At 37.7% G+C, this 72089-nt stretch overlaps 2 protein-coding genes and 1 long non-coding RNA gene across 3 annotated transcripts; all 3 read left to right on the top strand.

Moving 5' to 3' along the window:
* The first annotated feature begins 16696 nt into the window (after positions 1-16696).
* On the top strand, positions 16697-30199 carry LOC5566177. The gene is made up of 4 exons (XM_001650477.2): positions 16697-16880; positions 17108-17316; positions 17374-17569; positions 29129-30199. Exons 1-4 carry the CDS (start codon positions 16838-16840, stop codon positions 29410-29412), a joined length of 732 nt encoding a protein of 243 aa, XP_001650527.1. The 5' UTR covers positions 16697-16837; the 3' UTR covers positions 29413-30199.
* A 4206-nt stretch (positions 30200-34405) lies between these two features.
* On the top strand, positions 34406-35033 carry LOC110678762. Its single transcript, XR_002501917.1, has 2 exons — positions 34406-34738; positions 34800-35033. It is a non-coding gene; the product is annotated as an uncharacterized LOC110678762 (long non-coding RNA).
* Positions 35034-46037: 11004 nt separating this feature from the next.
* On the top strand, positions 46038-46898 carry LOC110678761. The gene is made up of 3 exons (XM_021852065.1): positions 46038-46177; positions 46242-46502; positions 46595-46898. The coding sequence occupies exons 1-3, from the start codon at positions 46162-46164 to the stop codon at positions 46804-46806; spliced, it is 489 nt and encodes a 162-aa protein (XP_021707757.1). The 5' UTR covers positions 46038-46161; the 3' UTR covers positions 46807-46898.
* Positions 46899-72089: the final 25191 nt, after the last annotated feature.

Raw genomic sequence — 72089 nt, 5'->3', positions numbered from 1 at the left:
GAACGATTTCGCCTGGTGCTTAACTGTGAAAATTAACAAATTATGTGATAATGAAATTGACTGCCAAAATTTCATGCCGATTGCTCCTATGGAAAGAAAGTAACAGAATGCCAAATTTGAGCATTTTGTATAGAAATCGGCTTACACTACTATTATTCTGAACACAACTGTACATCTCCATCAAGCACTGCTTCAGCACCAACAAATCTGAACTTCCTTCTTTGTCTACATGCAACCATATACGTTTGGGTAGAGTACATGATATGACAAGCTTATCCTAGTTGTCCACCTTGAAAATAGTGAAACTCTGCTTTACTGCACTGCGGACGATTTCAATAAAGTCATCGTCTGCAAAATCAAGGAGTATATGCGACAAAACGCAATATTGAACAGTAAATTCTGAAACTCATCTCCTTCCATTCCATGTAATTTTCCAAAAAAAAATAGGCTCCTCGTCTACAATTCTTACACTTCATTGTATTTGCCAGCCTATCAGCTTTATGTTTTATTTTTAAGCCTTTGATATTACCTGCAGCAGCTAGAATTTCGTTACTGAGTCGATCGTGATCTAGAAATCAATATACAGATTGACGATGAATTCCAAAAAAATAAAACGAAGATTGTTGCAGGTATATAGAGTGGAATTCCTGGTGATGCTGATCTAAAGTAGTAAATACTCATTGAGTATTTGTTTGAATTTGTTAAAGACTTTGTTAATTTTCGAACACTTGTGACATATGACAATCATGTTTCCCGTGTAGTTATAATGCTGTTGTGGCTGGAGTATTGAAAACGAATTTTTACACAGAATGGTGAGGGCAGAACTCGGCGGAAAACTATACGTAAACATCACGTGTAGTAAGTAGTAGAAACAATTTTTTTAAGCAAAATAAATACGGCATACTTTGGTGGGCTGGTCACTTAGTGTGAAAATCGAAAAATAAGCTGTAAATTACTTATAATCAGTATTGAGTGCTTCACGCTTATCGAACGTAATATAAGAATTTATTGCTTAGATTTCATTCTATTGAACTAAGCTAACTGGATTAAGCCATGCAAAAACATACTTAAGCCACTCTGCTATGTTAAGTCAGTTTTAAATATTTCTAATTATAACAATGGTAACAGTTATATTCTAGTTGAGAACAGTTTGGCCAACTTTTTGAGCGTTTATGTAGGTTTTTTCAGTGCTAATGCAAAATTTTATTAAGGATTATATTGAATTTTTAAGTCAAAAACTTCAAATCAAGATTTCTCGAGATTCCTCCTAGGGATTTTTTTAAAAATTGGCCCAGAGGTGCAGAATGACCTCAGAAATCGAGCCCTGTTCTCAGATTTGATGGACAATTTTTTTGCATAATAACGGTCTGTCGGGGCACCGTGGAGCATCTTGGGCTTGAAATCAAGGATAAGTAGCCCGTCATTCGTTTTGGTAGCCATGTTGACATTGCAGCTCAAAGTGACAAAACTTGTTCCACATTGTTCATATTGATCCGGAAAATATCACTGTAGGCGCTGACATACAGAAAGTATGCTGATACTTTGTCAGTTGCGTCAGTGCAGCACCAACCGGTTTCCTTTAACTCAAAATTGTGACTTGATTGAGCAACAATCATCAATCATACATGAAAATTTCGATGATGGCCTACTTCGCCTTAAAGGGTTGATCCCATTATAAAACACATAATCAGTGTTGCTGCAGTCCAAGGCAGTTGGTTCTTCAACTCGATATTGAGATATGGAACATCCAGTTATGCAGGGTTGACTATACCTAAATCTCATGATTTTGATAAGATAGAATGTTGTTAAGAAAGCCTTTGGCATTTGGTAGTGAAAGTGATTAGTGACAGAATAATATTGAATTCAAGTGATCCATTGTATATTCCAGTGTTTCAGATCTAATTCATATTCTAGTGATTATGGTGTGATTTACTTCATGTGCGAGTGATTCAGGCCTGACTAACATCATATTCAAATTATTCAAGTCAGAACCTTTTCATATGATTTAAAATTGATTGATTTTATACTCAAGTAATTCACGTTGATTCACTTCATACCCTAGTGATTGATGTCTGATTCTCTTCATATTTAAGTGTTTTAAGTTTGATTCACTTCATATTCAAGTAATTCAGGTTCGACTCTCTCCGTATTCCAAAAATAACTTGTCAAATTCACTCCACATTCAAATGATTTATTTCCAAGTAAATCAATTCGATCCATATCCAAGTAATTTATACCTGATTCATTCATATGCAGCTGTTTGAGGATTGATTCACTAATGATGAAATGATTTCAAGTGATTCATGTCTGATTCATTCAATTTTAAAGTGTGTCAAGTTTGATTCACTTTATGTTCAAACGATACGAGCTGAATGACTGCACATTCAAATGATTCAGGACTGATTCACTCCATATTCAAGTGATTTAGGATTGATTTACAGTGATTTATGTTAGATTCGCTCCATATCTAAGTGATTTATGTCGGATTCACTGCATATTCAAGGAATTCAGGAAGATGTCTAGATATTCATGGCTGATTCACTTCATATTTGAGGAATTCATTACTGAGTCACTTCATCTTTGAGTGATTTAGGTCTGGTTTACTTCTTTTACAAGTGATTCATGTCTGATTTACTTCATATTTAAGTGTTTCAAGTTTGATTTGAATTATTTTTAAGTTATTCGGGTCTAATTTGCTTCATATTTAAGGAACTCAGGACTGATTTACATTATTTTCTTGTGATTCAGGTCTGATTTACTTCATTTTCATGTTATTCAGTTCAAATACTTGTTTTCATGTGACTCAGGTCTGATGCTTTCAATTTCCAAATGATTTAGTTGAAATCTCTTCATAATCGAAACTGATTCGCTTTATATTCAAGTATTTCAAGCCATATGTTACTTCATATTCACATTTTTGTTTAACTCAATTTTCCAGTGATTCATGTCTTCCAATTAGATGATTCTGGCCTGATTCATTTTGCGTTAAAATAATTAAAGACTGATCACTTCATTTTCAAGAGATTCTGGATTGGTCTTCTTAGATTTTAGCAAATCAAGTCTGATTCAACTCACAATTAAGTGATTCAGGAAAGACTGGTTGCCTGAAAGATTCAAGAGTTTCAGATCTGATTCACTTCATATTCCAGTAATTCTGTCCTGATTCGCTTCTTATAGATGTTTTTTATACTAGATGTCCCGGCAAACGTTGTATTGCCAATTGGCTGCTTAAGCAGTAGGCTGTATAGTAGGCCTGTAAAGTCCCATAGAAAATGTCAATATGTGGCTCTGCACAAAAATCATTTTCTCTCTTTCACTCCTCCATGAAATTAGTAAACAACAAGGCCAGTAAACGTCAAAATCCCATACAAAATCAAAACAGTGCAGAGCCCTATGGACCTATGCACGACTTCACTATTTGACGTTTGCGCGGTGCCGTGTTATTTATGTGACCATGGAAACCAGTGAATTCGGCACCGCTCAAACGTCAAATTAGTGAACTCGTGCATCGATTCATAGTGTTTCTCGATTTTACTTTTTTTCCGGTTGACCTTCTACGCCTACTTGTCCCAAGTTCTATGTAAAACTTATGTTCCGTGACAAATACAACAGTGCAAGAATTAAATCAATCCGTTGACTCGTTTTCAAACTATTTCGTGACATGCAAGCACCATTCCATTTTTATTTATATATAAGATATAAGATACTCACTAGCAACATTTGGAATCGAATTGTTTACTTTCCGGATGTCCTTGACTTTCTGGACAACTTTGCCGAAGACCCGAACATTCTATCTCATGTGGATCACAAGGTAGAACATGTTTGTTCAATTTTATATGCTTACTAACGCCACCTAGCGGCAAAATTTCGAACCAAACTTTCTTTTTCCTTTCAGATGACCTTGGCCTCCTGAACAACTTTGTCGAAGTTCGAACTTTCTGTCTCATGTGGATCACAAGATAGCAGATGCTAAAAAAAGCTCAATTTTACATGCTCACAAGCGCCACTTAGCGTCAAAATTACGAACCTAATTATTTGCCTTCCGGATATTCATGATCTGCTGACCAACTTTGATGAAGATCAGTTTTTCGCAAATCGTAAGTATCTCAAGATATAACTATGTAAATGTACCCGTTTTGAGGTGAGGCTAAACTTTTTGGGAGGTGATTCAATATTAAAGTGACCAGCTGTATTTTGCTTCAACGCGGGACAAAATTACCCCTTACCATGTTCAACGTTCTACCATGTTAACGTTCTACGGTTCTACAGTACAAAATATGTCTTAAAATGCAAAGGTGTAAACAAAAATGATTACAAGTTTTTAAAGATTTTAATTATTTCTATGAAGATATGAAATCACAAGCATTCCACTAACAAGCGCAAAAGTTAAGTATCACAGCATTACTGAAATTGATCTAGAACTAATCTTTAATTATTCTAATAATATTTTAAACCTGCGCAAGATTTTCTCTTTTTTTTGTTACTTTTTTACATCAGTACCATAATGGCTGTCCTCAGTAACTTATTTTAAAATTAGAGCCAAAATTTGTATCTACGAAATTTTAAAATACTAGTGTTCATGAAGCTTACGCGAAAATGATGAGCAAAATCTTTACAATTTAAGGGACGATAATTATAACTGAATCCAAAAAATGACTCGTACATAAAGCTATATTCTGATAAAATTGTGGGGCTGATTTTTTTTTACAAAATCTTAAAAGGCATTCTCTCATATCCCTCCAGGATCTCAAAGGATCCTGGATGAGATTGTAATCCTGGGGCCAGTCACAGTCTTCCAAGCGAGATTCTTACTTCACCATGAGACTGATTACGATTCTCAGAGATTTTTATAACAGCGATGTGAGAACATGAGTAAAGTAGGTGTACCAGTTTGGCCATAGTGGTTCCCTATTTCGCCATACGTGGTATCTTGAATGCCTTCACATTTTGAAAAATCTTCTGGCAGTAATTTTTTAGCAGTAAAATAAAGGATAAATCTTGATGTTGAAACATTCAAAAAGATTGAAAATGTAGAAGTTATCCAAATTTTGCATATGGCCAAATAGGGAACCACTATGGTCATAACTGGTACACTTTCCCTAAATGCAATAAAACGAACGTTCAAAATCCAGAAATGAGTGTTTTCCGAATACCTCCAAATTACTGTTTTTCTCTTTCTGACAGTAGTTAGAATTTAAGAACACATTTCCTACAAGATTTTTTTTTTGTGGCAAATGTATAATTTTCATTGACGCTTATATTAAGCTGTTCGGTTATCCAATCCGCGTTATTAAATTAAATAACTCATTACGCGTGGTATAGATGGACAAATTATGGGTGAAATTATGAAAAAAATCCACGTGCTCGGCTGGGATTTGAACCCAGGACTCTTGTATGCTAGACGAGCGTTTTACCAACTAAGCTACCGAGCCACTTGGTGGCCCAATAACTGAGTTGATTACAAGTTTAGAATTCAAATCCCTACAGACCACGCGGACCCCTTTCATAACCCATATCCATGTTCCAACACACGCGGAAAGAGCTAAATAAATCGCACTCGCTCCTACAAAACTTTTTGAGCTTGCTACACTCATTTTCATTTTGGGGTCTTATAAACTGTCAATTTCTTACAAACTATCTCGAATTTCTAATGCTATGAGCAATCCGCACCACTATTTTGAAAATCCCTAGGAACTTGGGGCCGCAGACGATGTGCACCGCACCTCCCTAACTACGCTACTGCTTCCATCGGGTAACCGTTCGAATCTTTTTAGTTTGAAGGGAAATACACTGTGACAAAGTTGTAGCAGGTAATTTTAGTTATTTTTTAATTCTTTATTAATATCATTCCAAACATTACATTCATTTCTTATATCTAATGGACAACACTATCATCCTAATTTGGTAAAACAAATTTAAGATTTTATTAACATTTTGTTAACAACATATTACATTTCATTTGCCGTAGCAGTTCAGATTTTTAACATGTGAGTTGATTTCACCTGCTTTTAAGAGAAAAAAAAGTTTTTAATATACTTAACCTAACTTAACCTAAACATGTAACGCATTAATCGTGGCAATAGAAGCTTGTAACGATTTTTGACTGAAATAATTTATTTTTTTATTTGACATTTATTCCAATGTTTCAAGACATTTATTCCAATGTTTCAACATTGGATATTCTATGTAACTCATTGGTACTATACCAGGGAGGAAGTCTCAGAATCATTTTCAAAATTTTATTTTGAATTCTCTGCAGAGCTTTCTTCCTAGTATTACAACAGCTAGTCCATATTGGTACAGCATACAACATGGCTGGCCTGAAAATTTGTTTGAATATCAAAAGCTTGTTCTTAAGACAAAGTTTTGATTTTCTATTAATAAGTGGATAGAAACATTTTACATATTTATTACATTTCGCTTGAATGCCCTCAATGTGATTTTTGAAAGTTAAATTCTTATCTAGCATGAGCCCTAGATACTTAACTTCATCTGACCCATTTATTGGAACCCCTCTCATCGTGACAACATGTCTACTTGAAGGTTTCAAATAAAGAGCTTTTGGTTTATGTGGGAATATTATTAGTTGAGTTTTGGAAGCATTAGGAGAAATCTTCCATTTTTGCAAGAAAACATATCCAAACTTTTTTGCAATCGACTACAGATGACACGCAGGCTTCGTCCTTTGGCGGAGAGGCCTGTTTCATCCGCAAACAAAGATTTTTGACATCCCTGAGGTAGCTCAGGTAAGTCAGATGTGAAAATATTGTATAATATTGGTCCCAAAATGCTGCCTTGAGGAACACCAGCTCTTACAGGAAGTCTTTCAGATCTGGAGTTCTGATAATTAACCTGAAGTGTACGATTTGACAGATAACTTTGAATTATTCTAACAATGTATGTTGGAAAATTAAGGTTTTTTAATTTTACAATCAAACATTCATGTCAAACACTGTCGAATGCTCAGTGCGCATCGTACCTTCGTGCTGTGCGTACACGAATTCTCTCTGCTCTTGGAAGTTTTCTTAAAAACTACCTAAAGCAATAAATCAGTACTTTTCAGTGCTACATAAACAGCACTTTTCAGTGCTAAAATTAAAAACGGTACTTTTCAGTGCTACTAAAACAGTACTTCTCAGTACTATTTTTTCTACTATTGATCCCTTTACGATCCTTGTTTGGACCCGTGCCTTCGATTTTTCGTTGGACCCGTTGGCGAAAGCTAGCGGTGGTAATCCTTCTTGGACACCGTCTTGGGAAAAAACCTCTCGAAGGTCACGTCTTCTTTCGTTTATTAATTAAACATGGTATCAACAACTAACAAAAGGAAGGGTGAATCTCTGAATTCACTACTTCCTTCCAAAAAAGTGGGTTTTAAAACTGTCACTACACGTGGCAAGAATGGAAGAAAGGACGTTTCCCCGGAATGCGAAGTTTCTTCCAAGGGTGAAATGAATAATTGTATCGAAATGAGCAATCAGTTCGATGCTCTAGACAAATTTTCCGAACACCAAATCGAAGCAGCCTCTAGCCCAGGCTCTTTGATTCAAGTGAGGAAGCAAAGAGTGCCGCCTATCGTGGTCAGTTGTTCCGAATTTGGGGGATTTAGGCAGGAGATCTTGAACTCCATTAGGGGAATCAAGGTTTCCTTCCAAATCGCAAAGAAAGGAGACTGTCGCGTTTTGCCGGAAACTCTTAAAGATCGTGAACTTCTTCTCAAACATCTTGAAGAGAAGAAGCACAAGTTTTTTACTTATGACGACAAAACTGAACGTTTGTTCAAAGTTGTCTTGAAAGGTCTCTCATGTGACTATAAGTCTCTTGAAGAGATCAAAAATGGAATAAATGATTTACTTGGATTTTCCCCAGTCCAAGTAATCATTATGAAAAAGATAACCCAATCTGGCATTGTTCGGAAAGGGCTTTCTCAAGAATTTTATTTAGTTCACTTCAACAAAAAAGAACTAAATAATATTAAAGCTTTAGAAAAAGCAAAACTTTTGTTTGATGTCCCTGTGACATGGGAACATTTCCAGAAACCTGGAGGAAATTACCAGAACCCCACTCAGTGCCGTCGGTGCCAAAAGTGGGGTCATGGTACAAAAAATTGTCGCATGGATGCTAAATGCATGATTTGCGGAGGTTCTTCTCACGCTAAGGACATCTGTCCAGTGAAGGAAGATACCACCAAATTCATATGTTGTAATTGCGGGGCTAACCATAAGTCCAATTTTTGGAATTGTCCTTCCGCAAAAAGGTCATTGAGGCTCGTGCCAGGCAGATGAAAGATAATATCCGTTACGATAACGGTCGTTTCTGGAATTTGCCTGGTAGAATATCGAACAATGCTCATTTTTCAGTTAACGATCGCTTGATCATGAATCATACCCATCAGGAAGATCATAATCATGCTCATTCACAAAACTAATTTTAATCCGTCGGGTAGCCGTTCGAATCTTTCTATTTCGAATGTATCTACCCACGGAAAATCCTTTGCCGATATCGTAGCAGGAAATTCGAACTCCTCCCCTGTTCGATCCATGGGTACCCATTCTACTTGTTTCAAATCAAATGGAAAAAACCCTACCGCCACAGGTAACTCCGCTTCTTCGTCTACCGGAAATTCCAATGGGAAATCACATGACATGTCTGCCTCTGATTTTAATTTTCTAACTGAACAATTGAATCTAATGATTGATGCAATGTTCAAAGCCACCACTATGACTGAAGCAGTCCAAGTAGGTGTGAAATTTACAAATCAAATTGTTATTGGATTACGTTTTTCTAATGGATCCAAATAATAATTTAAATATTTTAAATTGGAATGCTCGTTCTCTGAATGGTAAAGAGGACGAGCTGTTTAATTTTCTTACGGTTAATAACGTGCATATAGCAGTTATTACCGAAACGTATTTTAAACCTGGTTCTAAACTCAAAAGAGATCCTAACTTTTTTGTTTATCGTAACGATCGACTTGATGGGGCATGTGGGGGAGTTGCAATCATCATTCATAGGCGTATAAAACATCAACTGTTTTCATCATTTGAAACTAAAGTTTTTGAAACTTTAGGTGTTTCTGTTGAAACACAGTTTGGTAAATATACTTTCATAGCTGCCTATTTGCCTTTTCAATGCTCTGGGCAGCAAGTTAATTTGCTCCAAACTGACTTGCGTAAATTGACTCGCAATAAGTCAAAATTTTTTGTCATTGGTGACTTTAATGCCAAACATCGGTCATGGAATAATTCTCAAAGTAATTCCAACGGCAGAATTTTATTTGATGAGTGCTCTTCAGGATATTTCTCAATTCAATACCCTGATAGCCCCACATGTTTTTCCTCTTCTAGAAATCCATCTACGATTGATTTGGTCTTAACCGACTCTAGTCATCTTTGTAGCCAACTGATTACCCATGCTGATTTTGATTCTGATCATGTCCCTGTTACATTTCAAATATCCCAAGAAGTGATTCTCAATCCTATCAGCTCCACTTTCAATTATTTACGAGCCGACTGGAATATATATAAAACGTATGTTGACTCTAATCTTGATGTTAACATTTCTTTAGAAACTAAACTTGGTATTGACAATGCTCTTGAAACTTTAACAAATTCCATTGTTGAAGCCCGGAGCATTGCAATTCCAAAATGTGAAGTAAAATTTGAATCCGTGATTATAGACGATGATCTTAAACTCTTGATCCGTCTTAAAAACGTGAGGAGAAGGCAATTTCAACGCACTCGCGATCCTGTTATGAAAATTATATGGCAGGATTTGCAGAAAGAAATCAAGAAACGTTTTGCTCAATTAAGAAACAAAAATTTTGAAAATAAAATTTCTCAATTGGACCCTGGCTCTAAGCCCTTTTGGAAATTATCGAAAATCTTGAAAAAACCTCAGAAGCCAATACCGGCATTGAAAGAGGAAAACAAATTATTACTAACTAATTGCGAAAAAGCTCAAAAACTTGCTATGCAGTTTGAAAGTGCGCACAATTTTAATTTAGGACTTACTAGTCCAATTGAAAATGAAGTTACTCAGGAGTTCGAAAATATTCTCAATCAAGAGAACGTTTTCGAAAATGCCTGGGAGACTGATTTGGAAGAAGTGAGAACTATTATTAGAAAATTCAAAAACATGAAAGCTCCTGGCGATGATGGAATTTTCTACATCCTCATCAAGAAACTTCCAGAAAGTAGCTTATCATTTTTAGTTGATATATTTAACAAATGTTTTCAATTAGCATACTTTCCTGACAAATGGAAAAATGCTAAGGTTGTTCCAATTTTAAAACCAGACAAAAATCCTGCAGAAGCTTCTAGCTATCGTCCAATCAGTTTGCTTTCCTCCATCAGTAAACTTTTTGAAAAGGTTATTTTGAACAGAATGATGGCCCACATCAACGAAAATTCAATTTTTGCCTATGAACAGTTCGGATTCCGCCATGGACATTCGACCACTTATCAACTTTTACGTGTTACAAATTTGATCCGTTCCAACAAATCTGAAGGCTATTCTACTGGTCTTGCTCTTCTAGACATAGAAAAAGCATTCGACAGTGTTTGGCATGAAGGTTTGATTGTAAAATTAAAAAACTTTAATTTTCCAACATACATTGTTAGAATAATTCAAAGTTATCTGTCAAATCGTACACTTCAGGTTAATTATCAGAACTCCAGATCTGAAAGACTTCCTGTAAGAGCTGGTGTTCCTCAAGGCAGCATTTTGGGACCAATATTATACAATATTTTCACATCTGACTTACCTGAGCTACCTCAGGGATGTCAAAAATCTTTGTTTGCGGATGACACAGGCCTTTCCGCCAAAGGACGAAGCCTGCGTGTTATCTGTAGTCGATTGCAAAAAAGTTTGGATATTTTTTCTTCATACTTGCAAAAATGGAAGATTTCTCCTAATGCTTCCAAAACTCAACTAATAATATTCCCACATAAACCAAAAGCTCTTTATTTGAAACCTTCAAGTAGACATGTTGTCACGATGAGAGGGGTTCCAATAAATTGGTCAGATGAAGTTAAGTATGTAGGGCTCATGCTAGATAAGAATTTAACTTTCAAAAATCACATTGAGGGCATTCAAGCCAAATGTAATAAATATGTAAAATGTCTCTATCCCCTTATTAATAGAAAATCAAAACTTTGTCTTAAGAACAAGCTGTTGATATTCAAACAAATTTTCAGGCCAGCCATGTTGTATGCTGTACCAATATGGACTAGCTGTTGTAATACCAGAAAGAAAGCTCTGCAGAGAATTCAAAATAAAATTTTGAAAATGATTCTGAGGCTTCCTCCCTGGTATAGTACCAATGAGTTACATAGAATATCCAATGTTGAAACACTGGAACAAATGTCAAATAAAATAATAAATAATTTCAGGCAAAAATCGTTACAATCTTCTATTGCCACGATTAATGCGTTATATGTTTAGGTTAAGTTAGGTTAAGTATATTAAAAACGTTTTTTTTTCTCTTATAAGCAGGTGAAATCAACTCACCTGTAAAAAAACTGAACTGCTACGGCAAATGAAATGTAATATGTTTTTAACAAAATGTTAATTAAATCTTAAATTTGTTTTACCAAATTAGGATGATAGTGTTGTCAAAAAACACAGAACAGCTAGATATAAGAAATGAATGTAATGTTTGGAATGATACTAATAAAGAAATTAAAAAAAAAAAAAAAAAACTGTCGAATGCTTTTTCTATGTCTAGAAGAACAAGACCAGTAGAATAGCCTTCAGATTTGTTGGAACGGATCAAATTTGTTACACGTAAAAGTTGATGAGTGGTCGAATGTCCATGGCGGAATCCGAACTGTTCATTGGCAAAAATTGAATTTTCGTTGATGTGGGCCATCATTCTGTTCAAAATAACCTTTTCAAAAAGTTTACTGATGGAGGAAAGCAAACTGATTGGACGATAGCTAGAAGCTTCTGCAGGATTTTTGTCTGGTTTTAAAATTGGAACAACCTTAGCATTTTTCCATTTGTCAGGAAAGTATGCTAATTGAAAACATTTGTTAAATATATCAACTAAAAATGATAAATGATGAGGATGTAGAAAATTCCATCATCGCCAGGAGCTTTCATGTTTTTGAATTTTCTAATAATAGTTCTCACTTCTTCCAAATCAGTCTCCCAGGCATTTTCGAAAACGTTCTCTTGATTGAGAATATTTTCGAACTCCTGAGTAACTTCATTTTCAATTGGACTAGTAAGTCCTAAATTAAAATTGTGCGCACTTTCAAACTGCATAGCAAGTTTTTGAGCTTTTTCACAATTAGTTAGTAATAATTTGTTTTCCTCTTTCAATGCCGGTATTGGCTTCTGAGGTTTTTTCAAGATTTTAGATATTTTACAAAAGGGCTTAGAGCCAGGGTCCAATTGAGAAATTTTATTTTCAAAATTTTTGTTTCTTAATTGAGCAAAACGTTTCTTGGTTTCTTTCTGCAAATCCTGCCATATAATTTTCATAGCAGGATCGCGAGTGCGTTGAAATTGCCTTCTCCTCACGTTTCTAAGACGGATCAAAAGTTTAAGATCATCGTCTATAATCACGGATTCAAATTTTACTTCACATTTTGGAATTGAAATGCTCCGGGCTACAACAATGGAATTTGTTAAAGTTTCAAGAGCATTGTCAATACCAAGTTTAGTTTCTAAAGAAACGTTAACATCAAGATTGGAGTTAACATACGTTTTATATATATTCCAGTCGGCTCGTAAATAATTGAAAGTGGAGCTGATAGGATTGAGAATCGCTTCTTGGGATATTTGAAATGTAACAGGGACATGATCAGAATCAAAATCAGCATGAGTAATCAGTTGGCTACAAAGTTGACTAGAGTCGGTTAAGACCAAATCAATCGTAGATGGATTTCTAGAAGAGGAAAAACATGTAGGGCTATCAGGGTATTGAATTGAGAAATATCCTGAAGAGCACTCATCAAATAAAATACTACCGTTGGAATTACTTTGAGAATTATTCCATGACCGATGTTTGGCATTGAAGTCACCAATGACAAAAAATTTTGACTTGTTGCGAGTCAATTTTCGCAAGTCAGTTTGGAGCAAATGAACTTGCTGTCCAGAGCATTGAAAAGGCAAATAGGCAGCTATGAAAGTATATTTACCAAACTGTGTTTCAACAAAAACACCTAAAGTTTCAAAAGATGAAAACAGTTGATGTTTTATACGCCTATGAATGATGATTGCAACTCCCCCACATGTCCCATCAAGTCGATCATTACGATAAACAAAAAAGTTAGGATCTCTTTTGAGTTTAGATCCAGGTTTTAAATACGTTTCGGTAATAACTGCTATATGCACGTTATTAAGAAAATTAAACAGCTCGTCCTCTTTACCATTCAGAGAACGAGCATTCCAATTTAAAATATTTAAATTATTATTTGGATCCATTAGAAAAACGTAATCCAATAACAATTTGATTTGTAAATTTTACACCTACTTGGACTGCTTCAGTCATAGTGGTGGCTTTGAACATTGCATCAATCATTAGATTCAATTGTTCAGTTAGAAAATTAAAATCAGAGGCAGACATGTCATGTGATTTCCCATTGGAATTCCCGGTAGACGAAGAAGCGGAGTTAACTGTGGCGGTAGGGTTTTTTCCATTTGATTTGAAACAAGTAGAATGGGTACCCATGGATCGAACAGGGGAAGAGTTCGAGTTTCCTGCTACGATATCGGCAAAGGATTTTCCGTGGGTAGATACATTCGAAATTGAAAGATTCGAACGGCTACCCGACGGATTAAAATTAGTTTTGTGAATGAGCATGATTATGATCTTTCTGATGGGTATGATTCATGATCAAGCGATCGTTAACTGAAAAATGAGCATTGTTCGATACTCTACCAGGCAAATTCCGGAAACGACCGTTATCGTAACGGATATTATCTTTCATCTGCCTGGCACGAGCCTCAATGACCCTTTTGCGTGAAGGGCATTCCCAAAATTTAGCTTTATGTGGGCCCTTGCAATTGGCGCATTCAAACTTTCTGGTATCTTCTTTCACAGGACAGACGTCCTTAGCGTGAGAAGAACCTCTGCAAATCATGCATTTAGCATCCATGCGACAATTTTTTGTACCATGGCCCCACTTTTGGCACCGACGGCACTGAGTGGGGTTCTGGTCATTTCCTCCAGGTTTCTGGAAATGTTCCCATGTCACACGGACATCAAACAAAAGTTTTGCTTTTTCTAAAGCTTTAATATTATTTAGTTCTTTTTTGTTAAAGTGAACTAAATAAAATTCTTGAGAAAGCCCTTTCCGAACAATGCCAGATTGGGTTCTCTTTTTCATAATGATTACTTGGACTGGGGAGAATCCAAGTAAATCACTTATTCCATTTTTGATTTATAGTCACTTGAGAGACCTTTCAAGACAACTTTGAACAAACGTTCAGTTTTGTCGTCATAAGTAAAAAATTTGTGCTTCTTCTCGTCAAGATGTTTGAGAAGAAGTTCGCGATCTTTAAGAGTTTCCGGCAAAACGCGACAGTCTCCTTTCTTTGCGATTTGAAAGGAAACCTTGATTCCCCTAATGGAGTTCAAGATCTCCTGCCTAAATCCCCCAAATTCGGAACAACTGACCACGATAGGCGGCACTCTTTGCTTCCTCACTTGAATCAAAGAGCCTGGGCTAGAGGCTGCTTCGATTTAGTGTTCGGAAAATTTGTCTAGAGCATCAAACTGATTGCTCATTTCGATACAATTATTCATTTCACCCTTGGAAGAAAGTTCGCATTCCGGGGAAACGTCCTTTCTTCCATTCTTGCCACGTGTAGTGACAGTTTTAAAACCCACTTTTTTGGAAGGAAGTAGTGAATTCAGAGATTCACCTTTCCTTTTGTTTGTTGTTGATACCATGTTTAGTTAATAAACGAGAAAGACGTGACCTTCGAGAGGTTTTTTCCCAAGACGGTGTCCAAGAAGGATTACCACCGCTAGCTTTCGCCAACGAGTCCAACGAAAAATCGAAGGCACGGGTCCAAACAAGGATCGTAAAGGGATCAATAGTAGAAAAAATACAGTCGACTCTCCACATCTCGATGTTCTACACCTCGATATCTCTCCCTATGTCGATGATTTTTTCGGTCCCTTCACTCTGCATACATTTTCACTCTCCATATCTCGATATCCTCCTTATCTCGATATCTCCATATCTCGATGTGATTTTCGTTCCCAATTTTCTCTCCGTATGTCGATATGCCCATTATCAAAGGTTACTAGACTAGATTTTAGAGATTCAAAACAATTTGCGAAGACGAAATGACATCTGTTTGTTTTTGATTTTCCTGGCAACGGGAAGATTTTCAATCTAGTATTCGTTAAAAATTTGTTCTATGTCACGATCTCTCCCTATCTCGATAGTCCCTTCGATATCGAAATGTGGAGAGGCAACTGTAGTACTGAAATGTACTGTTTGAGTAGCACTGAAAAGTACCGTTTTTAATTTTAGCACTGAAAAGTACTGTTTATGTAGCACTGAAAAGTACTGTTTTATTGCTTTAGGTAGTTTTTAAGAAAACTTCCAAGAGCAGAGAGAATTCGTGTACGCACAACACTGGGGTAATTTTAGTTCTTTCCCTTTACGTTCGAATTGTTTCAAATCAAATTAAAATGCCTCTGATTGTGCCGCTGCAGGTTACTTCTTTTCCGCCTCTGCATCAACGGAAAATCCCAACAGAGAAAGTGCCTTCTTCTAGTAACATGTCTCCCTCTGATTTTGAGTTTTTTCTTCTATTTAATCTTCTAGTGCCATAATAAATGCTTTATATTTGTAGGTTTAGTTAAGTTAAGTTAATTGAAAAGCGATTTTTCCTCTTACAAGCAGGCGAATTCAATTCACCTGTAAGAATTTTGAACCACTTGCCGTAATGAAATGTAATATGTTGTTAACAAAATGACAATAATAGCTTAATTAGGTTTCACCAAATTAGAATATCAGTGTTGCTTAACACAGAACATCTTTATATAAATAATGTAATGATTGAAATGATACTCTTAAACAAATAAAATAAAAATTTCCCTTGTTAGCTCGTGTTTTCCCCTCTACATGTGACGAGTGCCGTAGTTAATGGATCTCTGTTGTTTTCCTCGCGCAAGTTGTTTGGCACCGCATTTGCAACGAGTAATTAGGGCTCATTATCCCCAAATCTGAGAGACTTCAATGTCCTAACGAAGACGAACTCGTTTCATTCCAATGTTGATTCAAAATAAAAATGAGAAGATATTTTTCATTCTATTTACATTCAAATGCATCTACAAAAGAGCATCTGTCTATAACGTCTTTCCGTTCAACACATAACATTCATTCACGTGCCAACTACGCTAACTACAAACATTGTTTGTCGAGTGAGGTGTGTCCCTCCACCATACGCACACATGCCGTATTTTTAGTTTGATTTCGTCCCATATCACCGAGACGGCTGGCGTCAGGCCTAATGAAGCTCATCACCCAGTCCATTGCAGTGCAGACATTCATGTCGGAGAGGCCCGATCGTTTGCTTTCGATTTGTTTTGAGCCCTTTCTCTGTATACGGGCAATGGCATGAACCAAAACAAAACCGCTATCATCGGTTTGTATTCGCTCGAGGAGAAACATTTTCGTTTCGTTAAGGTTGGTAACACGTGTTCGAAGTTCACTCCACTTAGAGCTAAACGATTAGTGGGGTTCACTCATTCAACAGAGTGCAGCGTAGTGCCTGGAGGAGTCATCATCGTCATCAAGTGAAGTCAAGTGTTTGGTCTCGGGAGATACTTTAGAACGGATTGTCCACAGGTTGCAGTGCCTTAACGATGTCCTCGACCATCGAAAAGAATGAATATCCCAAGGCTTCAAGTGAGTAGATTGGAGAATGGCTCCGGATTGATGGGTAATGGGTGGAAATTCAAAGTTTCTTTGAATCAAACACCTCCGCCTAGTTTTGCTGTTGATGTTGCTGTTGCTTGTTGCAATTCATCGGCGGTGAACCGCAATTGTACACACCTTTAGCTGAAACTGCGTATACTGTGGGGGCAAATCGCGAAGCGATAGTTTTAAAATTCCGAATGTTTGTTCTGTTTCAGATGCCTTGGTGGCGGGAGCCATTCTATCCTACATTGCTTCGATATTCCTGATGATGAGCTTTTGCTCTCCGTATTGGATCGAATCCTATGATGAATCTTTCAGTCAGTTCAAAAACATGGGCTTGTGGGAGTACTGTTTCAAGGATTTCAGCTATCCGTACTATCAGTTTCCGAAGTTGTTCAACGGATGCCATCACATCTTTAGCGAGGTGAGTCCGGATTGGGGTCTACTCAAATTCAACAATAATCATCCTTTTATTTTATAGGAATACTATGTCATTCGGGAGTACCTGTTACCCGGATGGTTGATGGTGGTGCAGGCCCTTGTTACGCTTTCGTTCATGTGTACTTTTGGATCGTTGGTTATTATGGCTTGCGAGCTGGTGAGATGGCCGCTGAAGATGGTGCTGCGATACGAATGGATGTTGACTTCGATTTCATTCGTAGGAATTGGTTCCTCGTGTAAGTAATAGCTTTTATGAGTTTAGTTTAGATGGTGCTGTTGGTCGAGAGCAGTGCTGGGAATGGTAATAGTAGTAGGCTTGAATTCGCGAAAATCACGTGGCTCTCTCACTACAGTAGTTCAAAAATGTGAATCTCATCAAGTATCCTATGTTGGGTACCGTAATTTCGGGTGAAATTGATCATTTTTTCACGGTTTTTGTAGTCTGTTTTCTATAATGTTAACAATGCCAAACGACTAAATGCAGGAAAACAAGTACGAAGGTGAGCCTCATCGACTTATGTACCGAAATTTTCTAACAAATGTCATTTTAGTGTTAACAAATACCTCTAAAATGAAAATCAGAGGATCTCATTTCGGGGTGAAATTGATCACTTGTCAATGCCATTATTGTTAGTTTCCAAAACAACTCTATATGATAAATTTGAGCTCCCTGAATCCGAATATGCTTGTCAAACTCTTAACAATGCAATATTTATATAAATAACGAATAGTTAAATTTCAAGAATTATGCGGAAAACGCCTAAATGTATGCAATTTCCTAAGGAATTCAATGATATCTAACAGAAATTCAATTATTTCAACCATATGAGCTAATTGGTACGTGTTTTGGTGATGAAATCTGGTTTGGGGATATATCTCAAGCATCCTCACAAAATTTCAGGTTTATACCATGTTCAAATTCTTGCTTATAAATAGAAGTTCATAGCTGTTTGTCAATACTGCACCGTGCATGATTTTGAAATTTTACGTTATTTTCATAGTAATAAACATTCTTTAACGCAAAAAAAACTTCACAACACACAATTCTACAATAGTTACGACAAGCAACGTTCATTTACTGCAGCTTACATTGATATTTGTGCTCCATTACGAATAAATAAAATCGTGTGATACGATGATCAATTTCACCCTTCTGATCAATCATACCCGATTTTACGGTACATGAATTTCTCTAAATCAGTAGTAGAGCCTTCAATCTAAATGCGGGAAATGCAGCGGGAAATAGAACATTTTTCTACAGTAATTTTGGGTTGCCCTTAGCAACGGGTGTTTTGCAATTTTCAAGGCGTTTTGCCTACAGCAGCGATAGGCGTGAGTTTCACTGGCTTCGCTGACTGTGATTGGCTTTGTTTGACTACTGTAGAGTGAATTTCAGGTTTTTCCCAACCCTGGTCGAGAGAAGTTCGTTGAATTGATAATCTCTATGACAATGTAGAAGTGAATTTGTTCATAAATCGCTGTGTTATACCGTGGTGCATCAATACCCGGACGCTTAAGTCGACACAAATGTTCAAATGCTAATATCAAGGTGTTGTTTTAGAAAACCTTTAATGTAATATTGTTTCAAACCATGTTTAGCTCAAGATCTTCACGCTACTGATGAAATTTTTGGTAAAAATCATGATTTCAACATGAAAATCATTCAATTACTTGAGCATGTCTTGTCCATAAATCCGGACAACTGATGCAAACGGTGTCCTTAAATCCGGACACTTATGAATCAAAATCCGGACATCTGTGTAATAGCACATAATATTTGTTCAATTTTAATGAACACCATATCAATACACAATCAAATATATAAATTTTAAAAGCTTGATGTCTGCGTTTGCCCTATAATGTCAAAAAGAATAGCACGTTAGTAATATTAGTGGTTTGATTACCTGAGCCGAGGAGCGTGTTGCTTGAACTGCAGTCGGTGCGGCTCAAACTGTTATTATGAAAGTTTAAAACTATTTATTTCACATCGAGTTGAATGTTGAATACTCACATAGCTTCTAATAGTTATTTTTTCAAGTTTTCTCTTATTTCTTCTTGCACAAAACTCACTTACACTACTTAAACCAGCGTCATTTAGAAGATGTCCGGATCTTAAAACACTGGCTCGTAATCCCGGACAGTCTCTAGAAGCGCCGATAGATATGTATTTCCGACTTATTCACCAACAGTAGAGTCACCAAACTTTTGAAATATCTTTTCCTTAACACCTACGGTTAAAACTTGCTTTAAAATATAGTTCACAAATTGTTCCTTCAATCAAACGATGTTTGCGCGGTCATCGATCGTTAAACTTGAGTTGGAGTCAGACCACGGCAAAATGACGTTCAACACGAACAAATTATTTGTTTTTATTTTTATTATTTATTTGACGATGGTTACTAGATCAAAAATAAATGTAAAGTTATAAACAATGTTAATAATTAGCGGAGTGAATAAAACTAAAAAAAATTGTCATTTAATTTAACTCTAATTGACTAATATAACCAGAGTGTCCGGATATTGGTACCGTCCGGATTTTGATTCACCACGGTAGTCCCTTAATGTGGAGGTTGTCTCATATGGTCCCTAGAGGTGATTGAATCGATTCTACCCCATTACCCCGAATGCCATTTCCCAGAATGTCATTACCCCGAATTCCATTACCCCGAATGTACCATTACTCCGAATTCCATCACCCTGAATGCTACTTCCCCGAATTTACAATTATCTTGACATGATGATATTGATGACATTTCCCCACGATTTTGGAATTCGGGGTAACGTCATTCGGGGTGATGGGTCGTTCGGGGTTTTGGAATTCGGGGTTACGGCGTTCGGGTTGATGGCATCCGGGGTAATGGAATTCGGGGTAATGGGGTAGAATCGATTGAATCATATAGGTTTCCACTGCCGGAGAGCGCTCGATGCCGGACATATTCAAACAATAAGAAATCATAGTCCAACCAAGATGTATTAGAAAATAATGAAAGAGCCATATTTGCCTGAAATAACACATTCTTGAAATGGTCGGAGTTCAGACCGTCCGGTCTACATGATATTTTATATTCACATGTCGCCTAATATTTGAGCTCCATGAGCAATATTTTTGTATTCGGTAAAATAATATAGAACACACTAACATGAAACAGTCACATTTTGAAAGCATGAATGTATGTTACATTATTATTAACTGTAGGAAAAATATGATGTGTTTTATATCTTCTGTTTCATAGTTGCGAACAACTTGATTTGCTGTAGAATATTCATTGTATTTTTTAATTAGTGAACAAATAAGAAGAATGAAAATTAAGAAGAACATCGTAAAAGGATGGTTTTAAAATATAAAAAAAAAATTATGTACAGCTCGCAGATTAAGTTAAACTCAAATGACCAATATCATATCTCTTGGTCGGCATACATCGATTCGCTATATCAGCCGTATGTTGGGCTAGCTGTTGCTCGTATTCAGGTGATAATGTACTGCTAATAAAAGCATAACCGTCCCATGTGAAAAATAATGTATTATAAATGTTTATAAATTTCTAGTACATTTCTGCATGCTGTATTCATTTAGCATAATCGCAAAGATAACTCATTTTGCTTCGATTAATTAGTAAAAAATATAAACATGAACAAATTTCACGTTTTGCAGTTGCTATTCAAGTTAAAAGTTCATATAGAGATTGTTATGCCTTTATTTTTCAATATGAGACTGCAAAAATTTCAAATATTTCCACAACATTTAAAAAAACTTTATGTGTAAATTTTTATATGTACAGTAAAGAATATATTGAAGTATGAATGTTGCGACGACAAAAAGTGTTGGTTAAAAATTCCATATGGGACAGTTATGCTTTCATGGGCAGCGTAGTTCAGGACCATTTTTTCGCCAGTTCGGAGGTTTTTTATGCGGTTTTGAAGTGTGCTCTTAGGTACAGTCAACTCTCCCTTAATCGATATTTCAATATTGAGTTAGAGAACTATAGTAAAATTTGGTTGTCAAGGCTATCTCGATGATCACTTGAAACGCATTTGATTTGGTTTTGTGTTCTGTAACTCGTTATCTCCCTAACTCAATGATCCCTTCATCATCCAGTTATGGAGAGATATCTGGTATCAGAAGGCCGGCTCCAAAGGCACGTTCCTCACCAGTTGGGAGATTTGTGCCATCGCCATATTTGAGCCTATTTTATCATCTACCCGATGGGAGAGGAAAGGGAAGGGAAAGATAGGGAGAGCCTATAGCTCATTACCACAGCGGGTTAAGAATAACAGAATGTCCTGAAGATTCAAGCTTCTGAATTCAGTTTCACTTAATAAGTGTTTACTAAGTAATTGGAATCGCATTTGCGAAAAAACTGGACATTTACATATCAGGTGAAACGAAGTTCCACAATCGGAGTCACAACTATCACACACAAATGAGTCAGCATGCTGAATATTTGCCATGTGATAGTTGAGTCGACAGTGGCCTGTCAACGCTCTGACCAAGAGACTGCAATTCTGCTTTGACAGATTTGTTAAATACTTCGCCACCCTTGGAGATGGCTTAGTAATGTACAATTTTGTTTGACGACATGACTCCAAACTATTCCAATATTGCTTGTGCTGAGTTGCCGCCCAAGAGTTTGTCTGAAGCTTCACCCAGCACTTCGAAATTGTAATAGCCGGCTCAGGGCTAATGAAGTCATGCGATGCTCCATCGCGAGCTAGCTCATCAGCCAATTCATTTCCAGCGATGGAAGAATGGCCAGGTACCCATACAAGGTTTACAGAGTTGACTGAATTCAGATCCTCAATTTGAGTTCGACATGCGATAACAAGCTTCGACCTTGAGTTGGCCGAAGCGGGAGCTTTTATAGCAGCCTGACTATCTGAACAGAAGTATATGACTTTACCCATTACGCGCTGTTGAAGTGCTGATTGCACTCCACACATAAGAGCAAATATTTCCGCCTGAAAAACGGTGCAGTTTCTACCAAGTGAGTAAAACTGATTCAGCCTTAGCTCACGAGAATATACTCCTGCACCTTCAAGAAAGCAGCCATCAGTGTAACATACTATATTGTTTGATATACAGGGTGATTACTAATTCCTGTCAGTAAAGTAACTGATTGTAGATAAAAGGTGTATGTATGAATTTTAATTTCCAGTGTACATCCTGTTTTGTACATCTATAAAGATTGTTTTGACAAAGGAAAGATTAAATCTTTTTTTCATTTACCTTAGTTTTTAGTCATATGTATTGTTTTAAAGACATAACACCTGGCACGCACGTTTTCCACAGATATGTATTTTTGACTAAACGCCGCTGAAAAATTTGCCTGATTAAAACAGTATGTTACCACAATCTTTCAGACTTACTAGGGAATAGCATAAGACTGATTATGGAAAATTTAAGCGAAAAAATATGCCTTTTTTGGTTAAAACATATGCTATTGAATAACGTGTTAACTGTAATGCTAATGAAACAACGCATGTGGCAGGAAATTAAGGTAAAGGAATAAATATGTAATCTATGTACAGTGAAGACAAATATTATAGATGTCCAAAACTGGATATGCACTGGTAATTGAAATTCATACAATCTTTTTTCTATGATTACTTATTTTACTGACAGGAAATAGTAATCACCCTGTACTTCTTTCCAAATACCCAGACGTCCACTCTTCCCGTGAAGGGAATTGTGTGGTAAATGTCTTGTAAGGAAAGTGACAAGCAATCGTGAGATCACTTGGAGCAAGGACAATTTTGTCCCAATTCACCAAAAGTGGAAACAACGAAGTGTGTGTAGATTTACGATTCACTGGATTTTTCTCCAGTAGATCCAGTACCCATAAACGGTAAGAGCAAGAAAGTGCTTCTTGTTTAAGATATATGTGTAGTGGCGTAACGCCGAAAATGGCCTCAAGCGCTGCTGTGGGCAGGGTTCTGAATTTTCGTATCAATGATGCGAAATCTACGATTTTTCACACGTAAGGAGAATGCTTTTTTCGCTTCCTCGCGTGAACATCTTTTATCGCTCACACTAATTTTCCCTGGAGCTACGATGGTGGATAACCGAAAATCACTCCACTCTGTGGATAATTTGTTTTTCACTCCATCATATTTTCGCTCACCAACCGCTCCGGAGAATTATCACTATGTGGATAAACAAAAACTAGTGCCGGCGACGGGATTCGAACCTAGAACATTGCTAAAAACAACCGCGATGCGTGCACGCTAACCATGCTACCACACCAACTTGACGAAAGGAGTGGTAAATTTGGTGCATAAAAGCAACTGCTGCTCGTGGCGATGGATACAGGAAAAATTCTCCATGGATCGGAGAAAGAGAAAACAAACTTCTCGCAGCTGCGGAAATGTGCAATTATCTATTTTCGCTTTGTTTTGTGGACGGATAAAATCCCAAGGCAGCTGATCGCTGAAAATTACTGTGAGGGATAAATCCATTATCGTGAGAGTGAGTGAGAATTCGGAAGCCTGGCTGTGGGAGTTGTAGAGAACGCACCAGACATCGCCATCAAGCACATCCTTTGGAGATGGCCCAATTTTGATTGGATTATTCTCACTTCGCCCTTTTGCCACCACACAAGACATCCATATGCCAATATTGGTCGAACAACTGTTGTGTAAATCCATTTGATATATTTGGGTTTGAGGCCCCAAGTTTTACCATAGGTTCGCCGGCATTGACCGAAGGCCATGCAAGCTTTTTTGACTCTGAAATCAATGTGAGGTGTCCATGAAAGTTTGGAATCTAGGATGACTCCGACATACTTTGCTTGATCAGTCACATTAATCTCAGTGCCAAAAAGACGTAAAGGTCAAATTCCATCGCGGTTTCGTCTTTCCGTAAAAAGAACAATAGATGTTTTATTCAGGTTAACCGAAAGGCCATATTGGCGACACCAACTCTCGACTACCTGAAGAGCACTTTGCATCAGGTCGAATAGGGTGCTTATGCACATACCAACTATCAGAGCTAGATAGTCGTCGGCAAATCCATAAGTTGGAAAACCACAATTATTGAGTTGCCTCAATAGCGTATCTGCTACGAGATTCCACAAAAAAGGTGACAAGACTCCCCCTTGGGGGCATCCGCAAACTCTCAATTTTCGAATCGCTGCTTGACGCAATGTCGAGAAGAGATGTCGGTCTTTGAGTATTTGATGAATCCAATTAGTAATCATTGTAGGTAGCCCATGGTTTCGTGCGGCTTCCAATATGGCATCGAAAGACACGTTATCAAAGACACCCTCAATATCCAAGAAAACACCCAAGCAGGATTGCTTCTGAGCGAATGCTTTCTCGATATCGTAAACAACTTTGTGTAAAAGAGTCGCAGTGGACTTTCCAGATTGGTAAGCATGTTGATTCACATGTAGAGGCATGTTTGCCAAATAAACACACGGATGTGATGATCGATAATGCGTTCCAGACATTCCAGAAGAAAAGAGGTCAGACTGATTGTTCTAAAACTCTTCGCTTCTTCATACGACGCACGTCCTCCTTTTGGGATAAACTTAACAGTAATATCATGCCAGGATCTGGGAATGTACCCGGTAGCAAAACTGCATACAAGTAGCTTTTTCAAAACAAACAAACCTAAATCCTTTTTGGAGCAGAACAGGATAAATCCCATCCGCCCCTGGAGATTTGAAAGGAGCAAAACTATTAAGTGCCCATTGAATCGATTCAGTAGTTACGATACTGCGAGCCGAGGCCAGAAACTCGTAACTACATGAAAAGACATTTGGTTCATCCACACATCCGGGGAAATTTGTATTGAATAAACATTCTAAAACTTCTTCATCGGAAGAAATAGAGTCGCCATTAGGTAAGCGAATTTCGTTCACTTGGAAATCCTTAGACTTTAGAGTTTGCAAGGATTTTGTTCAACCGACTGACTTCACTCAAACTGGAAACATTTGTACAGAACGAAGAGACTCTGATCCAGCTGAACGGCGTTTGTTCCAACTCTTTCTACATTGTTTCCTGAGTCTAGTCAGATCGAAATTCCACCATGGGGTCCCTCTTGTAGTCTTTACAGACCGCAGAGGACATGCTTCTTCAAAAGCTTCCATAATGTAGGATGTTGTAGTATCAACGGCATCATTCAGATCACTTGTATTTTCAATGGACGGAGAATATCCATGAAATTTGGTCACAACCAATTCAATATAGAGTTCCCAGTTTGTTGACCGGGGATTCCTAAAACGCAAAGTCTGTGCAGTTACATTTGAATGTTCAAAGAAGATGTAGCGATGATCAGATAATGATTCCTCATCTGATACATGCCAATTCGTCAACTCGTGACTGATTCTATTCGAGCAGAGCGTTATGTCTAACACTTCTTCTCTATTAGAAACCATGAAGGTTGGGCGATTGCCTATGTTAAGTAATCCAAGGTCTGTACTACTTAAGTATTCCATCAGACTGGAGCCTCTCAAATTGATATCCGAGCTGCCCCAGATGATGTGATGAGCATTGGCATCACTGCCCACAATCAGCGGAAGGCCTTTTGTTACGCAGTGTACGACAACTCGTTTGAAGTCATCCGTTGGGGATGGTTCATCATGTGGTAAATATACCGAACAATAGACGTATTTCCTGTTGAGGTCACCAACAGAAACATAGATTGTGACAGCACAAACATCTCTGGTAGTTAACTCAGAAATGAGTGCAGCAACGATTGCTTTATTAACGTGCACGCATGCGCGGGGCATGGCACGCGAGTTTGCCATTTCAAGTTTGCTGAAAGTTGCAAAAACTGGGTCCACAAGCAGTCTTGGGAACTGTGACCACAATTCACCACAGTTCATCGATTCTGCCATTCAACCAAAACACAAAGCAGCAGCAGCATCAATACCATCAGGCGTTGCGCTGCCAATGGTTCACACACTGCTTGACTGTTTTTTTCTCTCCACTATGACCGTTTTCGGGCAGCCATTCCAAGGTGAATGATTGAAAAAAGTGTTAAATCATTCAATCGCCAATATTTCGCTAGTGTTTTCAACTAATTGAAATCTATTAACTCTAACCAGTGGCGCGGGAAGTGCGTAGGACAGGTAGGACATGTACTACGCACAAAAACATCTGGGTAGGACAGTCAATGGATTGTCCTACCCACGATTCAACAAAAACAAAAAAAAAAAAACAAGATTCGCAAGTTAAAACATAAATAAGATTATTCTCAGCAAAGCATGACATGGTTTGTGCGTGACCCCCAACAAGTTCAGGCTCGTGTGAAGAACGTTTGAGAACATCTTTAGTGAAAATCTTGGGAAACTATCTGTAATAACTGTTACAAGAAATGTCTTTAACCGTTAGAAAAATAAATGGAGAAATCGTCTCTGGCATTTTCGAATCAATCAATGGATGGTTTCTTGAAAATATCTACGCCCAACCCTGTATATGTTCTGGGATAAATTGCCGTGAACATTCCTGGAAGTAATTCTTGTGAGGTCTCTAGAACATTCATAGAGAATTATCAGAAGATTCTTGAAGAATATTTGAAAGAAGAAATGGATTAAACTAAGACCAGTCGCATCGTTTTATACTTAGTACGAATGTGATGGTGCTAGCGAGTTCTAAACGTGCTATCACTCTTGACATTATCTATCAAAGCATTGTTACACAAATAACCAGATTTTTTGCTGTTCGTCAATTTGGTATCTAGACATAGATGAGGAAATTTGAACAATTCCACTGCTTGTAAAGGCAAGTTTGGTCTATTTTTGTCGAATTTGTTTGATATATTGGTTGGATAGGGTTTAAATAACTTCAGGAATTATCAAAGTGATTTTGACATTTTTCGGGTGTTTTCAACCCACCTCTCCCCCCATGGTAAGATTTTTTGTATGAAAATAAAAAATAAATTGTATGGCGCGTAAGAAATTACAGACTCCTCCTCCCCCCATAAACCCTTACGTAATTAGTGGATCGCCCCTTTCCTAAAAAAATCTTAAAGAATTTTTGGAGGAATTCCAAAGTTTCCTGAAATAATCTTAGGAGAAACTTCTTTCTGTGTTACTCCTTGGGAAAATCCAGTTTGAATTCATGAGGTATCGATAACGATTTTTTTTGGAGAAATTCACTAGGAATATTCGTGGAGAATATATAATTAGAAAATGTATCCCTTTAAAAATTTCCGGAGTAATATCTGAACAAACATGAAATAATTTCTGATGAAGTTCCTAGATAAATTCATGAAAAAACACATACACAATACAAGCAGTAATACTTGTCGTTATGTCACTGGAATTCTCAGAAAATGAGTCTTGTATCTTAGACAAATATGTGCTCTGATGGTATGAAGAATCAAACTCTTATCTCCTGGCTCCTTTTAGGTTTCGTTTTGTTTTGTTTGATTCCTGTTCAGTCTTTTTTTCGTTTTTTTTTCGATTCCCTGCAGGTCTCTTTTTTTCAGGAAAAGCACTCTAATTTCCTATTTTTAAGATGTTCAATAGCTACTTGGCCTGTAAGCACTTTTTTAGTCTGGTGGTAGCGACTGGCAGCCTTTGCGTTTTAGTCCCTTTAATATAGTAACTTTCAATTTTCAGCCTAGGATTTTTGTTTTCTTTATTTCACTATGCTCAAAATATTAGTTAACGTTTGTCCTACCCATGATTTAAAACGTGGACGCGCCTCTGACTCTAACAGAAAGAGCACAGTCATTCCGTTGCGATACATATATACAAGTTCTATTTCATGCTACCTTTATCGAGCAAAAATGCAAAACCCCGAAAACCGCAAAAATCGTGTCACCACACAATCGTGCTCGAGTCATTTCGCATTCGGGGTTGAAAAACGTTAGGAAGAAGAAGATTACAGTTTTGAAGAGCCGTGACATTTTTTGATTTTGAACGGTCATGGTTTGCTTTGGATTTTGATGGTCGTGTATAAAGATGTAAATGTAGAGGCGGTAAATGTTTGCTCCAGTACTTTTCTCATCACTGTCCACAAGGTTACCTAGATAGAAGTTCCCTCTACGAAAGTAGGGTTCTTGAACTAGCGCCACTTGGGATGCACCATTTTGCATGAGTCTGCAAAGATTGATCGTTGCTGTTCTTTTATGCTGAAGATTGATTTGAGCTAACCTAACCGTAGCCACTACTCAAACTAGGCAGGATTAAGCTTTTTGCAATCTCAGCACGAAAAAGACCAGCAACGAAAAAACCAGATCGGTATCTATTTGAAGTCGCCAAAGGCGAGAAAGCACAGAATACACTGTGTAAAACGCATAATGCGAATCCATATAGGTGATAATTTAAATTAAATGTCAACATATTCATAATCCCACCCTTATTAAGCCTCAGGATAGAGACTGAAGAAGGGCAACCGATTATTTCGGAGAAACACAAGGTCACCTGTACCATTGCTCCGGGTAGCACAGGAAGGACTCAATACTGTGGAGGGTGCCCTGGTACCCCACAGGCTCCGTTTACGGTTAGGTTTTATTTAGACCCCCCTAACCATTCATTCATAAGCACGGTACGCATCACACCATAAATTAGGGGTCACCTGTGAGGTGGAGTTTTACCACCGAAACAGGCAGTCCGTAGTGTTAATTCTTAGCCAGTTGAAACAACCGCTACCGACACTACGCGGCTATCTAGGCTGCTCGGGAACAGGAGGTTAATATTGATGATTAACTCCTGACGTACCCAAGCAGCCGATACAGTACTCCATACCTGTATCCGTATGAAAATCAAAGAACTTTTTTTGAAATAGTACATAGGGCTACTGAATATCTAAGTCTAATAGCGAAATCTATCTTTTCTATGTTCCAGCACTCTTCATGTTCCTGGCCGTGGCCATATTCGGAGGAAATGCCTACCGCCGAGATTGGCTCATGTACCCGAAGTTCAACGTGCTCTCATGGTCGTACGCTTTGGCCGTGGTTTCCTTCATGATTCTTGCCTTGGCAGCACTCCTGCTCTACAAGGAAGCCAAAAAATCCTACGAACTCCGCCGTGAAGCCAAGAACTTGGTGATGCAGATGCAGATGCAAGAACCCGGTTACCATCCATCGCACCACACCAGCCGAAGTCTACACAGCGGTGGATACATATAAGTTGAACGGAGTTTCGCTAACTTTTTAAACACATAAATATCGACGTAGTATGGTTAGAGATATAGATGTGCTTCAAATGTAACACAGCACGTATAAGACAAGCAGCACAATCCAGCAGCTTCACCAGCAGGAAGCGACCTCAGCGAACCAATCGCCTAATTGTAACATTGGAACAAACACCATCATCATCAATCAGTCCACGCGCAAAGGACATAAAACGATGCACTAAATGTGGCCTTATTCAGAACTTACACACAGGAACACTGAAAGAAAACGCGCGCGCACGCAATGCAAAGCACGCATACCAACGATGACGTCAACGTGGCGAATCAACACCGAATTTTGTGGCTGCCAACTTTTTAGGAAACCATTCCGTATACTCCCATTCCACATTAGAGCTAGGGGAACCGACGTTATTCCGTAGAAATCAATTCCAATTTTTTCTCCAATTAGTGCATTTAAAGGCAGTTTTTACGACCAGGAAGACGGCGGTGACGACGAATTTTCATTAACGTTGTTTTCCTTTTTGGGCTACGCGTGTTCTTCCAATTCATCTCTATTTTTATGTTTTAATTTCGTGGCTCTGTGCATGTGTACTAATTAATGCCAAACCCGTCCGTTCTGTAGTTATTCGTAAATAGTTTATATATTTTTAGTGCAAACAAATGCAATCTCGAGAAATTCCATTTTAGTTGATAAGGTTGTTGACGACACTCGTTTCGAAGTTTGATTCGATAGATAATTACGAATCTCAGTTTTTTTACTTTTCCGTCCAATTAGTGTTATGTTGAAGCGACCAATAATAGCATGTAACGACAGTTCTCATTTTGGAGTTAGATTTGTCAACTTTGGATAAACTTTATATGACCATATTATACTATACAAACACGATAGCGGTAGGGCGAACCACCCTTAGGGTGGTTTTTGTATCACACTTTTTGATCGTAAATGAATCGTATACAACGTACGTGTCTAATGGAAATAAATGTTGTAGTGAAAACCAATGGACTGTGTTACGATTTAATGAGTTCGAAATCCTTTTAAAAAGGCACTGCTACGTCAATGCTTCCAGTGAACGATTTGCCCTTTGAAGGAAGCACCACACTATGTAGACAACGGACTAGCATACAACGCCCAGTGGCACAGTAGAAATACATTCCCGATGAAAAGTTTCCCAGCCAAATTTAGCCGTTTGAAACCATTTTAAGCCGTTCAAAGCCGTTTTTAGTCATTTTAAGCCGTTTGAAGCCCTTGAAGCCGTTTTAAGTCGATTTTCAATACCATTTAAAACCGTTTTCAGCCATTTTGAGCCGTTTTCACCCATTTTAAGCCGTTTGCTAGTCGTTTTAAGCCGTCTCAGACCATTTTAAGCCATTTTTGACCACATTAGGTAATTTAAACCATCCTAAGCCATTTTGAGCCGTTCTAAGCCATTTTAAGCAGTTTTGAACAATTTCAAAAACTTTTAAAGCGTTTTCAGTCGTTTGTAGCCTTTTAAGCCATTTTAAGCCGTTTTAGGCCATTTTAAGCCGTTTTAAGCCACATTAAGCCGTTTTAGCTGTTTTAAGTCGTTTTAAGCCATTGTAGGTGCAGTCGACCCTCCATAACTCGATATTCAAGGGACCATCGACTTATAGAATATACCAACGCAAAATATCCTAAAATCTAAGAAACAAATTTCTGTATTTCAAATATATATAAGGTACCGTGGGATAAGTGGATCATTTGGCCATATTAAGCATAAATACTTGAATATTTTGAATGTTTTCGCACCATCGCTTCGATTAAGGTTATATTTTTACGTCATCACTAATACTACTGTAAACCTGGTACTACTTGGCACTAACACAAGCAAACTTGTTAATTGCAAAAATCATTTCATTTCAAAATTGTTTTCTGTCAATCAAAAATCAATTACATCTCTGCCTAAAATCAAATACTATTAGTGTTTTCAACGCATGGTGAACGTTTTAGTTCTAATTGTGTGAATCGCAATGAAAAAATATGATTTTCATAAATTAATACAGATATATTGTACATGGTACACTTCCCCCTACTTTTTAATGGGATGGGGTAAGTGGATCAAGTATAATTATCATACATTGGCAGACTGCTTACGCGGATTAAAATAAGTTTTATTATCCTAAAATGTTGTTTTCCTTTAAATTGCTTTCCCAAGCTCAAATTTGTTAAATTAATCAGAGCAAATTTTGATTAATCCACCTAAAAGTTTTTAACAACCTTTTTGGTATAAAAATTGAATTAAACAACAAATATTGCAAATTTCAAACAAAACTTTTCGTGGTTTGTGGAAGCTGAATTGCAAAAGAGCAAAATGTACAAGTTCTCCGATTGAACGTATAATCGTACGTTATTTGACCAGATCGATTGTACTAGACAGGTGATACAAATATATTCACAAATAGAATAAAAAGATTTCAGCTTGTCATACAAAAGTAAATGGGATTAATATTTTTAAATCATGTGTATCTTTAGAAAACATTATTAGGAATAATCCTAAAATACTGCTGAATTCCCTTCTGTACAAAATGGACGAATTTTCTCGAAAATAGTCTAGTTGCAATGTTTTTATTTGTTCGAATTAGTGTGAACTAACGTTTTGATATTTTTCACGATGTATGGGAATTTGAAGGGACCGAAAAATCCATCGAGTTATAGAGTATATCGAGTTATAGAATATCGAGTTGTGGAGAGTCGACTGTAGTTTTAAGCTATTTTCAAATGTCCGCTAAAATGGTGGTCGTTTTTAGCCGTTTTAAGCCATTTTAAGCCGTTTTCAGACATTTTAAGCCATTTTAAGCCGCTTTAGTCTACACAGCTAAAATATGTTATAAATTTAAGTTTATTTTCATGCACATATTTGGAGCATCAACATAAACTGAAATGTCAACTATAAATATCTTATTTTTCAATCAAATTCACTTTAAATTTACACGATCATGTAACATTCAAGCATCTTTGGTTGAAAAAAAAACAAAATGCCGTAAAAATAGATGAATTTGGTTTATTTTTACTCTATGCCTCAGTTTACACTACATTGGAATTCAAATATATTTATCTTTGTATTTAAAGCCATTTTGAAAGAAAAAAAATCGTTCCAAGTGTGTAAATCATATGAAAATGTGGTAAATTTCCTCGAAATGCACTAAAGCAGCCAAGACCCATAGAGCCAGTGATATTTTTTCTTCTTCCAATAAGTTCTCCAGGAAAAATATTTTTTTGCAATTTCTCACTGTTTTTCGGTGAGAAACTGCACTGAAGTATGCAGTGCGGGAATAGTCATTACGCAATTGAAACCAGTGCTGTTTAAGCCGTCTCAGACGCTCAGACTCAGACTCTCATTACTCAATACTTTCTCATTTAAAGTCGTTCCAATCCATTTCAAGCCGTTTGAAGCAATTTTCATCCGTTTTAAGCCGTTCTAAGCAATTTTAAGCCGTTTTAGGAAATTTCCATTATCCATTCTAGACCATATTAACCCTTTTTTCCCAGCCATTTTAAGCTGTTTTCAGCAATTTTTAGCCGTTTCAGGCAATTTTAAGCCGTTTTAGACCATATTAAGTCATTTCAACCCGTCCCAAGCCATTTAGGCCGTTTTAAGCAATTTTCAGCCGTTTTAAGCAATTTTCAGCCGTTCTAAGCAATTTTTAGCCGTTTTAAGTCGGTAAAAGCCATCGTAAGCCGTTTTAAGTCATTTTAGACCATTTTAAGCCATTTTGAACCATTTTGAGCCGTTCTAAGCCATTTTAAGCCGTTTTAAGCCATTTTAGCTATTTTGAGCCATTTTAGGCCGTATTAGGCAATTTTAAGCCATGTCAAGCCGTTTTAGGCCATCTTAATCCATTTTAGGCCATTTTAAGCTGTTTTCAGCCATTTTAAGCCGTTTGCAGCAATTTTAAGCCGTTTGCTAGTCGTTCAAGCCGTTTCAGGCTATTTTGAGCCATTTTAAGCCGTTTAAGTATAGCAATTTTTAGGCGTTTTAAGCCATTTTAAAACGTTTTAAGCCATTTTATACCATATTAAGCCATTATAAGCCGCTCCAAACCATTTTGAGCGGTTCTAAGCCATTTTAAGCCGCTTTAAACAATTCCAAGCAATTTCAAACCGTTGCCAGTCGTTTGAAGCCTTCCTAAGCCATTTTGAGCCGTTTCAAGTCGTTTAAGCCCATTTTAAGCCATTTTAGGTAATTTTAAGCTATTTTAAAATGTCCGCTAAAATGGTGGCCGTTTTAAGTCTTTTTAAGCTTAAAAAGTGGTTTAGGCAATTATTAGTTACACGGGTAGAAATCAGATTCCAAAAACAAGATTATGACTCATGATATCATGATTCTAGTGTGTATTCATCTTATGAAAATACATTATGATTTGGACCCATGATATCATGAGTCAGATCGCCGTAACACAACATACGCGTTAGGTTTTTGTTGCTGATTGCTCGGAATCATGATTCAAATGCCAAAAATGCTGAGTCACGCATCCGTTTATTTATTTATTTATTTATTTATTTAACACCGTCTTCAGCTTTGCTGTACAGACTGAATACCCCTTATCTTACTAATAAATTTGTCTCACAATATTCTTAAAACGATTTCTATCAATAGTAAAATCAAAAATATCTACATCATTTAAAAGATTAAAACATTTTTCGAGTGGATGATTTTGGCCGAAAACAGTACGGTGTCGACTTATCCTGATTAAAGAACGTTGACGTAAAAGACGCGCTGGGACAAAGAAATTCGCCTGTTGCAGAAGCTCTGGGCAGTCGATCCGGCTACTTATTACGTCATATGCGAACATCCTTTGAAGGTAAACTCTTCGATGGCGTAGTGACTCCAGCCCTATTAGTTGGCGCCGACTATCATACACGGAGAAAATGCAAAATACTAATTAGATTGAAATTTATTATTTGTATGTCATTTAAAGTGTTTAATTTTTACAAATTATATTAATTATGCATTTCCAATATTTATTTTATACTAGACCGTGCATTTACGGAAATTATTTATTCTCATGCATTTGTGTTGTCTATTGCTACACTTGGGACTTTGTTTTTTGTTTGTTGCAGTTTTGGTATAATAAGATGGCCGGAGGAACAATTTTCATCTGTGTTCGCGAGTATTAAGTTTTCCTTCTTGATTCGACAGTGGGAAATAAATGAAAATAGCCGTGATTAAACTAATAGAGTTCTGAGATTGTGTGAGAAACGCCGGATACACTTTTCGCCGTCCGGAAGGGCAATTTATTGACCAAACTAGAGTCAGATTCCTCCTGGAGGAGGATGATATTGATAGCGACGAAAAGGCATGGTAAGTTAGATTATCTGTTTACCCGCATGGATTGTGATTGAAAGTTTTCATCCATTTTCAGGATATTTTTTCATTCAGCATCCGGCAAAACACTCATGAGGCAGATCATCCGTAAGGGATCTTAAAATGGACAGCAAACGAGATGAACGATATGCCGGAACAAAGGAATCCGGAAAACACAGCGGGAAGATGAGGAGTGTCCATGTATGGGAGTGCACATTTATAATTAGTGTTATCTACAGTGAATGACATGTTAATTTAATCATGACCATATTGATTGATTCAATAAATGGGAGACAGTTTTTTTTTTATTCTATTCGTATGGAATTTGCGGGTCATTTTCTTAAATATCTGGTTCAGATTTTTATATAAACAAAAGATTAACGGCGGTATAGAAATAGGGGCGTAATAAGCATTACGATTATTAAACGCTTTTTATACTATGAGAGCATATTCCAGAAATATGCATTCCAAGGGGTGAATAGACCGAATATGGTTTTAGAATGGTATTTAAGCCAACTAGTATTTTATTTTCTTAGCGTGTACGCAGGCAGCACGATCGGGTTTGACCACGGTAATCTCCTCAGGGCATATCGGACGAAGCATCGTTGCACTCTTTCTATACGAGCGATTTGAGTTTCGTGGTAAGGAGCCCATACTTGAACAGCATATTCCAGTATGCTTCTTACGAGCGAGCAGTAAGCGGATTTTAAAGCATATGGATCACGGAATTCGGATGCGTTTCGTCGAATGAATCCTAGTACAGCAAAGGCCTTGGCAGTGGTCGCAGCAACGTGCTCGTTGAAATTCAACTTTTCGTCCATAACAACTCCAAGATCTTTAATAGATTTTACGCGGTCCAACAACGTTCCATTCGCGCTATAGTCGAATCTCATTTGCGCCCGCGATTTGGTGAAACTAATCATTTTACACTTTATCGCATTCATCTCCATACCGTTCAATACACAGATACGGTGTCGATGTCTTGCTGTAGCGCGGCACAATCGATCGACGAGCTTATAATTCGATATATTTTCAAATCATCCGCATACATGAGACAATGTGAATTGATTCGATCGATTAAGTCATTGACGAAAATTATAAATATCAAGGGTCCCAGGTGGCTACCTTGTGGGACACCCGAAGGAGTTGGAAAACGCGTAGACTCAACAGACTTTAAATTAACATAAGCGGTTCTATCACGCAGGTACGATCTCAACCAGTTAATGAACCAATCAGGAAAACCTAGTCTATCGAGCTTTCTTAGGGTTAAGTCGTGCGGTACCTTGTCGAACGCTTTAGAAAAGTCCACGTAAATACTATCCACTTGGAAGCGTTTTTCCATACTGAAGTTCAGCGAACTAACATACGCCATCAAGTTGGTAGTAGTAGAGCGATTCTTCACGAAGCCATGCTGATACTGTGAAATTAGGGGCTTGGCAGCCGAATACATTCTGTCGTGAATCAAGCGTTCGAAAGTCTTCGCTAAGCAGCAGAGGATCGAAATCGGTCGATAGTTCTCAATCTTGTGAAAGTTTCCAGCTTTATGTATCGGTGTAATTGCAGATAACTTCCATGCGTCTGGGAAAATTGCATCAGTCAAGGATAAGTTGAATAACCGACAAACAGGTATTGCGAGTACCTCAGCACAACGTTTGATAAAAACTGGAGGAAGTTTATGTGATCCTGGGCCTTTCGATGAGTCGATGGCGTTCAGGGCTTCGGTGACATCTGCTATTGAAAACGTCGGACATGGAAAATGATTATCGAAAGATGGTAACAAATCCAACGCATCCGCAGATATCAAAGGAGACGAGGGATTGTACACTGATTTAAAAAAATCAGCAAAAAGTTCGACTGATTCCGTAGGGCTGTGACTTGTTATGCCACCAAAAGACATTTCCGATGGGAGTGATTGTGCCCCTTTCCTTTCTTTGAAGAAACGCCAAAACACGGAAGGATCCGCCTCAACCTCATCTTCGATGCGGAAAATGTACTCACGGAAGGATGAAGAGACGCACTCGTTGTATTCAGCCTCGAGTCTACGTAGCAGGGATCTGTATTCTTCGGAACGGTGTTGCAGGAAACGGCGACGCACTTTGCGGAGGACATTTCGCCGGCGACGAAGATCAGCGTTCCACCACGGTAAACTATTCGGGCGGCGAGGAGAAGATCGGCGAAGAGGAGTGTGTCTGCGTATTACCTCGAAAACCACGTTGTAGAAATTGGCAACCGCTGCGTTAACATCGGTCTCCTGGAATAGTTCTTCCCATCTAAACAAGCTCAGCTCCTCGATTACAGCATTGTAATTGCAACGGTAAAAGTTGAAATCGTGCTGGGCCGACACTGCATGCGAAGCCTCCAATTCACTTGTGAATAAACGTAAAACGAACGGTTTGTGGTGGCGGTCAGGAGGTAAAATCGAGAATGGCACTTCGAACAATTCAACTTCGCTACTGTTGCTGACGAAGGCCAAGTCAAGTAGTCTATCGTTTGAGTTACGTACGTCACAAATCTGCAATAAACCACTGGCAATCATGTTCTCTGTGAACACTAGTTCTTGCTCCGAAGACGCGTTCGTCGGTAGGTGTGAATCCAAATCGTCGTCATATGCCCAGTGCAGATGAGGCAGGTTGTAGTCACCGATTATCAGCACAGAATCACCGTCGGAAGTCTTTTGCATTATTTGTTGCACACTGTCAGCATGAGCGGCATACTTGTCGGGATCGCTGTTCGGCCTGAGGTATATCCCACAGACATAAACAGACTTTGACTGGAGGCGGAGTTTTACCACAATTTGCTCGAGTGAGTTACATCTTTCGAGTCGAACAGGGAGACTTGAGATAGCCTTCTTAACAGCGATTAGCACTCCCCCACCTCTGCTGAAGTGACAAGATGCACTGCTACGGTCGCAACGGAAAATGTTATATTCGGAGGATAGTTCGGAGTTGCTCACATCGCTCCGAAGCCACGTTTCAGTCAGAATGATAACATCATATTCACAGGAGGCAGTAGCTTAGCTTAGCTTAGCTTAGCTTAGACTGACTACACATATCAATGGTTGCTATTCCGTGATTGACCGAGGTCAGTGAAAATGCACAAAGAATCAACTAGAAGATCGGCTGGGATTGGCCATAATCTTCTTCAGTGTGCATAATTCAGTGCCTCTATTTATACATGATCAATAACGGCGCCGGCCACGTCCTTGCAGTCAGGTGGGATTGGGGGAAGGAATGTTAGTGTGTAACCTTTGCTATTTGGAGACCGTGTTTGCCTCTGCATCTCCACAAAGGTTACTGGGAGGGATGTATGTTAATGGGGAGGATCGTTGGGTCACAGGATTCACTTTGATAAGCGATTAGACCATGATAAATAATTATTTGTGAGCTATAAATATGCTTATATGTAAATATAATAATTTCATTTGGTATGAACAATCTATGTAGAGAAAAATTATGCCGACACTTGAGGCGACAGACCTTTCAAAGTTTGTTAAATAAAGTGAACCTTTCGCAAGTCTACACTCGTAGTGTCGAACCATTCAAAGTTTTTTTTAATTACAAAAATAAAAGTAAAAGGAAAAAGGTGTTTTGAAAAAAAAATTAGACGTAATTAATTTATGAATCAGAGTTTATGTCGACACTCACAGTGACGAACCTTTCATAGTTTGTTGAAAAATCATATTTACGTCTCACCGTTGTAACGATTAAAGGTGCAATCATACATATTTTATAGATTAGAAATAGTAGCATGCAACGAGCTCACCGATTGATCCGTCATCCTTGAGCAGCAACAATCCACTTTCAGCTTCACTCGTTTGCTCGGCTATATTAAAACACACAGAGAAAATAGGCGCGCGACCCGAGAGGGAAAACAACTGACGAATGCTCGGGCTTTCTTGACGCACTGCCCAGGAGCAAGCGTCAACGTCGAAAGATCAAAAAGAACTTATCGAACGCGGCACTTTTTCACTTTACTCGACCGATGCGCGACATGTTTGATCCTGCCCTCATCGCCGACCCCTGCAGGAGCAAGCGTCAAGGTCGAAGGATCAAACACAACTAAATCTCGCTAAACATTACTAAAGGACCTATGTACAAATGAGAGATTCTCTCCTCTCTCGCTCTCTTTCAATTATAGCAGTGGAATACTAAAGCTTTTGGGAAGTTTTTCACTATAGATCGAAAGGCAATTTCCTTGGCTAGCGTTTCATACAAAAAACGCAACAGAGGAGGTTAATGTGACTCAGTTATTGATTAAAGAGAAAGTAAACAAAGAGAGCCTCTCAATGTTAGATAGGTCCTTTAGAAAAGTTGAGCAAGAAATGATCACGCCACTTTTTCACTATCACTCGACCGACGCGCGACATGTTTGATCCTGCCCTCATCGCCGGCCCCCGCAGGAGCCAGCGTCAAGGTCGAAGGATCAAACACAACTAAGCGATCACGCCACTTTTTCACTTTCACTCGACCGACGCGCGACATGTTTGATCCTGCCCTCATCGCCGGCCCACGCAGGAGCAAGCGTCAACGTCGAAGGATCAAACACAACTAAATGATCACGCCACTTTTTCACTTTCACTCGACCGACGCGCGACATGTTTGATCCTGCCCTCATCGCCGGCCCACGCAAGAGCAAGCGTCAAGGTCGAAGGATCAAACACAACTCCATATTCACAGGAGGCAGTAGCCAAGAAAAAGTCGTTGGTTTTGCTTCGCATTCCACCGACATTCTGGTAGTAGACAGTCAACGGCGTATTTGACGAACGAGGAGTATACCGATCGGCTATCGGAGACGGCGCAGTGGTAGGAGTTGAATGAGATACAGTGATGGTGGCGTTTGGTGAATGATTGATAACGTTGTGATCAACTGTGGGAGAACCACCTTCGATACGGGAAACCACTGCAGAGTTTATCGCTGGAAGTGACTCTGACCGGATGCTCTCGGTGTTTCGGTTAAATCTGATTGATTGGGCGTTGGTTCTGTCGGCCTCCAAAAAAACTGCTTCTTACTACCCTTGTTTTCAAACTCGCGGAAGCGAATTCCACGGGGCCATGTTTCTGTCGAAAGCGCAGTAGGTTTAAGATCCGTCGGCATTCCGATTTTATACGACACGAAAGTCAGCGATTTGATGTCTCTACCAGGCGCGACAAGTTTAACCACCCGCAAATTGGTTGATTTCAGCTTCGACTCTGCTAATTCGGTCACCTTGCTATCTGGAACTTCTGGAAGAATTCCAGATAGATACAACCAGAACATGTTGGAATCTTCTGTTGGAGCCTCTGGAACAACCAGGTTTGTATCCGCAGCATTAGTGCCAATACAACACATGCTCTTTGCTGGTCGACTAGCGGGATTGTCGTCGTCGTCATCGTTCTCACGTGGTCGTTTCGATTTTGATGATGCAACGAGCGGTGTTCGATAATGAGATGCTGGCGTACGTGGAACGGAATTGATGAGAGTCTTGAAATTGGAACGGATTTCATGTTTGATATCCGCCAGAATACTGTCACGAATCTCAGCCTTCATGGACTCGATCACAGATTCACTAGCCTTGTTAACCGAAACCAGAGAGTTGGAAAAACGCGCTTTGGAAAGCAAATTTCTGCAACACGTGCACATCCATACCAGATGCATGTTTGCCTTAATAGAAGCATACATTGCGTCAGAAATTGCGGAGCATTTTAGGCATACGATCGAAGAACAGAAACCGCCACATGTAACAGTTTCACCGCTGATTTCGTTCGCACATTTTTCGCAGATTTGAGCCATTTCAGTGGAACAAGCAACACTGGATAAGTTCCCGCTAGTGTCAGGTAGAGGGCCGATCCAATACGATCGATGAGATGGCTAGATGATGATCCAGAAGAAACGCAGTGAGATGATGAATGTAACTCACGTCTCACTTGCTCGTATCAGCTGATTCCGTTGCGTGAGCGATTTAAGTGGACGTATGTATGTCAACAACTAACACTACGGCGAAATGACTCGACTTACGTTGGGTGGATCCTGGGTACGAATGGATGCGGAACAGGCCAATGCGGTTATGCGAAGGGCTTTCGGATGTGTCAAAGTAATAAGACGGGACAGCAAACGGGGATATATTATCCAGCAGTCTTGATAAGCGTAGTACAGTCCGAGTTATTAAATTCCGTGCAGAATCGGAGATAGCGCCAGTGTGGTGGTGTTAATACACGGTGCTTGGCTGCGAGTGCTTGAATGAGGCTTACTTGTGTTGGATGAATACAGTGGAAGCAGGAGGAGAGCGGCGAGGTGGGAAAAATGCAGCGGGTGGCAATGGCGGTGCGGGCAAAACATCCACTCTCTAGCCGGCTCGGATTTTATTATTTCAAAATCACTATCCTACCTGTCCAAGATTGAGGGTGGTTTCGAATGCGGGCGAGTAATTGATGAGTCAGGAGCCAGAAAGATGATCGGCGATGATTTGTTGAGATGTACGACGGCAGTAATCGAAAAATTGATGGAGCGACACAAAAACAACACAAGTTGCAAGAACAGTGGTGCCAGTTCCTTGATCGACAAAATAAAAAAAAGCTAAAAATAGCATACATTGAGGTTCGAGCCAAGAACCTTTCGATCGTAAGCCACGTACTCTACCACTCAACCGCTTCGTCATCTTGAATTAGGAGTGATCAATACGAATGAGATGAAGAAAAGTGCGCCGCTTAGTGTTTTCACACTGGACGTTACGCTTATGAGGAATCATGATTATGACTCCAGGAACCATTGATTTGTGATCCTGATATTATGACCTAACCAATTTATGAATTTCATGATTTGTAAATCATGGTGAGGGGATCAGATTTTTATCGGTGTATTTTGAGCCGTTTTCAGCCATTTAAAGCCGTTTAAAGCCGTTTGAAGCCGTTTTAAACGCAATTTTAAGCCGTTTTTAGCTATTTTAAGCCGTTTTAACTCTAACCATTTTAGGTAATTTTAAACATTTTAAGCTTTTTTTTCAAATGGCCGCTAAAATGGCGGCCGTTTTAATTTGTTTTAAGCAGTTTTAGGCTATTCAAGCCGTTTTTGGCCATTTTAAGCCGTTTTAAGCCGTTTCATGACATTTTAAGAAGTTTTGAGCCGTTGTACGCCGTTTTAAACCCATTTCAAACCATTTTAAGCCTTTTCAATCCATTTCAAGCCGTTTTGAGCATTATCATTTTGGGAAAGCTAATATAATTGGAAATTTATTCGCTTGTCAGCTCTAAAACAAATATTGAAAAAAGTGTAATTTTCAACATACTCTTTTTTGCTGCTCAAGGAGGCAAGGGAGTAAATGGTCTGGGCCCTTCGAGCATTCAATGAATTTTTTTTCACATAAATAATATAAAATTCTAAATTCAAACGCGATACCATTTCCAACAGAGATATTATGACATAAGATTAATCTATATTGTAGTGGTAAATTATGAACAATTTTTCTAATTTATTTGATTTGAGGCAGATTTTTAGTGTTTTGTCTAGTTTAACTCCGTTTTTGTGGTTTTATTTAAATATTGGAATTCTAACTAAAAGCTTTGAATTTAGCATAATTTCTACAAAAATCCGCACAATTGAATTAAAATTATATTGTTCTGATAGAAAATTAGAGAAATAAAATAAAAAAATATTGATTGTTAATGAAGACTATCAAATCTCGAAGAATCATCTTGTGTTGATATCAACTAAAATATGTAGGGAAAGTGTACCAGTTATGGCCATAGTGATTCCCTATTTGGCCATACGTGAAATTTCGATAACTTTCACATTTTAAAACTTTTTGAATGTTCAAACATCAAGATATATCTTGAATCTTACTACTACAACACAAAAAACCTTTCAAAATGTGTTATTCCAGTGATCCCGTATGGCGAAATAGGGAACCACTATGTCCATAACTGGTACACCTACACTATTTGTCATTTAAGATTGAGAACGCTTCAGTTACAATTCAAGTTTGGTGTGCCAATCCATGGCAAACCAAAAATGTTAACATAAAAAGATTTCCATTGATCAAGTAAATGATTTTACTGGAATCCTCCAGAGCCATTCGTTATGTTACACGAAATGAACTACGTTAAAAATAGGAATCTTTCAGTGCAGTTTCATTCACGTTTATTTAAAACTAATTCTATCAGAAAATCAATTGTTCACAAACTGATGCAGTATCGATTTGACGATGGCCCAACACTTCGAGTTCGGAATACATTCACCGGTGGCGTTGCTGCGAACATATCCTTCCTCACAAAAGCAACCGTCAACGCACATCTTTACGCAACCGAGCGTTCCAGGTTGCCAATTCTCGCATGTCTTCTCGCAGGCTGAGCCACAATCGTCGTATACTTCGTGCGGTTTCTTGCAAGCTGCAATCACACATGATGGTGGTTGATCATCTAGGAGCTTTCGGAAAATTTTGTTGAAAATATCAAAACTTACCCTCGTGAGGAAAGGGTCCGTCATAGTTATCATAATCATTTGAAGGAAAGGCAAAGCACGATAAAGCTAGCGCGAAAACTACAATCACTTCAGATTTCATCTCGATTACTAACGGGTAACGAGTGTAGGAATTGCTTTTATATGGTATGAAAAAATCATCGAAACTAGAACTAATAAGGAACGTTAGCTTGAATCATGTACGGTCTGAATTAACTGTTGCACAAGTATCGAATGATTCGAACAATCAAACGTGCTCTTGGTTATACCGAACAGGTGAAATATTTAGTATTCCAAACCTGCTTGTCAGAAATTATATTTTTGCGGTCATTATGATTTTCTAAAACTTATTTTAATTTTGTGCTCGTGTTATGCTACCGGCAAGATTTTTTTTCAATGGATTTTTTTTCCAAGTGAAGAGCTTTGATTTTGGTAATTTTATAAGTTATGTTTTAGAATCATTAGGAGAAAATATAAATTTTACAGTACGAAGGAAAAATATACAAACTTTTTCCAATTTACTTCATTTGGCATGCAAACTACGTCTTTTTGTGGAGAGTCTTCACATACAGATTTTTACATCATTGAGGTCGGATGTTGAAAGATTGTACAATAATTGGTCCCAGCCTTGAGGTACATCAGGATCGTTGATGCAAAACATAGCCTTTATACCATTAAACAGTTCATATTCAATACAGATTTCACACAGTGTGTGAAAATTTAAAAGACACGGACACCGTTTTCAGCCATTTAGCTGCACAGGCTGTAACTTAACACTAGACAACGGACAAGCATGCTCCAGTGGCACAGCCGAGATACATTCATGACGAAAAGTTTTAATGGCTGAAGCGGGAATCGAACACATACCCAATGGCACGATGCGCTTAAATGTCTGACAACACTAACCGCGCGGCCACGAGGCCCACAAATTTAAATATGAATATTCTCAGAAAATAAGGGGGTGTCTATGGGCCCAGATAGCCGTAGCGGTAAACGCGCAGCTATTCAGCAAGACCAAGCTGAGGGTCGTGGGTTCGAATCCCACCGGTCGAGGATCTTTTCGGGTTGGAAATTTTCTCGACTTCCCAGGGCATAGAGTATCTTCGTACCTGCCACACGATATACGCATGCAAAAATGGTCATTGGCACAGTGAGCTCTCAGTTAATAACTGTGGAAGTGCTCATGAGAACACTAAGCTGAGCAGCAGGCTTTGTTCCAGTGTGGACGTAATGCCAGAAAGAAGAAGAAGAAGAAGGGGGTGTCTATTTCGCCTCGTGTGTTCATTATGCCCATAATCCATAGTTTCATCACAAATATTTGAATTTTTTTTTCACTTACCTGGCTTATCGTATTGCAAGCACAGATCAAATGTAGCCTTCATTGCTTCGACACTGATGTTGGCATCCATTATTACCAGTGGTGCTTCCCTGATCAGCTTCTCGTGCGAATTGATCTGTGAATAGATAGATGTTGGTTAAATGTTTAATTTTGCATCAAATTGATGTGGTCAGACTATAACAATGGTGTTGCTCTCATGTCTTCTCTTTAATCACCATCAACTGGCGGTAGACTTTTATTCACACGTAATTAACCTTGAACGCGTGTAACTTTTAAATTTTCATAATTTTTCAAATATTCTGTGAATTTTGAAGCTTTTGATTTAAAATACTCTAAAATCCTAATAAAATGAAATTTTGATACTATATCAATACAAGACATTTCAAATTGTACACAAATTATGTCGTTGGGTTTGCTGACAACGATGTACAAACACGTGGTTTTATTATATTCTACAATTTTCATCCACCAATTAAAATTAAATTATTTAATTTATCAATCGTTTCTCGCTAGAGGCTTAACATTAACAACGTGTTGGCACAAGCATTGGTCTGTCAATTCCATCGTTTGGGGTCTAAATTTCCCACATCAAAAATAAATTCCACATTGATTGATAGTCGTTTGTTCTACGGGAACCACACTTACCCACTCGGCGGTGATGGCATTGTGGACGGACATGTCCCCCACGACCAGCTTGCAGTCCCCACGATTGTCCAGCAGAATGGAACAGTTGGCCGTTGGAAGGTCGCCAGCGGTGAGAATCGATGCCCCGCAGTGGTTTGGCAGCAGTCGCTTTACGTAATCTCCGTTCTGTTTGGGAAACGAAGATAGAGAAAGGTTGAGGGTGGAATAGGTCGTTGCTAAATACTGGGATCAGAGGGAAATAAAAATATATTTGGGGATCAGGAAAAGGATGTTGGTTTTGGCAGTTAAGCTGATGACGTAGATGTAGAACTACTGACACGGATAATTGACGGAGGGTTTAAAGTGGGAGGAGTGCATTTTGCTCGGTACTCACTTGGTCGTTGCCAACAGCCGTAATAAGGTTGACATTGCCAAAGATTTTCCAGATACCCTCGGCAATGTTTCGGCCGACTCCTCCGCACGAGGTGTTTACCGTGGCGTGATAGGTCGCTCCATCCAACTGCGAAAGAAGAAAACGAATTTGTAGTTAATTATTGATAACACTGAGAGAATTGTTTGAGAAACAGAAAACATAATGTTAAGAAATTAGAAAATAAGAATATCAGAAGCATAAGAAAAATCAGAATAATCAGAAGAATCAGAAGAATCAGAAGAATCAGAAGAATCAGAAGAATTAGAAGAATCAGAAGAATCAGAAGAATCCGAAGAATCAGAAGAATCAGAAGAATCAGAAGAATCAGAAGAATCAGAAGAATCAGAAGAATTAGAAGAATCAGAAGAATCAGAAGAATCAGAAGAATCAGAAGAATCAGAAGAATCAGAAGAATCAGAAATTATTACTCCACTAAAGTCAAATTTTTGCCCCACTTTACTCTTTTTTACAGATCATAGCAATCACAGAAGTTTCCTTCATTGATCGCTTGTATTCTCAAAAACGCATCTGTTGAACAACGTCGCAAAATTGTGTAATTCGAAGATTTATTTTTGATTCCCTATTTTAGCAGTTATGAATCCTGCATCTGGTAAGAAACTATGACTTTATTATTTTAAAATTTAGGCAGAACATATTTTCTCCTTCAAAATCAGGAAACCAATCCCAATATGGCAACTACAACCCTGCGCCCCCAAGTCAGGAATCGACCGCTGTTTATACCTCCCCACAGGAATACTACCAGCAGCAATTCAACCACCAACCGTACCAGCATTCTAATCCCATAAATAATCCTGCCCACCAGCCAAACATCCCTCGCATGATGGGAACCGGGGGACATCAAACTTTCCAATCTTCGCCAATGCAACAATCCAGTACAGGTGCTACCCCTGCTGGAGACATTCAATACTTCATGGGTAAGTCCTAGTCCTCCATTTCCGCTCCGTGTTTTTTGTGTGCACTTTCCACCATCCGGTTCCGTTTTCTTCCGCCTCAAAAATTTGCATAGACGCCGCATGCACCGTTCCAGCCGGTTCATTGCCCCATCAACCGCAAACTTTGAGCCAGTTTTCGCCCCATCAGCAGCAGCGGATTCTCATGTCACAAGCGACATCGCAGCCGTCTTCCCCGTTGGCCAAGGAAAGCCGTTGTGTCAATCCCAACTGTGGACACTGCTGTAAGCCTCAGACGGCGCCGGCCGGAGCCAATTCCCGGCGATAATAAAATAGTGGATTGTGGTTGAAAGACATTTATTTTCAATAAAGCCAGACGACTTCTGTTCTGACGCGGTCTGTTGTTGTAGGCATAACAAGATGTACGGTGGTAGTATTCTTTACCTGCTAGTTCCATCCATATTACAGTATAATCTCTCACTCGATATTCTGTAACTGCAGTCCAGCTACTGTGATGCCTCTGTAAGTTTAACCATATGTTATCTTTAATCTTTAATCTAATAATATTAGCCTGAGTACGATGTAAGGACTGCATGCTATCCCGACCAGACGGATGGAACAAGATTATAACAGAATGTGTTCCCCTAATATGATTTTTTTATATCACCAGTTGTTATAAAACATGTACCGTTACTAGTTAAAATAACCAAAATTCTAACAAAATTTGCATCAAATTACACTAAAATATAACAAACTCTGTTATAATTATATCAAAATTATTACGAACTGTGTTGCAAGGACGTTACAAAATAGCAAAATTATTACAAACTATGTTTCTGTTTATGACATCGGATGTTATTTGCAACAAACTTATAAATGCGATGTCAAAAATATAATAAATGTTGTTATAAATGTATTACTAAAAATATAACAAGTTGAGTACAAAGCCATCTTGATAGCAAAATTTTATTAACTTCTGTTATTTTCAACCGCTGCTGATAGGAATGTGTTATTATCTTGTTATGTGGTTCTGGTCGGGATATCTTTTAAATTTATCAATGAAATCGCAATCGGTTTTCTGTACAATGTTTGAATAATATAATATAAGATGATGTGATAAAAGCTACCAAAATAATTAAAGTTCACATGAATAAGGGGCCCAGATAGCCGTAGCGGTAAACGCGCAGCTATTCAGCAAGACCAAGCTGAGGGTCGTGGGTTCGAATCCCACCAGTCGAGGATCTTTTCGGGTTGGAAATTTTCTCGACTTCCCAGGGCATAGAGTATCTTCGTACCTGCCACACGATATACGCATGCAAAATGGTCATTGGCATAGTAAGCTCTCAGTTAATAACTGTGGAAGTGCTCATAAGAACACTAAGCTGAGAAGCAGGCTCTGTCCCAGTGGGGACGTAACGCCAGAAAGAAGAAGAAGAAGAAGAATAAGGAACAACGTGTAGAACGGTAGATTTTTGAAGGTTATCAAAATCAATGATAATTGGAAATTGGCTGAATAGTTCGACCTTTTATATTTTTAATTTTCAGAAGCAGAAGGTCATGGGTTGAATCCCAAGCGCTTTCCTCGTACTTTGTAGTTGTATCTTTCAATTGTTTCTATCATACGTGGCGTGAAAAATTCTCGCAACAACGATCTTATAAAATGCTTGTAGATCGTCGCAGTTACTTCAGAAAACACCGAAACGATTTGTAGTAGCTGCGACAATCTACAACCTTTTTACGAAATTTTCAAGATCGCCAGTCTGCTAACCAAACAGCAAGCTTCTCTGCCATAAAATTACCACCCCTACACCTTCCTTTATGAGCTGGCGTAGATACAGGAGTACAGTCGACTCTCCATAACTCGATATTCAAGGGACCATCGACATATAGAATTATCGAGTAATAGAACATAGCGATACCAAAAATTTTAAAATCAAAGGTTCAAATTTCTATATTTCCAATACTTTTATGATCACTTGTGCAAACAAACAATATCATTTTGTTGATATCATTTTGAAAAAAATATCTTTGGAAACGTTTTTCAAAATGTTCGAAAAATTCCTTATTTTTACTAAACATTTTTTTTTATTATTTTTATGTTTTAAACTTTTATTACAATTTGCAAGTCCTTTATTCACTGTCAAACCAGAAATAGGCCGTGTTTCCCTGTATAATAAAGGGGTTTTTAGATGGATATCGAGTTATGGAGGGAAATTTTACTCCCACGTGGCATCGACTAGTAGAGACATCGAGTTATAGAAATATCGACTAATGGAGAGCATGATGTATGGGAATTTGAAGGGATCACAAAATCCATCGAGTTATAGAATATATCGAGTTATAGAACATCGAGTTGTGGAGAGTCGACTGTAACTTTTTTTCACAGGATCATCAAAATGAATGAAAATATCAATTCTTACCTCTGAAATCGCCACTGTTTGGAATATGAGTCAGGTTCGTAATTTAGGGGTCTATTTTATAAGTCGAGTCGATCAAAATGACTCGACTGGAGTAACTGTCGATTCTTAATATTTTTGCACCATTTTTTCACAAACTCTCAAAAAACTCTTCTAGTTCTAGAATATGTGTCGATATTGATCATTGGTCAACTAGATCCGAGGATATTCCAAAATTCCTTGGGGGACCGACGTGTAGCCATAACCCATGTAAATATCTCAGGCTACAGAATTTTTATCGTATTTGGATATTCACTCCTCGGAACGATATATTAATGTGAGTATGTAGTGAAAAAATGAAGAAATTTGGTGCAGCCGTCTTTGAGTAATGAGCATGTATGCTCTCTCTTCTCTCTTTCTGGCGTTACGTCCCCACTGGGACAGAGCCTGCTTCTCAGCTTAGTGTTCTTATGAGCACTTCCACAGTTATTAACTGAGAGCTTACTTTGCCAATAACCATTTTTGCATGCGTATATCGTGTGGCAGGTACGAAGATACTTGATGCCCTTGGGAAGTCGAGAAAATTTCCAACCCGAAAAGATCCTCGACCGGTGGGATTCGAACCCACGACCCTCAGCTTGGTCTTGCTGAATAGCTGCGCGTTTACCGCTATGGCTATCTAGGCCCATGTATGCATGTATGCAGGGTTGGGAAAAATCTTGAAGTTCACTCTACAGTAGCCAAGCAAAGCTAATCACAGTCAGCGAAGTGAAACTCACGCCCATCGCTGCTGTAGGCAAAAAGCCTTGAAAATAGCAAAACACCCGTTGCTAAGGGCAACCCAGAATTACTGTAGAAAAATGTTCTATTTCCCGCTGCATTTCCCGCATTTAGAGCCTTCAATGACACTCATGAGTTAGAAAATTCGTGCACCCAACACGTTTTTAAACTACTGTACTGGGAGAGCCACGTGATTTTCGCGAAAATTGAAGCCTACTACTATTACCATTCCCAGCACTGCATTTATGTTTCTTGTATTATTTGTACTACACTGGACAAATAAAGATCTTGAAAACTCTGAAAAACCTCATATCGTAATTTTCAGATTTCTCCAAGAATACTGAAGCGATTTGTATGATTTTTTCAGAGTAGCTCCTTATTACCTGGCATTGTATAGCACATAGTTTATTTTTTTTTTGATAAATTGACCAGAAACAAAATGGTCGCCAAAGACATTTTATATGGAAAATGTCGGTCCCCCAAGGAACATCGGAATATCTTAAAAACTAGATCACCAATGTTTATTATTGACACGAATCCTTAAACTAGAAGAGTTTTTTGAGGTCTTATAAAAAAATTGGGCAAAAATATCGAGAAACAAAAAAGTTATCGCGATTTGAATATTTTTTTAGCGGTAAAAAATGAAGCTGCCGGTAGAGGGGTTAAGGGAGCATAGTTTTAATGCTCGAACATCGTGTGGCATTGAATGTAATAAAATATGTGTTTTTGGTATACCGCAATAATAGCACGAAATACCGCAATAATAGAAGTTAGGAAGAACTTCAGATTTATGTTAAAAAAGTGTTTGTTTGATTTCAAAATTTACTCTTTTACTTTACTATACTCCTGATAAAGGATAGTATCAACACTTAATATTTCAAGATACTTCAATATTTAGGTTTTGAACACTGAAATACGATATTATACCCAAAAAATAAAACAAAGAAACATAAAACCCTATACAAATTACACTATACCCTCTATAAATCCCTACACAAATTTGAGGTAACACAAGACAGGTTCAGTTTTTGGGTTGTTTTGCTCGACTCTATGACACTACCCCGAACGCAACTACCCCGAACGCCACAATCCCGAATGGGTCACTACTCCAAACGTCATTACCCCGAAAGTATAATATTTTGAGATGGATAATTGTGGAGTATTGTGATGTGAAATTTCGATCAATTGGATAATTTTCGTATTCATCCTGAAGGTGACAGGTTCGAATCCGACGATCGAGGGCATAGAGTATATTTGTGCTTGCCACTCAATATACTTGTGTAAAATTGATAAATTGACTAAGCTATCTCAAAGTTAATAACTGTGGAAGTGCTGGTGAGAATATTAGGCTGAGTAGCAGGTTTTGTTACAGCGGAGATGTAACTTCTTCTTCCTGGCGTTACGTTTCAGCTGGGAAAGAGCCCGCTTCTTAGTGTTTCTATTACCCACGACCGCAACTAGCTTAATCTTGCTGATTAGTTGTGCGTTTGCCACTACCGTCGTGCGGGGTGACATTGGTCCATAAGGGTGACTTTGGGCCAAGATTTTTACAGCAAACTAAAACCAGAATAATGAAAACAATGTGGCAAGCTTCAAGAATACATTATAAATAGCCAATAGATGGTCATGGATTAGTTTGTTGCCTCCCGTGCTAGTCAAGAGATGCATCGAAAAGGGCGGTCAAAGTCACCCTCTAGGACCAATGTCACCCCGCACGGCGGTACCTCTAGCTGGGCTCCGATGTAAAGTCAAGATCTTATAGGTGGTTCTTGAACAACCTATTGCTGCGTCTAACAATTGTAACAAAGGTGGGGGCAAATTGATTATTCTTTAGGTGATTTGATCCGCTGGCACAATACTTTTCATTTGTCGAGACTTCAGCGTATGTTCCAAAATTTTCACAACAAATTATGGCATTATGATTTGTATATGTTTCAAAGAACAGCCTATATTGCTAAGAAGGGAAAATTTCTTATGAAATTAAAAAGTATAAAATTCCCAAATAACATATTTTATTACGCTATTATTTTCTCGCTATTATATATTTTATTTGAAGTGGCGACAATGAATGGTCACCATCAGGACCATTTAGATGACCAATTTGATCAACATTTCTGGGCTGTAGTATAGAAGGCTGGGTAGATTGTGCCAACACACCAAGATATGATCACAAACTTCCATCACCGTTACGGCAAAAAAAAACGCTTTCTTATGCAGAATTCTTTAGCTGAATTTCGAAAAGAAATTAAATTCTTTAGCTGAATTCCAATAACAGCTGTTGAGCAGCTCTATAAGAGAACTTACTTATCTATCTATCTATCTATCTTCTATATAAATAAAAATGGAGTGGTGTTTGTATGTCACGAAATAGCTCAAGAACGGGACAACATATTTCCACAATTCTTTCACTGTTGTCTTCTTGAAGGGTTCCGACGTGTCCGTGCGACGAAAAAGTTTAGGAAAGTTTTCGGAAAATTTGGTGAAACGGGGGAGTACTAATATGTTACTTTGTATGCGAGCTCCAATGACATTTTTCAACAGCCTACTTGATGGCAAGACGAAGTTTGCCGGGACCACTAGTTTCTGATACAGATAATAGTAGGGTAATATCCACCAACAGAATATTTCGAAAACACAACCAACAAAAATTTTAAGTCCGACTTTCCGCACCGTTGCTTGCCAGCTTACATTACAGATGCATACATACAAACCATGCTCAGTCCAATTTTATTGCCAACAAAAAATACTATGCTAAATTCTGAACTATTCGGGGTAATGGCTCATTCGGGATAATGGCTTTCGGGGTAGTGACCCATACGACGTTTGGGATGGAGCTGTTTTGATCTTCGCTCTTTGACAACAATGGAAGGAGCAAATGAAATAAGGAGAAAAAAATAAGTTAAAAATACTAACAATTGCCGATCTTGTTGATAAAGCTGGAACATACCTGTATGGGTTTTCGATTCTCTCCGTGAACAGCAGCGTGTGCTTCATAATACGCACCAAGCTGTTGTTGTTTGATACTGAGATCAAGTGTGTTGTGCACGCGATGCAAACAACGCGTCGAATTTCGCAACACAGTGGGGTGAAATGAACTGTAACTTGTTGGATTTACGGACGAAATTTAATGCCCCAAGGTGGCGTGTTTAAATCGAAATTGCGAGAGAACGAGTAGAGATAGCAGTTTGATGCCAAATAACGAATTGTAGAGCAGCTTGAGCCACACAGCTTACGGCAATAAGGAAATGCGTTTCGCATTTTTCGAAGTAAACTAACAAAAACAAGATAATAATCACTATCCTTGAACTTTCTTGCTCCTAAAAATTGATTTATTCGCGAAACCTATTAGATGTAAAGCTCTAAGTCGATTGGAAATTTCATTAGCTTTCGAATGGCGTTAAAAGAACTGAGATTCGTTTTACTATTCTAGAGTTATTATCAATTAAAAATGAACACAGCCAATAACATAAAATGTTTGATAACTCGATAACGGTTTAGAATAAATTCAGTAGTTTACACTTAAGGGGACACGGGAGACCGTGTTATTTTCCCTATCTTTCGTCTCATTCTAACAATAATCATCAAAACTTTGTGGAAGCAAATCTCGAGTTTTAGTGAACCGATGAAGCTGAAAATTTATCGGGTTGTGCACTATATATATAGAATCATAGTGATACATTTTTGCATCGATATATGGAGTGGTTACAGGGGCCCAGATAGCCGTAGCGGTAAACGCGCAGCTATTCAGCATGACCATGCTGAGGGTCGTGGGTTCGAATCCCGCTGGTCGAGGATCTTTTCGTAAAGGAAATTTTCTCGATTCCCAGGGCATAGAGTATCTTCGTACCTGCCACACGATATACACATGCAAAAATGGTCAATTGGCATAGAAATCTCTCAGTTAATAACTGTGGAAGTGCTCATAAGAACACTAAGCTGAGAAGCAGGCTTTGTCCCAGTTGGGACGTAACGCCAGATAGAAGAAGAAGATATGGAGTGGTTCTTGGGATTTGCTTCTTGAAATGGATAGGGTGATTATGATGACGTCCCGTGCGGCCTTAAGCTGACCCAACATTTCAAACACTTAATGATTGCATGTAGGCTTCTTCTTCTTCTTGGCATCAACGTCCTCAATGGGACAGAGCCTGCTTCTCAGCTTAGTGTTCTTATGAGCATTTCCACAGTTATTAATTGAGAGCTTTCTTTGTCAAAGTTCCCATTTTCGCATTCGTATATCATATGGCAGGTACGATGATACTTTATGTCTAGGGAAGTCAAGGAAATTTCCATTACGAAAAGATCCGACCGGGATTCGAACCCAGACCCAGACACCTTCAGTATGGCTTTACTTTGTAGCCGCGGACTCTAACCACTCAGCTAAGGAAGGCATGTAGGTGCATTTTGATCGGTTTTCGACATTTATTTACATCCCATTCAAAAACACTAATTTAAAATTATATTTTGCTCTCAGAAAGTATTAAGCATTTTAAATAAAATTTTGGAATAGATTTTGTGATATTGCTTTTTGGGGTATTGTTGATCATCCATGTAAAACTTATATCATGGCCTCTGCAGTCGAATAAGAAGGCCAAACTATTACAAGTCATTTACCTTTAGAGTTATATCAAAATTCAAAATACCATAAATCACGTAATACGTCTTAATGTAGGCACGTAAGGATGTTGCAAAGCTCACGTCTTGCGCCTATTTAGAGAAACAGAGAGTCGTGAGTTCGATTATCACCGAGAAGACGTGTAACTTTTTCTCAAATTTCACATCAATTTGTCCATTTGATGCAATTACTAAGTAGGGAAAGTGTACCAGTTATGGCAATAGTGGTTCCCTATTTGGCCATATGTTAAATTTCGATAACTTTCACATTTTTAATATTTTTGAATGTTTTAACATCTAGATTTACGCTTCATCTTACTGCTAAAACACACAAAACTTTTCAAAATGTGAAGAAATTAAAGTTATTATGTATGGTGAAATAGGGAACCACTATGGCCATAACTGGTACACCTACCCTATATGTAATGTTTAGTTTTCCGGTAGTCGTTAAACTTCCACTCAGGTGGTTAGCCGTACACCACGATCATAATTAATTAAGAAATTATTTTTCTGTTTTATATTGTTTGCGGAACTCATTTGACGCATTAATCTGTTGTAACGTTATTTATAATCATGCAAACCAATGTTTTGAAAAATTGAAAAAAATACGCGTAAGCCGATCTCAGTATCTACGAAAACCTTAGTTTCATAAGCTCCACAGTTTAAAATTAGAAACACCATTCATGCAATGGAAATGCTTCAACAGATAATGTTTATTAGCATGTTTTACGAGAAGGTCATCCTGATCAATGTTACCCCGATGATCAATGATACCCCGTTTTACGGCACTGACTTTTCCATATTCAGCATCCTTGGAAAAAATGCTATTCGATACCGATCTGACCAAAGTGATCAACAAGGTCCCGGATAAAGGTACTTTACCTATCTTCGATGAAGACTAGATAAATTGCTTTAGCAATTATTTAAATAAATTTATATCTGAACAAATAAGCATAATATCTAAATAGGTTCACATTATGTTCGAACCATTGAAGCCTGTTTTAAACAACTTTTGTGCAAGCTCTTAAAAAACGCCGTTTTGATAGCCAAACTATCAAATAAAGCTGTGGGAAAGGAAGGGTTATGCAGAAAGATCCAAAAGATTTGTTTAGAACCGAAACAGCGATTATTCGACGCATCGGAAAATCCAAAACCTTGTTCTACATCAATTACAGCACACTCCACGTGTTTGTTGTTATCCATTGCCTACATCAACTGTTGGTTTTGTAGAGCAAAGTGGTTCAAAATGAACTCATGGGAAAAACGATGGGCCATAATTACATTTTTGTAAAGTTGATAATATTCATTCTTGAATAATTGAAATGCATACCGGGTAGGAAACACTAACAATCTCTCTTGGTATTATCACAGAAAGAAAAATCCATGCAATTTTCAGCGTTAAATCATGCACATAAAGGGAATGCCAGATGTGTCGCAAATTTACACGTCACATCGTGTAAAATTACTAGAACATCATGTAAGTTTCCACTATACATCGTGTAATCTAGCATGGACTCTCACCGATTACGCGACAATTCGCAGAAATTTACATGATGTTGATGTACTTTTACACGATATGTCATGTGAATTTGCGACAAATCTGGCATTCCATTTATGATTTAACGCTGTAATTTACATGGATTTTTCTTTCTGTATATTTGAACGTTAAACTATTACAGAAGGTGGGGCGTAAGAAACTGCTTATTTTTAAACATGAAGAACATTAAGACTCTTAATGTTTCTCATGTTTAAAAATTCAAATTATATGTATTTCAAATGTATTATAAACCCTTTCAAGTTCATTATGACACCCCCCTCCATTATAAGGCAGTGAAACAACAGAAGTCTTCCATTATTAACCCCTTTTAACATACCCTTATGAAATGCTGGAGGAGTTCGTCTAGCATGGATCGCATCAAAAACCTTAGACGATTCTCAGATCTTTACTTTGTCTCACTAACTCAATATCCTTTTCATGACAGAGAGAGTTAGAGATGCAGAAATCCTTCGGATTTTAGCAGCATTGGTTATCTTACTAACATCCCTGCTGTTCCTCGATTACCGTAAGAACGTGGCTCTTGCTCTAGCTACTCAATATTTTAAGTTGAATAAACCGTTTTTTTCGGGAAAAAATAAAGGAAAAATTGTGAACTACTGCTATAGTTTCAATTTTCATGTAAAAATTGGTTATTTCACTTCATATTGCTGTTGAGTTTAAGCTGATATTTTAAACCATCTTCCCCTACTCTGCACTAACTGGCGTATAGTCAACATGAAACCACTTTGAGTTTGTTTTCCTTGCTGAACAAGTCGTTTGCTTTACCAACGCTTCCTTTTCCCCTAACTGGACTCTCAACGCGCTTCGGACAATCATTGCATTGTCCGCTCGTAAAAGCCTGTTTTGTTCGTTCTAGACATGCCTAGTATCTACAATACGGGTCACGGTGTGTTTCGTAGAACAACTTTATTACAAAAAAATAGGTAAGTCTGAAACTTCGCCACAATAAAATTTAGGTCTCTCGCGTTCATTTGCTGCAAAAACCAAAATAATCGGTCGGGGGGTCTAGAGTAATTTTTTTTTTTGTTTGATTTCGAGAGACTTGCACATATGTTTGTATTTGCGTATCCGTGTGTTTATGTACATTGGGGTGGTTCAAAATTTAAAAATGTTTGAGAATCCACTCTTCCATATGTTCCTTGTCATCCTTACTATATAAATAGTGTTCTGTGAAATTTTCAGCTTTCTAGGTAGTGATTTGAAGGTGGCCCAAAGACAATGTAGGTTTATGTGGAAACTACTATGAAGAAATTTTGAGATATGTTCCAAACACGCTTGTAATGTAATATAAGTACAAAATTATTATCCCATTATAAAAACTCATTTTTCTACCATAATAAAGAAATTTGCTCAAGAGAGAAATTCAATCCAACGGATAGCAGAAGAGATATTCATGAGTTTGTTTGCTATTATTTGGCTCAATATGGAATTAGAGCCCTGCAAACATGTACAAAAATCCCAAACAAAATTTGCTCAAAGGGATTTGTTTCTTCAGCAACATCCTTCATTGAGATTTGAAGAATGAGTTTTCAATATGGGATGATAAGTTTTTTCTTACATTACAGTAATAGCGTGTTTGGAACATTTCTCAAAAATTCTCCATATTAATTTCCATATAGACCTACATTGTCTTTGGGCCACCTTTAAATCACCACCTAGAAAGCTGAAAATTTCACAGAACACTATTTTTATGGTAACGATGCTAAGGAGCATATGGGAGATTGGATTTTCAAACAGTTTTCAAATTTGAATCGCCCTAATGTACATATGTTTGGATGTATATTTAAATGAATGTACGTATGTATGTATGTAAGTAAATATTTAAGTATACTAGGGTTACTGGAAAATGGATATTAGTAAAGATTTCAACGCTTTTTTCAAATGCGACCGGTCATTTGATAAAACTGTTATTCATCTATATTCACCTATTAGAATAACAAATAAAGCAGCTATTTCCAATTAAAAAATTAATTTAATAAGATTTGTAATTTATGTGCAAGAATGTAATACATTTGAAAAGGTTCCGGTATTTCAATTTTGTATCTACGAGTAAAAAAAGAAAATTCGCATAATATATGATCTCGTCCTAAAAGCCAAAGGTGACCAAGTGTGTAGCTTGTTATTACTGAGCAAACGAATGGATTTACACTTTATTTCACAATGCTACGATGAAGAGAAGATCCTCCTCTGTCTCCCAGCGGTGACAGTTTTTATTTTGGTCCGTTTATCTGCTTAATAACAACGAGCTACATACTCAGTTTTCAATGGTTTTAAGGGTGAAGATACATAGAGGCCAAACCTCGAATTTTCAAAAGCACAAGTCTAGAGAAGCAGACAACCGGTAACTTACTGGTCACTCGCTGGTGGCGACCAATCAATAAAATGTTCGACGTAAAAGGTTGTCTGGTTCTCTAGATTTGTGCTCTTGAAAATTCGAGGTTTGACTTCGATGCATCTTCACCTTAGGACGAGATCATAAGTTATGCGAGAAATATTTCCTAATAACTTCTTACATCATTATGATCAATTTAGGTATGATTTTCAAGGGTTTTCGTGGAAAATAATTAAAATGATGCTTGAGACAGTTTTGCGATTATGCGTATATCATATGTCATTTATGCTTATTACAGCTCTTTTGACCAAGAACAACTTTAATTTCCATGCCAAGGTATTCAAATGGTTTGATCTTGCAGTTTGTCCCGTACCTCCATACGTTCCACGCAATGTGCGTCGGTACAACAACACATATCCATAAACACTTTACACAAAATTAAAAAAAATGTTCTGGACCCCCCGACCGATTATTTTGATTTTGGTCGCAAATGAAAGAGAAAAATCTAATTGTTTTAACTATGAAATTTCATACATACCTATTTTTTTGTAATAAAGTTGCTCCACAAAGACACCGTGGGGTAGCTTGGTAGCTATATTACATATTTGTTCATGGAATTCAGTCAAGTGGTCGCTACTTTCCTTCTTTACCATCCCTTTTCCCGAGTGCTGCAATGATGCTGAATTTCCAGCACGTTGCCGCGTGGCAGTTGTAATGTAAAACCTTTGAACTCTTTTCAACTGATTATAACTGTAGATTGTTCACAGTTTGATAAAGTCCCGCCTAAAAGCCAGACTTAGTGCCGATTCGGTTTGGACTGATAACGATTGCAAACTTTCTACTGCGAACAGTACGGTTACAGCAAATAGAGCGCACTTAAGTGGCCACTCGACATGACTCGTGGACAGCACTTGCACGGGATTGTACGCTTCCATGTTGGGAGCATTCCCGCCGGGTACGTGCACTGGGAACTAGGTTTCTATAGGGTGCACTGCAATTTGGTCTCAGAGTGGAATCTGAATTGTTTGGATATTGTAGTAGTGCTCCGTGATACCTTATGCTTTGAAGATGTAAAATTTTTGGTTTCAACCCAGTTGGCAAACGAGTGAAACTGTGCACACATAGCCTGCACTGTCAAGTGCAATCGAAATGGAAAAATGAAAAGTTTGTTAGCAGATTCATTTGTGTGATTCACTTTACCGTAATTTCGGGTGAAATTGATCATTTTTCACTGTTTTCTAGGTATGCTTTCTAAAATGTTATCAATATCATACAACTAAATGCAGGAAAACAAGTACGACGGTGAACCTCATTGGCTCATGCACCGAAATTTTTTAACAAATGTGATGTTAGTGTCAAAAATCTGGTCTAAAATTAAAAATCGAGGAATCCCATTTCGGGGTGAAATTGATCACTTATCATTGTTATTATTGTTAGTTTCGAAATCTACTTTACATACTTAATTTGGGCCTCCTGAATCCAAATATGCTTGCCAAATTCTTAACGAGACAATATTTATGGAAATAATGAATAATTAAATTTCAAGAATACCGCGAAAAACGCCTAAATGTAGGCAATTTCCAAAGGATTTCCCTACTTTGTTGCAGAAAATTGAATTTTTCAACAAAACGAACAAATTGGTAAGAGTTTTGATAGTAAAATCTGTTTTGGAGATATATTGTTAGCATCCTCACAAACTTTCAGGTTTACACCATGTCCAAATCCTTGTTTAGAACTAGATGTTCATAGATGATGATCAATTCCACACTAAACTTGATTCTACAATTTTACATTAATTTCATAGAAATAAACATTCTGTGGCACAAAAAACTTCACAATACACAATCAGACATTATTTAAGACAAACAATGTTCATTTACTATAGGTTGCAATGTGCTTGGTGCAGTATTAGTAAGAAATAAAATCGCGTGACACGGTGATCAATTTCACCCTACTGATCAATTACACCCGAATTTACGGTACCGAGCATTGTCCAGACCCTTTTGTTAGTTGTCATAGTGTGATTTAAGGTGTGGTCTGAGGTAAAACATTTTATTGTGTTTGTAACTTATGTTTCAATTTTACAGAATTGCAACTTTAAGTTGCATTTATTGGATGTCGATGTTCACTTACAGACTAAGCTTTTCAATCAATAATTGTAACCAGAAATGCGACATTTCTAATCTATCTATGATTTTAATTTTCCATTTGAATACCGAAAGCCATTCGGGAATGCTCGTCTTCCTCGATGAGTAATTTATTTCGCACCATAATCGAACTTTTCATCATCAGCAGCAGTCAAACCCAGCTCATTCCTCCATAACATAACACACGCAATAAATAGTAGTAAGTACTTGTGCTCGTCATCGGGGCGATGATGGCGACGATTTGCTTCAATTTTCATGCCGTTCAATCAATCACCATCCGCTCGACTGAAACTGCTCACAGTGGTTCGATCTAGAACAAATGTTGACCAAAACCACTATCTTCTATTTAATGTCTTCTTTCCTCTGTCTTCTGTCTTCTGTCTTCTGTCTTCTGTCTTCTGTCTTCTGTCTTCTGTCTTCTGTCTTCTGTCTTCTGTCTTCTGTCTTCTGTCTTCTGTCTTCTGTCTTTTGTCTTCTGTCTTCTGTCTTCTGTCTTCTGTCTTCTGTCTTCTGTCTTCTGTCTTCTGTCTTCTGTCTTCTGTCTTCTGTCTTCTGTCTTCTGTCTTCTGTCTTCTGTCTTCTGTCTTCTACTCCGTGAGATTTATCACCATTCGGAGTGAACTACTTTGATTTCTGAGGTTTACGTCGCCTTTGAACCACTGTGCGTTAGCTGGTTTGGCTCAGTTCACGCCCACGCATCGTCATCATTCTGCATACACAGCGGCCCAGCAACATTAAATGGTAATGGGAGAACGAGGAAGAAAGTGGCCATAAAAAGCCGGCCATTGGAAAACCGTCTAGTTATAGCGAGAGATGATAAATTTGAATCGCCTGCTTCTTGTTAGCGAATGATGATCGATGGTGCTGGCTGCCGAGCCGACTAACGAGAGACGATGAGGCTTTGTTGTTGCTATTCAGTGGCAAAAATTGGATTATGCCCCAGGAAAAGTGGATCGCTTTTTGACGGACGGACGGGCTCGATGAGACAAATTGTAGTTCGCTGAATATTGCTCTATTGTTGATTCCGAGACTGTCACTGGCTTCTATCTGATACAGTGACGCAGAAACTGTCGAGCACGAGTTACAGTTTGGAGTAGGTGATGGCTTGTCATATGATTATCTTCTTTCATAAATTTGTTCGAGATTTCTTTATCGCCATCGAACATATTGTGGATTGAAAAAAATGTGTGAGCTTGTAGACGCGTATTATTCATACAGTCGCCTCTCCACATCTCGAGATCATCGAGATAGGGACAATTGATCGAGACAAAGAACAAAGTTTTAATGGATACTAGATTGAAAATCACTCCATTACTAAGAAAATAATAAACAATTAGACGTCATTCTGCGTTCCAAATTTGTTTTGAAAGCCTAAAATTTGGTCTAATACCTTTTATTACAAAATATGACCACCGCAATTTCTCTGCTGTCGTTCAATAAATTTAGGTGAATTTCTTAGGTAATTAGTATAAACTATGCGTCAGCCACAAACTAAAAACCAGATTCATCCAATTAGATACAGCTGAGAAATTGCGTTGGGAGGGGACCCAGACAACCAGAAGTCGCATGAAAGTTCACGTTACAACTCGTTTATTCATACTAATTACATCAAACTCGCAAAACACCGTGGATAAACTCGTCAGATTGATGAGTTTCCTCGCATAAAACACTTCTTTTCTGAGTTCATTTGTACATTTTGTTTCGTCCCGTACACACGTACAAAGTAAGTCGGATCAGTCCGTAGCAGCTGTCAAATCATCATTTGTTATCGTAAGTTAAGTCGCATAATATTGCAGGTTAGTTCGGTAGAATATTTATACACTCGCATTGTATGTTATTATTCATCACATAATATATGCACGCATATCGCCTCCACTTTTGTACGTAGAAGGCCTTTTCGCGACATCTTATAAGTGAAATTTTGCACATACAAAGCCTCCAGGTGATTTCGTTATACGTACATTTTGGTTGTCTGGGGAGTGGGTCACGGCGTCTTATAGGAGACCTGACTGCACTTGTTTTAGTAATCTGTGGGCTTTGTGGCCGTGTCATCAGGCAGTAAGCTCATCATGTCGATTTCCGCTTCAGCCAAGAAAGTTTCTCGACTAACCTTTCGGAGCATGTTTGTCCATGCTTGTAAGGAAGTTCCGATATTGTAGTTTACGCAACAAGGTGCAGAATGAAGATTTTTACAGCACGAGTCGTTTGTTTATCCAACGCGGCTTGCCGAGTGCTGTAAAAACAAGCAACGAGAAGCATACAATTCAAGAACGTCGACGCATTGATAGATAACTTCCTAAACAGAGGCTACATGAATCGCAACACTTAAAAAGTTGAACCCAGATCATGTAGCATTTTAATCCTCCCATTAACAAAAATCTTTCCCGTGACAACCATGAAGATGCAGAGGTATACTCGATCTTTAGTAACAATGGACGTCACACCAACATTCCTTCCCTTCCCCGATGACTGTAAGGACGTGGCCGGTGCCGTTATTGACATTTATAAGTTTGGAGTTCTCAAAATTGTCCATTGAAGATGGTATGCTACTCCAAAGCTAAATCTAATGATTCCCTGTGCAATTTCAATTATTCTGGTCAATCACGGAGTAGCAACTAAGAATTGTATGGTCATCAATGCTCATGTTCATGCTCAGGGGCTGTGCTCATGCACTAATGTACTCATGCATTTCGTCAGTCTCAGCCTCTAGCTGTTGTGCCAATTCACTGTTGGAGCTTAATGTCGTCAAAAACGTTGGTGTCTCTGCTAGTACTCATTTTGGCCTATTGGCGATTGCAGCTCGCAGGGAATTTGCACATCTTTCTGTGCGACAACGCATTTTACTCTTGGGCTGGTCTCACTTCGCTTCACTACGACGACGCGTTCTTCGCTATTCTGCGCAAATTGCTGCTTTTCAAGCTCTCCTGGTTGACCAGTTGGATGCCGAGGTTGGTCCAGCGATGCCGGTTGGCGGATGACTTCCAGTTCACTGGCGCCCCGATGACCTAAAACTGGTGGTATGTGATGATCGGTGCTACTCGGTCTAGTCCCCGACAGGCTTCTTCCTTGCTCTTGATTTGCCATCTTTCTCCCCCTTTCAACGATCAACTACAAAAGAGAAGCGTTTTACCCACACAAAAACTGAGCGTTCGTACTCTGTGGTTGAAGAGATTACACGTTTGTGTTTGCTTATTTTCATTCCCACAGTTGTGAAGAGTTTGTTTTGACAACCTCAGTGCTCCAAAGAGAAAGAGATTGTTTTTTTCACTTTCTCAGTTCGGGGAAGAGCATTTTCAGACAGCTCTTTGCTGTCTTTTTGCTGCTCTTTGCCCTTTTGAAACCTGTGAAGAGACGAACCAGCCAAGGGCTGAAAGTCTCGATAATGAAGACAATTCATTCATTCAAAGGTAGGTTTCACTTACGTTGATGAAGCAACCAACCTCAGTTCATCCCGATGATGATGTAATTCGAAGAGTTTCACAGTAAGCAAGAGCTGTTGAATGAAAGATGTACATTTGACTAGAGCCAACGTTCCTCTCCTCTCTCTAAGCCACGGATTCACTGTTCGACAAAAAAAGTCGATCTGAATGCACAGAGACCGGACACCCCGGGCTTGAAAGTATAAAAATAAACAAAAATAATAGCGTTTTCAGAATGTTCGTGTCTGCCCCAGGTCATTTTTAAAATATACTTGAACTTTTTGCATTTTTTATTTAAAAATCTAATCTAATCAATAAACCGACACAGTGTTTTATATTGGCTAAAATATTAACGTCCCATAAAAAAATATAAAATTTCCATAAAAAATGCAATATTTGCCAGTAAAGAAACAAGGGTAAAATCAACAGAAAAATTAAAAATTTACATAAAAAAATAAAGAAGTGCATAGAAAAAACAAAATTTTCCATAAATAAAAAAAATTTAAGCAATAAATAGATTCAAAAGTGCAGTAGAATCGACAATAATCTCACTAAAAAATATCGAATTTTACATTTAAAAACCTCAAAATGTCCCTATTTTCTTCATAAAAAGCATGAAATAATTATAAATTTTCCACAAAAAAAGACAAAATTTGCAATAAATAAATAATAATTCGCCCACAATAAATAAAAAATTTCCATTCAATAAATCAAAAACAGCAATAGCAGTAAATGCAAAGTTGCAATAAACAAACCCAACTGAGAAATTCAAAATGATAATCAATACATGAAAATGTTGTAGAAAATTCCAATATTTAAGTAAAACTTTCTTTTAAAAATAACGTAAATTTCCAATAATGAGTAATAATGTGTGTAATGGATTTCATAAATTTTCAGTCAAACTGAAGCATTGTTTTCAGTGGTCTAACAACACTTAGCGCGCTCGGAAAAGTTCTATCATGCCGCATAAAGTGTTGCCACAAATGATGCTTAGTTTGTAAACACCTGTTCCCTGGCTGGTGGGGCATGAGAGCATAAGCTTCTACCATCAATGTAGTTGGACATAACCCAAGCAGTGACATAAGTGTTCCTAATATTGGAAGATTAGATATCCCATGTTCCATGTTTCAATTCAACTTTGCCGAAATAATTAAAATTGTAGCGCCTAACGATGCACAGTGAGAAAATCGGGCTCCAAAACGCGACTAAATGCAATATCTCAGCTGGGTAATGGTTTCAGGAAATGATTTTGACCATTCTAGATCGGAAAAAGGCTGCTGAATCGATTGGTGGCGGTCCCATTGACCGGAGACTTTGCCATGGCCACCTAGAGCCCTGGAACCATCCTGAGTTCCTTACGGCAAGTAGAATTATTCGAACTGATATAAACTGTCATGATTTCGTTTTGCTGCGGAACAGCACACGACAATATTCTTGCATGGCGGATTTAGTGATATGAATTATTGACTATAATGGCCATTTCATGGTTCTGGAACTAACCCGGAACATCCGTAAAATTGTAAATCCTGAAAAAAAAAATGTTCTGATAGTTCCTTTGGCTCTTGTTTGTTAGAAAGAAGTATTCTTACAATTCGTATTTAGTAATCTGAAAGTTTGACCATTACGGCCATTTTATGGTTCCGGAACTAACCCGGAACATCCGTAAAATTGGAAATATTGAAAAGAAAACAAATGTTCTGATAGTTCGTTTATGTCTTGTTGATAAGAGAGAAGTATTCTTACAAGTCGGATTTAGTAATCTGAATGTTTGACCATTATGACCATTTTACGGTTCCGGAACAAACCCGGAACATCCGTAAAATTGTAAATATTGAAAAAATATGTTCTAATAGATCCTTTATCTCTTGTTGGTTAGAAAGAAGTAATACAATTTGTATTTAGTAATATGTATGTTTGACCATTATAACCATTTTATGGTTCCGGAACTAACCCGGAACATCCGTAAAATATTGGAAGAAAAAAAATTTCTGATACCGAAATTTCGGGTGAAAATGATCATTTTTCACTGTTTTCTTGGTATGCTTTGTAAAATTGTATCAATACCATACAACTAAATGCAGGAAAACAAGTACGACGGTGAACCTCGTTGGCGCATGTACTGAAATTTTCTAACAAATGTGATGTTAATGCCAAAAATCAGCTCTAATATTCAAAATCGGGGAATCCCATTTCGGGGTGAAATTGATCACTTGTCACCCTACTGATCAATTACACCCGAATTTACGGTAGTTCCTTTGTCTCTTGTTGGTTAGAAAGAAGTACTTTTACAATTCGTATTTAGTAATCTGAATGTTTGACCATTATGACCATTTTATGGTTCCGGAACAAACCCGGAACATCCGTAAAATTGTAAATATTAAAAAATATGTTCTGATAGTTCCTTTGTCTCTTGTTCGTTAGAAAGAAGTACTCTTACAATTCGTATTTACTAATGAAATCGTAAATGGTTTTCTGTACATCGTTCAACTAGTATTCGACGATGTTGTGGATAGTCGAGGTCTTTGGTATAAGATCTAATTACTTTTCTCTTAAACGTCAAAGTTAAACAAAGTTAAAGATTTTATTTCGCAAAACAAGCATCTTCAATTCTATAGTAAATCATATGTTGTTCTTCTTCTCCGTTTTGTAAAAGGTAGTTATTTAAAACTTTCAATGATATTCCTTCAATCTCTTATATGATGCCCCTCTTGAGACATATTTATGATAAAAAAATCTGAATTGCCAATTCGTAAACTGGTTATTCTAAAAATTCCGATTGGTACTCAAAGAATAACATATTATGTAAATGCTACATAGAAAAAAATATATGAAATGTGAGAATGGAAACAAAATATTTATCTTTTATCTCTTATTGTTATTATTAAGAATTCTAGTCACATTTCTTATGCCTATAACATTAATCAAGTATGAACAATTAAACAATAAACGGTTATAAACAAAAATACAAAAAAAAAACTATAGAAATCAAATACTAACGAAGAAAAATCAACAATTTTTAACAAACATTGACAAAAAAAAACAAAAATGACGCTCGTCATTCGTTATCAGACATTGAACTCTCTTCGCTAGACAATTCTTCAGAGCTTTCTATGTCAGAGCTTTCCTCATCCGTTTGTGCTGATTCCTTGTTTTCGATCTCCATTTGATGACCTTCATAATATTGTGCCAAATCGATATCATGGTCTTCATTAGCGTTGCAATTTCGTCGTTTTTAAACGTAGTGTACGATATTTAGATGTCAGACCACGCCAAAGCTGCAACCATTATAAAGTGCAAGTTATCTTCCGGAGTTGTTTTTCGGGCTAGGTTAGGCCTCGAAAATTTATGCCGATTGTGCATGCGTTCGCCTGCCTGCTCATCAACAAAATTTAGAGTGTAACGCTAGAATAAAAAACCAGATAATATTTTATACACTTTAAGCTAACAGTACACTTACCAATTTGATGATGTACTCCGATAAGTGTTTGTACTTATGCAAGCAAGGTGGCAACTTCTTTATAAAAAGGAAATCTGTCAGTATGTTTTTTCTAATTCCTCGTATAAAATTTTAACTTTCTCGGGTTCGAGCCTTTGCGATGAGAGTGCCAAACTGCTTCTTCTTCTTCTTTCTGGCGTTACGTCCCCACTGGGACAGAGCCTGCTTCTCAGCTTAGTGTTCTTATGAGCACTTCCACAGTTATTTACTGAGAGCTTACTACGCCAATGACCATTTTTGCATTCGTATATCGTGTGGTAGGTACGAAGATACTCTATGCCCTGGGAAGTCGAGAAAATTTCCAGCCTGAAAAGATTCTCGACTGGTGGGATTCGAACCCACAACCCTCAGTTTGGTCTTGCTGAATAGCTGCGCGTTTACCGTCACGATTATCTGGGCCCCAAACTGCCAAACTGCTTATTATTCTTAAATTTTCCACCAATTTTCTATTTATTCCCAAAATATTAGAAAAGGCTGTAGGATCGGAGAGTAGAAGGCGAGCAAGATTTCCGTTATTCGAGCTTCCACATCCACCTGGCTTTGGTCGGTTAACATGCGCTTTGAAACGATCTTCAAGTTTGTTTGAAATTCTTCTATGCTCTGACTGCACTTCCGGATGTTTCAAAGCTGGATTATTGGGAATCCTCTTTTTGGCAGCGTTACGAATCAACCATTCCGTGGAGTTCAACCGGGAGTGAAAATATGATGGACCTATAACTCCATCTGGTCCTGAAATACACACTGGGCAGGCGTGGGTATTTTTATTGCCGACGATAGCATTAGCAGCTTTGCCGTCTATCAAAGAATATACCGCTTCTGCAGTTATTTGAAGACGAATATTATCCACAGTGATAATCACAGGGTTAGTTTTTATTCCATTCACCTCTTCATAAAATATGGTGAACATTTCCAATGTGATCGCATCGGTCTCTTTAGTCCAGCTTAGTGATCTTGGACGGCAGAAGAAATCTGATTGCGGGTTAGGATTGTTATAATTTTTTTCCCCAGAACTAGTTATTAGTTGTAAACACATAAAATTTTCTGATAGGAGGGAATCGTCGCTACCAAGAATACTGCCCTGGTTGTACTGAGAAAATCCAGTTGCTGAATCCAGACCCCAGCAATCCTCATTAAGCAGTCAATTATGACTGAGGGTTTTAAGGAATTTGCAATTTGTAATTTAGCCTTGAACTTATAGTTGGAAGTTCCATTATTATTCTCGCATCATTTTCAATTAGATTACGAATGGGTATACTACACGACAGGTATCCTTATTCCCAGTTTGGACTTGAAAATGACGGTATTATTGATTTGCGGTGTTCTATCATTGCATTCCATGGCACGAGGGACTTCAAACCAAATTCTTATTTGATGAATTGCCGAATACCTTTGAAAAAGTTAAAATTATGTGAACTGACTCAGAATTTAAAAATAGCTGTAAAAGAGATGTATTTGCCGATAAATTTGTATTTTTCTTAATGTTTCATGGGGAAATGAAATGAATATTACAGGGTGGCCATCGGAAACCTATTTTTAGTTTCCAGACTTTTTCCTGGTATTGCATACAATTGCATGTCAATCTTGGATCGATAAGTTGAGAAAAGATTTGAGGAGTTAGTTGACATAACTAAATAAATTTAAGGACTAGTTTTATGGTACCTGCAGCAAGGTTGTAGATTTTGACATGATGGACAAGTTTGCTATATGCAGTTATTGTGTAACAGTTTTGAATTTTCGTCTTTAGGAAAATTGCTATTGCTTTCAAACTCGTGATTGTAAAACTTATTCAAAATTGCATGTTGGAATAACGATATGTTTGATGTTCTGTGAAAATTTCATTCAAAAAGGTTCATAAATAACTGAGATCTAGCTTACCAAAGTTGATCATTTTTTTTTTCAATATTGCTAATTTTACGGATGTTCCGGGTTAATTACGGAATTAGAAGATGATCAAAGTGATCAAACATTCAGGTTTTTTTTTTCGATATGCAAAATTTTACAGATGTTCCAGGTTCCAATATGTAACAATACTTAATTTTAAACAAAGAACATATGAATTATTATTTTTTTTCAATATGGAAAATTTAACAGATATTCCAGGTTAGTTCATAAAATAACCGTAATGGTCAAACATTCAGATTACTAAATACGAATTGTAAGAATACTTCTTTCTAACAAACAAGTAACAAAGAACTATCAGAACATTTTTTTTTCAATATTGCCAATTTTACGGATGTTCCGGGTTACTTCCGGAACCATAAAATAACCGTAATGGTCAAACATTCAGATTACTAATCAACACTCTCTTATCAACAAGACATAAAGGAACTATCAGAACATTTGTTTTCTTTTCAATATTTCCAATTTTACGGATGTTCCGGGTTAGTTCCGGAACCATGAAATGACCGTAATGGTAAAACATTCAGATTACTAAATACGAATTGTAAGAATACTTCTTTCTAACAAACATGTAACAAAGGAACAATCAAAACATTTTTTATTTTCATTATTGCCAATTTTACGGATGTTCCGGGTTAGTTCCGGAACCATAAAATAACCGTAATGGTCAAACATTCAGATTACTAAATACTAATTGTAAGAATACTTCTTTCTAATCAACAAGAGACGAAGGAACTATCAGAACATATTTTTTTTTTCAATATTTACAATTTTACGGATGTTCCTGGTTTGTTCCGGAACCATAAAATGACCATAATGGTCAAACATTCAGATTACTAAATCCGATTTGTAAGAATACTTCTCTCTTATCAACAAGACATAAAGGAACTATCAGAACATTTGTTTTCTTTTCAATATTTCCAATTTTACGGATGTTCCGGGTTAGTTCCGGAACCATGAAATGGCCATAATGGTCAATAATTCATATCACTAAATCCGCCATGCAAGAATATTGTCGTGTGCTGTTCCGCAGCAAAACGAAATCATGACAGTTTATATCATTTCCAATAATTCTACTTACCGTAAGGAACTCAGGATGGTTCCAGGGCTCTAGGTGGCCAGGGCGAAGTCTCCGGTCAATGGGACCGCCACCAATCGATTCAGCAGCCTTTTTCCGATCTAGAATGGTCAAAATCATTTCCTGAAACCATTACCCAGCTGAGATATTGCATTTAGTCGCGTTTTGGAGCCCGATTTTCTCACTGTGCGATGGGGTGTATTAAAAAACATTTTTTTTTGTGATTTTTCAAAACCTCGCCTCCTCTCTATGCATGATTTTTTGTATGAAACATTAATGTTTCTATATGGCAAGAAATATTTTTTCAAACCCGGCCAATCTCCCCGCTCTCCTCTCCCATAAATTCTTACGTAATTAATTATCGAACTCTAAAATGCAATTACTACATCTACATACGACGACTAATTAGCTCCAATTGTGAAAACAATTCTTCAGTTTGACTGAAAATTTATGAAATCCATTACACACATTATTACTCATTATTGGAAATTTACGTTATTGTTAAAAGAAAGTTTTACTTAAATATTGGAATTTTCTACAACATTTTCATGTATTGATTATCATTTTGAATTTCTCAGTTGGGTTTGTTTATTGCAACTTTGCATTTACTGCTATTGCTCTTTTTGATTTTTCGAATGGAAATTTTTGATTTATGGTGGGCGAATTATTATTTATTTATTGCAAATTTTGTCTTTTTTTGTGGAAAATTTATAATTATTTCTTGCTTTTTGTAAAGATAATAGGGACATTTTGAGGTTTTTAAATGTAAAATTCGATATTTTTTAGTGAGATTATTGTCGATTCTACTGCACTTTTGAATCTATTTATTGCTCAAATTTGTTTTATTTATGGAAAATTTTGTTTTTTATATGCACTTCTTTATTTTTTTATGTAATTTTTTTACTTTTCTGTTGATTTTACCCTTGTTTCTTTACTGGCAAATTTTGCATTTTTTATGGAAATTTTATAGTTTTTTATGGAACGAATAATTGTCTGCCGTTTTATATTCAGGACAGCGGAATTCATGTGCCATGTAATGTTTTCAACTTTAAATACAATATGAAGAGTTGTAATAAGATTTGCAGGGAGCTCTCCGCCCTTTTTTTGTACCCTCCCCATTTTAAAAGTATCGCAAATGATGGAATATTTGCTATACAGGGGGTTGTCAAAATAACAAACACACAGGCAAACACACAGGCAAACACACAGGGACAGGCAAAAATTGGGCCAACTTTGGAATGCTGTAACTTTGACAAAGATTGATCGATTTCAATTCTTTAAGAAGTAATGGACGGGTCAACTAATCTAGTTTTGAGATGCATCCATGGAGATGAACTATGACCACCGGATACCGGTGATAATCCGGTTTTCCGGAAGCATGTCTTATGCAGTAAAATTATGACGTGTTTTTGCAAAGATCTCGGTTAAAAAATAAAAATTTTACTACACATGAAGATAGAAGATCAAATTTTGAAGCGATTGGTGCGCCAAGTATTAAGATCGGTCCAGAAACAATCAAGATATGGCCATTTACCCGGAATCGGTGCCGGTAGTGGATCCGAATTGGGATCAAACAATTTATTCACTCAAAATATGTCGCGCAATATTGTTTTCTCCCTAGCTTATCATAAAATACCCTATTATAAATTGAAAATGAGTCTTGTAAAGATTTGGCCACTCATGGCGCCGCCAAGTGCCCCGGGGGAACCTTGCATAGGGGACATTTTGATTTTGACACCAAAGCATATCATGCGACGGCTCATTCTTCATATCTTGTCGTAAATTGGGCAACTGTAGACTCAAAATTGATAGTTGACTACAGTGACTACTTCCGGGACCACCGAATGTCCCCGAGGGAACCTGTAAATAGGGACAATTGAAATTGAACTCCAATA

This window comes from Aedes aegypti, chromosome 3, assembly GCF_002204515.2.
Source record: "Aedes aegypti strain LVP_AGWG chromosome 3, AaegL5.0 Primary Assembly, whole genome shotgun sequence".
NCBI lineage: Eukaryota > Metazoa > Arthropoda > Insecta > Diptera > Culicidae > Aedes > Aedes aegypti.
Note: the sequence above shows the minus strand (reverse complement) of the source record. Positions and strands in the feature narration are given on the sequence as shown.

What these genes read in the sequence shown, in the direction of transcription:
- LOC110678761 (XM_021852065.1), top strand. An exon ending in AGACATTCAATACTTCATGG is followed by an intron (nt 46,503 to 46,594) that starts GTAAGTCCTAGT and finishes AAATTTGCATAG; the next exon opens with ACGCCGCATGCACCGTTCCA.
- LOC5566177 (XM_001650477.2), top strand. Translation starts at nt 16,838, where the DNA reads ATGTCCTCGACCATCGAAAAGAATGAATATCCCAAGGCTTCAA. An exon ending in GCCATCACATCTTTAGCGAG is followed by an intron (nt 17,317 to 17,373) that starts GTGAGTCCGGAT and finishes TTTATTTTATAG; the next exon opens with GAATACTATGTCATTCGGGA. An exon ending in CGTAGGAATTGGTTCCTCGT is followed by an intron (nt 17,570 to 29,128) that starts GTAAGTAATAGC and finishes TCTATGTTCCAG; the next exon opens with CACTCTTCATGTTCCTGGCC.